Here is a 70,177-nt window from a genome sequence, read left to right on the forward strand (position 1 = left end):
CGTGAGTGCGGGGGGGGGGGGGCGGGCGGGCACTGGGGCGCAGGGGACGCTACGAGGAAGGCCGGGGGCGCCGGTGACCGTGTCCCCCCCGCCGCGCGGGCCGGGGGCACCGTCCAGGGGTGTCCCGCGGGGTCTCCCCCCCCCCCCGCGCGGCTGCTGGGGAGGCCGGGCCGTCTCCCCGCGTCGTCAGGGGGTGACCCCGGCAGGGCTGCGGTGACTGTGTCAAGTGACCAGGACGCGTTGAGCCGCTGTTGTCGTTTCTGCACCACCCGCCCGGAGAGCCAGCTGGGCCCCGGGCCTCTCGCCTCCCCTCGGGATCGATCCCGTGAGAATCAGGGGGCGCAGGTTCCCGCCGGCAGCCCGAGGCCCTGGATGTTCTCACGCGCCCTGGTGTGGCCGCCCGGCCGCCGCGCTGGAATCCGGAGAGAGAAACGACGGCGCTTGTCCCCTCCCGCAGGGTCCTTCTCTCTCCCCATCTAGTGCTCTTTGCGCGCGTCCCGGGCGCTGTCCCCGCTGCCGCTCGCTGACCGTGCTATGTCAGCGTCTTCCAAGACTCGGGACCCTGCCTCGCCGGGATCACACCAGCGCGCTGGGCAACGGGGCTCTAGATGCTTCTCTTGCCCTTGGTGCCTGCTGGCACCCCGGAGTCCTCCTCGGGCATTTATTGTTCCGTTTTTGTTCTTCCGGCAGACGCGGGCGAGCTGAGGGCGCTCCTGGAGGAGCTGCGGGGCCGGACGGGCCTTCTGTCGGCCAAGCTGCTGCGGCAGCTGAAGCAGAGGGACCGGCTGCTGCGCGAGGCCCAGAGGAGCTGCGACGTGCTGACCGCCTGCCTGCAGGCCGCCTCGCCCAAGAGGAGTGAGTGCAGCGCGGCCGGGCCGGACCCCAGGGGGCTGGCCTGGTGTTTCTGAGCACTGGAAGCCTTGTCCGCGCGCACCCCAGCCCCGAGGGTCACGGGCAGCTTAACGCTGTATTTTTAGTTAAACCCGTTATGACATGTCTGACCTTACAGATGTAGCTTTATTTTTTTAGGGTTTGGGGTTGTGTTCACTTTGACAGGGTTATTTTTACCAAATGCTGACTTGAATCCTTGTTTTCCCAACGGCGTCCAGCGCCTCCCCCTGCAAGGCGGCCTCCTCCTCTCACTCTCTGTTGGCCAGTGAGTCAGCCGGATGATTGGCGGCAGCAAGGAGTCTCGTGTGACAGGATCTTGACCTTGCTCTGAAATCCGAAAAGAACGAAATAGTTAAACCAATTAAACCTGTTCTGTGGTAATTGATCCATAACTAAGAGTTAAAAATTAATTGTTCAATTACTCATCTATCTTAAATACTAGATATAAAAGTTTATTAATTCACTTTATAATTTTCCATGCAATATTCTTATGTTTTATTCTGCTAATATTCGCCTATTTTTGTCTTGTATTCTTTATTCACATGCAGCCGGGCAGTGCGGTGAGCACAGGTATGGTAGCTAGACACGCCAGTCATGTGTGTATGAGACGCCTGTGGCAGCTGCCTCGGTCGGTGCATGTGGAAGTTGCGTTTCCTTGTGCCTCTGCCTTGTCACGTTCTAGATGTAAACTGACATCTCCTAGAGTTATTTTGTAAATTCCACATTAATACGTGTTTGTTTTCATCAGACAACTTTTAGGGCTTAGTTAGTATCAGATAATAAAATTAGACTTAATTCCCTTTCATCATTAAAAGAAAATACTGTGTTTCCTTTTCTTCTCATCACACTGTTATATTCAAATTACTCTTCTTGCTATTTGCTAAAGAAAGTTTTAACCTAATACTGGATTAACGAGGACACTGCTTGGTGATCACAGTGATAGAACAGCCATACAAGAAGCAGGCCTGTGAGGCGGGAACTGGCTTTTTATAGGGTTTTGTCCAGAGCCAGCCACTTGTCTGAACTAGCTAGAGGTGGCTCTGTATGTCTGTGTATCTGCACCTCTGGCTGTCCACACACGCACGAGTGTGGCTGTATGCAGTAGATACAGAGGCGACTGTACTGACATTTGTCTGTGTAATGTCTACAAAAGGCCAGCCTCTGAGTATTTGACATTTTCCCATGGATCTGACTCACAAGTATCCAGTACAAATGTTATTTTCCCCTTTTATTTTGAACTACCTTGATTTTGATTTTTCTCTTTCACCTCCACAACATTGTTGTTTGTACAGGAGTTAAAATCACCCAGTGGGAGACGCATGGAGTTTGGCTGCGTGGGAAAGTCTCTGGGGGTGGAGCCAGCACCAGGGGACAGGAATGCCAGGCTAGCACAGGGCCACGAGCTGGAAATTACTAGGGGCATATAGTCATTTAGAATTTGGATTTACTTGGCTGATGAAAGGATTGGCAAGTGTATTTTTTTGGAAAATGTGTCCACCGTCACCCAGTTTAATTTGTGCATTTGTGACTGCGTCCTTCATCTGTATTTTAGAGATGATCTCTTTGATCCTAATGAGGATTTTGCATTTCAGAGAATATGGGGTTCATGACCCCTTTTCTTGGGAATTAAATTCTCAACTTACTAATAAGACCCTAATAAATGGAACCGAGTGCTTTTTGTTGAGTTAAGAAATAACAGCGCTTGGGAGTTATTCTCATCACGTGCTACTGTATTATGATGTGGACAGTGTTAGGAATTCGACCGAATGGTCACTTGCTCATTTCAGAACTACAGAGGCTAGATGTTTTGTGGCCAAATGCCTGATCCCGGTAGTTGCACATTTTATCTATTTCCTCAAAGCCAACTAATAGTAAATACGTTTAATTAGAATTATAGAGAATTAAGAGTTCACCCTCACCTAAATAACCGAGCTTTCATTTCAGTAGTGATTGGTAGTGACGCAGTCACGTACCTCGTACATGTTGGCTTGTTTGTGTTTAACATGTAAAAGTGCAGGTGAACTCTGCTTTCCCTTCATGTGGACTCAGTGCTTGTGACTATTTCCACAAGTAACTTTTCTGCTCTGTAACATGCCATGTTTTAATCTTTTATTGAAATGGGTTATTTCCTGTTGATATCCTGGATATAGTAATTTTGAAATAGGAATCATAAGCAACAGTGTATTGTAAACTAAAATGACTAGGTGATTTTTTTTTCTTTCTTTTTAAAGATTTATTTTTATTTTTACAAGCACTGGGGTACATGCCAGAGGCGCGGGAGGGTGAGAGAATTCACCAGAGACAGAACAGGGAGCAGAATAGGCAGAAGGACCGAAATATACTGCTGAGGAGAGCAGCAGGAGAGGTCTGCCGTGCCGTGTGGGTATCTCCCTGGACGGCCGTGAATCAAACCAGCACTGCAGAGGCTGTGGGCAGCTTCACAGCGCTGTGTTCAACCTGCTGCACCACCAGGGAGGCCCTAGGTGATTTTTATTTCTAACATAGGTGATATACCCGCCTAGATGTTGTTGTTTCCTACACCAAACTTTATAGCAGAATCCTTCCATTTTAAAGTAAGCATGGGAATAAGGAGAGCAGGGTCAACATTTGCCTTATAAATGAACAGTTTTCCTTTCTATTTAACCTAAGGGTAACTGTGGTGTAAGCAATTCAATATCAATAATAAAATCATTCGTAAGAAGAGTAGCAGCTGGCACCACTCATCAAATGATGCTTTACACACACTGTTGGCTTTATCTCTCAGAGCAATTCAAAATAATACGCATATTTAGGTACATTTTATTAGGCATATAGTAATAGCTTTTGAACCTGCAACTTCTGAGAAATTCTGAAGGCTTAAAAAACAGCTTAAAAAACAACCTCCTTAGAAAGAGAACTGGTTGTTAATAAAAAATAAGTCTGAATTGCAAAGTCATAGTAATTCAAAGCTAGGAGAGAATTTGAATACAATTCTATTGACTTCCAACCTTATTCTGGGCAAAGTGAGTTGGGGAACAAAGTGAGTTGAAGAGCTTTGCTGAAATTCAGCCCTTGTTCCGATGCTGGGTGTTGTTAGGGTGCTGGGTGTTGTTCTGATGCTGGGTGTTAGGGTGCTGACGTTCCGGCGGGCCTCTGAGTAGCTGCGCGATGAGTGGCTTCTGGATGAGTGGAGGGGTTGGATCCGAGTTTGTGTGTGTGCTCGGGGGTGTACAGGTGCAGCAGGCAAACTGGTGATGAAAGGCGGAGAGACAGGCCAGAGGAGGCCGGAGCTTGTGATCAGCAGCACGGACACGTGGTCATCACTGACAAGAGGGAAGGGGGCTGATGGGGAAGGCGCTGCCTCAGGCACTGAGATGGGAGTGTTTTCCTTAGTAAGCATGTGGGGGTTTGCGAAGTTCCAGGTCACATCTTAGAATTCTGAGATTAGAGGGACTCTCAAAATTAATCTGTTGTGACTGCCTGTTAAATACAGGACACTAGTGTATGTGAACTGTGGCTTATTAGAAAGTGCTTAGATTCTGCGAGATTCCTAGATTCCAGAAGATTCTCAGATTCTTCTTAGATTAAAAGCTGTTTGAGACTATGGCTATTTGACAATAGTGTTTTACAAGGACTCATTTATTAATTGGTAATGTTAAATATAATCTCTACATGAGAATGGAGGGAGTGGAAAAATTAGGTTTCGTCTTTTTAGTTAGAAATAAAGTCTGAAAAATAGTTTGAAAATTTATGTTTCAAGCAGCAGGAGAATAGTGAAGGTCGATACTTCAGCTGTATATATGATAGAATAGCTCCTTAAAAGATTGTCACATTTCACCTACCCGATTCTAAATAGGCATCCAATCCTATCTCCCTCTACAAACAGCAGTTTTTTCCATTTCTTGGTGTTTTTGTCATGATTTTTACTTTTCTTTAAAGATTTATTTATTTATAAAAGAGCTGGGGTACAGGTCAGAGGCACGGGAGGGTGAGAGGATTCACCAGAGACAGAGTGGGGAGCAGAACAGGCAGAAGGACCGAAAGCACTGCTGAGGGAGCAGCAGGAGAGACAGGAGAGGTCTGCCGCGCCACGTGGGTATCTCCCTGGCCCCCCGGGAATCGAACCTGCCCTGCAGAGGCTGCGGACAGCTTCACAGCGCTGTGCTCAACCCACTGCGCCACCGGGGAGGCCCTGTCATGATTGTTACTTTAATGGCTGTATCCTACTGAATAAAAACGTATTACCTTTTCATCGTGAGGCATGAAGAAGTCGGCGCTTGCAGTCCCCCCTAGAGAAAGCTGCTGTCTCCCGCTGGTGAGGACTTGTTCTGATGAGTGCTCGTCCCAGCCCTTCTTTCCTGGCCTCTTCCAGTGTTGCCTCTGGGCAGCTACTGTGAAATGGGATGTTCTAGGACCTGGTCCCTAAGGCAACATCAGAGCTTCTGTTGATTTCCTCAGTAGGTTTCTGGCCTGTGTGCAGTGCTGCGCCTGGCCCCTGGGTGTGTTGTGATTGGAGGGGCCAGTTCCGGGAGAGAAGGGCCTCCTGGCCCCTGCGGTGGCCACCACCCACGCTGGCCAGGAGAGGGCAGTGGAGGGCTTCCCCGCCTGGCAGGACGCCCATGGAGCTGGGCCCCATCCCGAGGCCACCAGGGGGCCCAGCTGGCATGTTTTGTCCATTTGTTTATGTAACTGGTCTGTTTACTTTAAAGCCAACGTGAGTGGCATGATGCAGTCTTTGACTTACTAGGTCCCTAAGTTTTATTCCCTTCAGGGCCATCCGTGTTGTTGCAAATGGCAGAATATTCTCTTTCTCACAGCTGGATGGTATTACATGGGTCTGCAGACCACATTTTTTTTTTTACCCATTCATTAATGGATGGGCATGTGGGTTGTTTCCAGTTGCTAGCTATTGTGAACAGTGCTCCGGTGAACATGGAGATGCGTGTGTCTCTTTGAATTAGTGTTTTTGTATTTGCAGGGTAAATACCCGAAGGTGGGATAATTGGACACATGCAATTTCTAGTTTTAAATTTTTGAGCCATCTTCTTACTCCTTCCTGTAATGGCTGTACCAGGTTACGTCCCCAGCAAGAGTGCATAAATGTCCCCTTTTCTTTCTTTTTTTCAAAAGATTATTCATTTATACAAGCACTGGGTACAGTCAGAAGCGCAGGAGGGTGAGAGAATTCACCAGAGCCAGAGCGGGGAGCAGAGCAGGCAGAAGGACCGAAGTACACTGCCGAGGGGAGCAGAGGGCGAGACAGGAGAGGTCTGCGCGCCATGTGGGACCCTCACTGGTGGCCGAGAATCGAACCGGCGCTGCAGAGGCTGCGGGCAGCTTCACAGCCCAGCGCTCAATCACTGCACCACCAGGGAGGCCCTAAATGTTCCCTTTTCTCCACATCTTCTCCGGCACTTGTTATTTCTTGAATTTTTGATAACAGACATTCTGACACATTTGAGGTGCTCTCACATGGTGTTGATTTGCATTTTCCTGGTGACCAGTGAAGTTGACCATCTGTTCATGTACCTGCTGGCCATCTTTACGCCCTTTATGGAAAATGTCCATGCATATCCTCAGCTCATTTTTTAATTTTTTTCACTATTGATTTGTATGAGGTTTTAAATATATTTTGGATATTAACCGCTTATCAGACTTGGGATTTGGAAAGATTTTCTCATATTCAGTAGGTTGCTATTTTTATTTTTTATTTCGTGGATAATTTCCTTTGCTGTGCAAAAGCTTTATAGTGTGATATAGTCCCACTTGTTTGTTTTCACTTTTGTTGCTTTTACTTTTGGAGTCAGGTCCAAAATATCACCAAAACTGATGTCAAGAAACTACTTGCCTACATTTTGTTTTGGAAGTTTTCATGGTTTTTGGTCTTGCATGCAAGCTTTAATCCGTTTTGAATTAATTTTTGTGTATGGCATTAGAAAATGGCCCAGTTTTGGGCCTCCCCTGGTGGCGCAGTGGTTGAGCTCTGGGCTGCGAAGCTACCCGCAGCTTCTGCAGCACTGGTTCAATCCCCGGCCACCGCCAAGGGTCCCACATGGCACGACAGACCTCTCCTGCCATGCCCACTGCTCCCCTCAGCAGTGTATTTCTTCGTCAGTCTGCCCGTTCTGCTCTGCTCTGGCTCTGGTGGATTCTCTCACCCTCCTGCGCTTCTGACGGTACCCAGTGCTTGTATAAATAAATAAATAAATCTTTAAAAAAAAAAAAAAAGAAAATGGCCCAGTTTTATTCCTTTGCGTGGTAGATGTCCTGTTTTCCCAATACATTCAGTGAATATTCTTGACCTCTTTTTTATACATTAATGGGCCGTATATGCATGGATTAGTTTCTAGGCTCTCTATTCTTTTGCAATGATCTGTGTGTCTGTTTTTATGCCAAAACTATGTTGTTTTAATTACTACGGTTTTGTAATATAGTTGAATTCACGGAGTATGACACCTCCACCTCAGCTTTGTTCTTCCCCAGATTGCTTTGACGATTTAGCCTTTTGTGGCTTTGTAGAAATTTTAGTCTTGTGCAGCGCTCAACCCCCTGCACCACCAGGGAGGCCTAGATGATGAGTCTTCATAGGACACTTAAAAGACTCTTCATTTTGTCTCTCATGTCAAGGCCCACAGCGGTCCATCTCTCCTCCATGGAGACATAGGCTTTCATGGAGCTAACTGCTCTGTACAGATGGGTATTAATAGATTTTTGTTGTTGGTCTAAGAAAGATGTAATAATTATATTCTTCCCTTTCCGAGAAGGAGCTAAATTTTCAAACACTGTTGGGCTTTGAGTGCACGGGTACTGGCTTTGTTTTTGATGATGCTTTTTTTCCTGTAAAGCATCTGGCTTGCCTTTGTTTCCCTGTTTGTGAAAATATCTTCTTTCCATGGACTAAATAGTAGATCTTCTTCAAAGTGTGTCATCGAGAAAATACATTTCATTTTTCCAAGCTTTGGTTGCTGTATTTAAAAGTAGGGAGTATATTCACGCATCACAGAACATTAGCTTTCCTGGGAAATGACAATTTCCTCAGCCATCTCAGCCTGACCATTTTTTGCAAACAAATCAGTTGCAATTTTATCCCTTTATACCAGTGCGAGTTAAACAGTAAGTAAAAGGCATCTCTTTTTCTCGTTGCTAGCAGTCAGTCTGTGGGAAGACCAGTGACCTGTAAATCCACCCCACCCGTGAGGGCCACGTTGGCCTCTCGGGCGTGCACGCCCGCCATGGAGAGCTGGGGCCAGGCGCTCCGAGGCTTTCCCATTAAGTTCTTGCTCTTTGCACTTGAATTTCAGTCTGCGCTTGAAACTACACCCAGAGCATGTCAGTGGCATGACTATAATTAGGGAACGTGAGCCTCAGCGATTAAATGACCTGTGTGAGTTTTTCCAGTAAATAAGTCTAATTCTCCTCTCAATTCATAGAATGAAAGTTGAGATTCATCTCATCCAGGTCAACATGCTCATTTTGCAGATGAAGAAATTTAATGTGCAGAGAGTTTCGATAAGATGCTTTAAACCATCTGACACCCATTAGAAATGATGTCATAAAATAACCCAAACAGAAAATAACAAGCGCCGGCAAGAATGTGGAAAACTGGGCGCCCTGCGCACAGTTGCTGGGAAGGTGACGCGGGGCGGCCGCTGTGGCACACAGCCCGGCAGTTCCTCAGAAACCAGAATTATAATTACACAGGATCCAGCAGTTCCACTTCTGGACTATACCCACAGGGACTGAAGCGGGGCCCTGCGGCTGTGACCGTCTACCCAGGTCAGAAGCAACACTGCTCCTGACGGCCCGAAGGTGGGAGCAGCCCGTGTGTCCATCAGCCATGGACGGACAGACAGAACGAGAACCTCTCTAGGTCTTACGGCTGGAAGGCACCTAATGCCAGTGCTGATTCAACTCTGGCTTTTCCCCAAAGGGCCGCTCTTACTTTTTTAATAGGATAAAACACATGTAACGCAAGTATGGCCACTTTAATGGTTGTAAGTGTCTCCAGTGCGTTCAGTGTCATGTCACTGCTGCCACCCTCCCTCTCCAGGACGCTTTCCTCTGGCAAAACTGAAACTCTCTGCCCGGAGTGACACCCCCCCCACCCCCTGGCAGCAAAGGCTGATGGCGCCTGACTTTTTGTGAAGCTCATCAGCTGTGGCGTCTGCCATAATTTTCTTTCTTTCAAAGGCGGGTCCCGTCCCCCCAGGCTCTGCGCCCGTCATGTGAGGTGGCATCCCGGGCCTTCCAGCTCCCGCTGCTGGGAGTCCTGTGCCGTGCGCGGGAGTCAGGTCCCCCGCCTCAGAGGTGACCAGCCTGTCCCGGTGCCGGGTGCTCTCCGCCTGCCTTTGTCTTCCCGCCTCCTTAACGCTGCTCTTGGACTTGTTTTCCTCACTGGACCCCCTGCGGGGCCCCTGCCTCTTCCTCCGGTGAGCCCTGGTTCCGTCCAGTGGGCCCTGGTTCCGTCCAGCCAGGGGCGCCGTCCGAGCACTGCTGGCCCCGCGAGCTCGGCCTCGGGCCCCTCCCCTCCCTCGTCTCCGCTCCTGCCACCGAGTCTGTCCCGCGTCCACTTTCCCACCCGAGGAGGACGATTTGCTGACGGTAGCTCTGAAGACCTGGGCCGTCCCCCCCACCACCCCCCACCGCCCCCCACCGCCCCCCACCGCCCTGCCGGGAGCGGCCCAGCCCTCCTCCTCCTCCCCCCGCTGAGCCCGCCCGGCCGCCGGCGAGCCAGAGACCCTCTACCCCGACAGTCTATGTCCCCAGTCTCCTTTCACTCTCCTTTTCTCGGGACGTGACATTTACCTGTTGAGCTAAGACAAGAGAAGATCCTGGAAGCACAGAGCTTAGTCCCTGGTCCGAATCGGGCAGCTGGCACCTGCCGGCTGCCCTCCTCACCCCTGCTGCCTGCGCGTCTCCACTAGGAAAACAGTCCTGGTCCGTCGACAAACATAGTGACTCTTTTTGACAAAGGATTTCTCTTTCTAGGATGTATTTGCAACTCCCAGCTCAAGAAATTGGCATACAAGCTTGCAGGAGTGTAGACTGCATCATAAGACTTATTAAATTGCAAATAACAAAGATGTATTGAAAGACCAGAACTTTCTCATAAATGATGGACTACCTTTGGGGAAGTCTTTAAAGTGACATTTTAGAAAATTACCTGTGTTATTAAAAAAGCTATAACAGTGGAGGGAAAGAAAGGTTGAGAAGAAAATGGCTTACTTACCCTCTGCTGTGAAAGACTGATTTCCTGCTTCCTGGCAAGCGATCTCACAAAGCAGGTGGCAGTCGGGCAATAATTGCTGGGGCTTTATTAATTTATGAAGGCCAGGGACGGGTTGGCATGTGTGGAGGGAGTGGATTTGCCTCAAGTGATATGTTAAAAAAATTAAGATGATGGAAAATGTGAGCAGCCTGTCAGTTTAAATGAATGTTCCTTTTTTATGCCTAGACTTGTTTTGCACTAGACTCTATAAGGACTAGAATCTAATATAATTACGGAGCAAATGTGTGATCCTATACCTCCAAATCATATACAGCATTGTAAAGCAATGTTGCCTCTAAAATGAAAATAGATAGGAACTTAAAAAATGAATGAATACACATTAGGGAGAAGAAAACCTGAGAAAGAAGGAAAAGTATGGTACAAGGTGAAAAAGGTATGTGTGTGTGTGTGTGTGTGTATATATATATATATATATATATATATATATAGAGAGAGAGAGAGAGAGAGAAACACACAAAAACTAGAGCGACCTGGTGGCATCATTTGTAATCTACAACAATGTTGACATAAAAGTTTTACATGTATTTTCCTTAAAAAATAGTCTAAGTCCTTTAATACTGTGTGTTGGTGATGCAGTAGGTAACATTCATGCAGAGGCTATTATGGGCCGGACAACATGTTGCTTTACCTTAAATCCTTAGAACGAACCCTATGAAGTAGGTTCTTGCTTCGTCCCACTGCACGAGAGAGGAAACTGAGGCCATGAACATAACCAGGTTTGCATAGTTGCTGAGCGGCGAGGCCAGGTTTCAGATCCAGGCGGCTGGTTCTTGAGTTTGTGCTGCTTAGTTGTCTCCTGTGCTGCCTGCCATTGTATCTAGAATTTCAAGAGCTCTTTTCACCTAAGTGGAGCAAATGTGTGATATTCAAGCATCGCATATCTTGAAAACTTGCCAGTGAGACTAAAAATAGTGTTGGTGGATTTTTTTGTACATTCCAAAAATGTCAGTCATTTACTGCTCGTAAACACATCTGTCTATTTCTCTGTCGCTGCAGAAAAGCTTTTCTTCATGAGTGGGAAGGTCTGACTCTCTCTTGACATAGGAGTTGGTGGTGTTTATTGGTAACATCCATGCACTGGGCATCGGTGTGCAGAGCCCCTGTCGCTGCAGGCAGAGGGGAGAGAGCAAACAGTGAGTGAGACACGGTCTGTGCTCGGAGGGTGGTGATCTGGTGAGAGGAAAAGGCCTCCCTGCTAATAATGCCAGCGCATGGGGTCGGGGGCTGTGTGGCGCTGAAGAGCGGGTGTTCAGGCAGGTGCTGTCCTTAAATGCCCAGCCACCTGGCCCCCAGCTGGCGTGCTTCTGTGTCACACGTGCGATGATCAAAAAGCTTGCTGAGTGCCTACTGTGTATCAGGTGCTGTGTGATACTTAGCTTTTACGTATCAGGAAGGTTTAAAATGTAGAAACTGGAGATTTTTTTTAAGACACACTCTGTTCCCTTCCAAAGGCTCTGCCGTACCTGATGGGCTCTGGCACAGGGTCAGGCCGACGTGCAGCCGATAACACGCTGGGTGTGCAGGGACTGTACCCGGTGTCGTCAAAGGTGCATTAGGTGCCTGAGAGAATAACACGCCACGCTTCCGTGGCTTCGGGGAGAGAAGGAACACACAGACCGCGTATTTAGTACGAGCTGTCTGCGTCCTGAGCAGCGTTTCATCTATTCCCAAAGCACGGCAGGCCGCCTTTCATATCCCGGACGGTCACACGAGCGGTGGTGCGAGGAGAACCGGGTGGAGCCTGTATCTTTAGGAAGGAAAGGGCAAAAGTGCACGTCCCCACGACAGACGCTGCCCTGACCATGCTGAGGCGTGGGCTGACGAGCCTTCAGTCCCCTTATCCTCACGCGTCCGCCACCCATGTAGCTCAGGGTCTTGCATTTTCCTAGCATTGGTTGAGATTCTTTTCTAAGGACTGCTTTGCACTCTAACAAGATGAGAGTAATGATGTAAAGGTAATGCAGGATTCTTCGTGAATACATAAAAATCCAGTTGTTCAGAATAATCTTTTTAAGTCAAGGAAGTATAGTAATACACTGAAAATATCCTTAATGAGAGCTGAAGCCAACAAGAACTTTTTGGAGCGAACGCTAGTCTACTTGAAAACAAGACAACCCAAATTGTAGTCTCCAAGCATAATGGATGGTCAACAATTACGTTGGATTGAGGAATTCTTGTGGAGTCATAGGCACTGCTGTGTGTGTGTGTGTGTGTGTGTGTGTGTGTGTGTGTAGGAGAGCTGGGGTGCAGGCCAGAGGTGTAGGGCGTGCAAGAATTCACCAGAGACAGAGTGGGGAACAGATCAGGCGGGTCCACTGAAACCCACTGCTGAGGGGAGCAGAGGGAGACAGGAGGGGTCTGCTGCGCCCTGTGGGTAGCTCCCTGGCTGGGGATGGAACTCAGGCCGTAATGGTGACAGCGCTGAGACTGACCCCTGGGACACCAGGGAGGCCCCAGGTCATAGACTCTGAATTTCAGTTGACCTGAGCTCAGAGAACCACAGCGTTGGGTGCTATTTTACTGGTTTGGCAGTTGCACCTCACCTCCCCTTTCCTTTCCCAGCACCCCCACTGCTGGGCTGCAGCCTTTGCCTGAGGTGCCAAAGGTATCTCAGGACATTTAAGATTTCTTGAGACTTGATGTTTGACTGTCACAGCTAGACAGTTCTAAGCTTTGCTGCGGTCTGTCTCCCTCTGTCTCCTGGTGCGGTTCTGACTCAGCCCTCGGAGGGAATGTCCGAACAGTCTCCATGTTCCTGCCCCGTGAGCGAGCAGAGCAGCCTCTGGATGACATCACTGGGGTGTTCAAGCCAGACTTGCCCTATGGCCAGGGCCAGGGTCCATGCTGGGCACAGGGCCATGGGGAGGGGTCCTGTACTGTGAGGACAGACGCTGAGAAGGAGCCCGAAGCAGAGGCCCAGGGGGCCTGCCGGTGCCGCCCGCGCGGCTCTCCCGGCGCCATTTAACTCTTAACAGTACCTCAAGTAATGGTGTTCGCTCTCGGCCGAGGACGTGGAGGCCCAGGAGTTGCGTGTACATTAAGCACTTAAGAGTGAGTTGCTGCAAACACAGATGGCGCTGGCAGGGATCATACTCAGCGAAGTAAGCCAGAAAGAAAAAGAAAAATACCGGATGGTCTCACTCATAGCAGGAATCTAGAGAACTTAAATAAGGGACCAGGAAAAAGAATAACTATAAGAAAGTGAACATCAAAATCAACAAACAACTATGAACCAGAGACACTCTATGGGGGGTGGGGGGCGGGGAGGGGAAGGATTGGGGTCAAAATAAGGGGGTTGCAATTGTATGGGGAACATAAAAATAAAAGTTAAATAAAAAAAGAATTTTATATATATATATATATATATATATATATATATATATATATATATATATATAAAGAGTGAGTTGCTGCAAAAGGTTGGGAAATGGAAGCTAAGGGCTTCGTTGTGATAGGCTAAGCGGCGATTTCATCTCCTCAAGCGGTGGGTCATTCAGGTCCAGTCCCGACGAGGCCGTGAAGAGCTGATAGCACAAGCAGAGGAGGCGCATGGATGAGTTTTGTCCTTGGCCTGTTTACAAATGAAATTTAGTAGTTCAGTGAAATAAAGCCCCGGGGAAACCCTGGAAGCTACGACAGAGATACCGTGTCCCGGCAGGCCCTCGCGGAGTCTTCTGAACGAGCCCTGGACACTGTCCCTCCCTGCCCGCCTCGTCACTCCCTCGGTGACCTGTCGGTTCCGGGGGGGTCTGAATCCACACCCTTGTCCCCCCAACCACAGCGCAGTGCCTGCCCCCCCCCCCGCCCTTGGCGAGAAAATGTCTATTCCAGAGGGAACAAGTCAAAGAGAAGCTGTCCTCTGCGGACACCACAGACCTGTCTATTGAATCAATTTCAGTTGTTTTGAAGCAAGAAAATACTTCACACAAAACTGCCGGCCTCGAAGAACAGCGATTTCTGGAAGCGTGGGCGGCCTGTGTGTTTGAGAGCTCGCGAGCCTGGCTGCAGGGTCTTGTGTGTTTCTGGCCGGGCGCGCGGAGATGATTTCCTCTCGCTGTCGGTTCAATTATGATATTAGACATGTTTTTAATTAAAACATTCCTGGTCTGTAAGCAAAACTGGTTATTTTGAATATACTTCATCTGGAATATTTGAGTATGCATAGGGGACTGTCCGGAACGGGTTTTATTTTGGAAAATACCTGCGTAGCGGGGCTGCCGAAGAAAGCCCACACGGAGGCTCTAGGGCCGCAGGCCGGGTGTGGCTTGGAATTGGAATTTAAAGCTCCGCAGTTACACGCTGAACAGAACCTTCCTCGGAAGTAAGCAGAATGCACAAGCACACCGGTTGCTTTCAAGGGTGCCTGTATTTCAGTAGAGAATTGGGTTTCTACGACTAAGAGGAGAAAAGCCTCCAAAAGAAAAGAATTGTCCCTTGTGCATCATGTCGTGTGCCAGGTCATCGGCCGCCCCTTCTTCTTGCTGCCCCCCTCCTGTCCCTCTCACGAGGCGAACATCGTTGTGGTGGTCGTTGCCGGAGCGCGGAGGCGCGGGCTCTGCCGGGTGCTGGACGGTGAATCCAGGGGCTGCTTCTCAGGGCTTCCCCTTCAGGGGTCCGGGAGGGTTGGCTTCTGGTGCCGGCCCCGGGGACGCGGACAGTGTTGCCAGCTACTGTTCTTTGGGGGACATTACTGCCACCATTCAGGGTTGCTCGTGGACCTTCAAAAACTGTGGCAAGGACAGAGAGGAGCAGAGCGGCTTTACACCAGCAGACCCTCACCCTCTTACGAGCGTGTGTGAGGGACGTAGCCCTCGCCTGCGTGGAGGCAGCAGCAGCCCTGCCAGCTGGTGCTGGCGCCTCTGGCCCTCGGGACTTGATGGGACGGTTGCCAGGAAGCGCAGCGGCTGGAGGGATGGTGCCAGGCCCCTTCCCCAGAGCAGGCTGCTCCCTGGGACTGTTCTCTGTCCCCACGGCAGGCTCGGGGCCTCTGCGCCTGGTGGTTGGCACTGCTCGCGCCTGGAGATGAGCACGTAGACCCTTTTTATTTTAAGATTTTACTGTTAAAACAAAAATAGCAGCATTGGGAAATCACAAAAGTCCAGGACCTGATTCCCCTCTGGAAGCCCCTTGGGGCAGCTGTTATTCCTTTAGTTGAGATTTCTTTGCCTCCAGGCTTCCTGCTACTTCTTCCATCACGGGGCAGTTTGCTGTCCAGGACGCCCCCCGGCCAGCGCAGGGCTGAGGGGGAAGGGAGGGAGAGCTGAGTGGCGCCTCTCCGGGTGCATCCTGGGGGTCTGTGTTTCTGGGGTGCTCCCTGGGACTGGACTCGGAGACATTCAGAGCATTTCCTCAGAGCATTCTTGTTTTGGGGTGGTGGTGGGGAGCAATCCAGGAACAGACTCTCATGCAGTGTGAACTTAACTTTTCGCAAATGGAGCTTACACAGCTGCTCTGCCCCAGGCCAAGGTACGGTTTGCCCAGATGTGAGCTCACTGATGTCACTTGACCGGGACAAAGCACAGGCTCAGCACGAGTGACGGTGGCCTGGCCTGGCTGGAACCCGTACCAGCCGAGGCCCTCAAGCCAAGTCGCTGCCAGGATTGTTTTCGCTCCAAGCTGGCTGGAGATGACATATTTCACATTTGGAAAACAATATTCCAGACACGAAGAAGAAACTATGAGTCATACAATAAATGTAATACTAGGCTGTGCCCCGGCTGCCTTTAGAGCATTGTCTTTTAGTGCTCGTTTAATTATCTGTTTGCTATAAAAGTTGGCAGTCTTGGCTTTCCTCGCCAATGTAAACAAATAATATTATTTAATTCCCTCGCCACTTATTGCTATAATAGAAGAAACCATTTCTTTTTGGTAGTTTCAACTTCTCTGTAGTTTGAAATGGAAGTTTTTATTTTTTTATTTTTTTAAAGATTTTTTATTTATTTATACAAGCACTGGGTACAGTCAGAAGCGCGGGAGGGTGAGAGAACTCACCAGAGCCAGAGCGGGGAGCAGAGCAGGCAGAAGGACCGAAGGACACTGCTGAGGGGAGCAGCGGGCGGCAGGAGAGGTCTGCGCGCCATGTGGGACCCTCCTCCGGTGGCCGGGGAGCGGCCGGGATCGAACCGGTGCCGCAGAGGCCGCAGGCAGCTTCACAACCCAGTGCTCAACCGCTGCGCCACCGGGGAGGCCCTGAAATGGAAGTTTTTAAAGAAGCTTTCTCTTCTTTTTTAAACAGTTTTTCCTTCAAGTTAATCTAAGGGAGGCGAAATAAAATTCTCATTTTGAAAGTAAACAAGCCTCTGTCACCACAAGTAAAAAAAAAAGCCTTGTCACTGATGAAACATTCCAGAAAGAGGCCGTTTTGTCAGCCCTGACTCATCTGGGGGGTTGACAGCTCCGGGTCTGGATTCCGCTCTGGCAGCGGGGAACTTGATTTCTGAGCCGAGCGGTGCGCGCCCTCGGGCTATGGTTCGCCTCCTCCCTGCAGCGAGGATGGCCGGGAAGTCCAGGGACAAAGGTCTGCGCAGCGAGCCTGGAGTCCAAGCCCAGAACCGGGCTGGCCTGCGCCGAGTGGCTCCCGGCAGCCAGCGGGGCTGCACGCCGGCCCATGCCAGAGGCGGCCTTGAGTGGCCGTCCTCCTCCTGGCTGCCGAGGCCTGTCCTGCTGGCCCAGTGCTGGCGACAGCGACAGCCGCTCTCGGCAACAGAGAGCACAAACCCTGTGAGGTCCGGGCAGGTGAGGACTCAGGGAGACCGGCTGCTCTGGACTTCCTTGCAGGCCCCGCTTTGATGCTGGTGTTTGCCACCATCCAGACCCAGGCCCGCGGTGCCCTCTAGACGTCAGGCCTGTTTCCATTATTGTCCTGAGCTGAGCTGAGCGGCGCCACAGTTCGTGGAGCGCTGGTTACGGTGAAGAGACGCCAGCGGAAAACCAACAGGGACCGATACTATCAGCGCATCAGGCTGTGAAAGATGCTCTGAGCGCGGTGCAGAATGTCGGGCAAGCTCGCCCGTCAGTCATGCCCGGGGTAAACATGGCTTCATCTTCCCAGCCACCAGACAGAGTCCCGCTTTGCTCACGCAGGCCGCGGGCAGAGCGAAGCATCTCCAGAGCCCTTACCAACCTGGATTCCTCTTGTACATGACGAATTGTATCTAAATGCTTACGTCTGACGTGTGTCTGTGATGTTGCCCCATTTCTGGAATCATGTTCCAATCCTGGAGGCATTTTGCAAAGTCCAGAATGTATGATCACAAAGAAGAGTGTCAGCATCATGAGGAGCGCTGCTTTTTTTTTGCTCTTTCAGATGCCATTAAAAATGCATTTAAAGATAGTCAATACTTCTCAGTCAATAGGAGCCTTTTTTTTTTTTAAAGGTTTATTTATTTATGCACACAAGAGCTGGGGTGCAGGCCAGAGGAGTGGGGGGTGAGAGGATTCACCAGAGGCAGAGCGGGGAACAGAACAACAGGCAGATTGATTGAAATCCACTGCAGAGGGGAGCAGTGGGCGAGTCAGGAGGGGTCTGCTGCGCCATGTGGGTTGCGCCCTGGCCGGCCGGGGGATCGAACTCGTGCTGCAGAGGCTTCATAGGTTGTGTCTTACCCCCTTGCGCCACCAGGGAGCCCAGGAGCCATTGTTTTTGATCTTCAAGTTTTCTCTGTCCAGTGGCAGCCTGTCCGTGCGGTTCTCATGGCCTCCTGACATGTTTGGTCTCGGGCACTTCCTTCCTTTGTGAGCGCGTCGGACGTGCTCAGGCTCACCTGGTATGTTTCCTGGCCAGGCCGGGAGTCTGTCACTCCTCAAACATCCTGGTTTCTTGTAATGGCGAAATGGTTTTCTGAGACCACAAAGTGGGTGTTGGGGGTGTTCATCACTACGGACCTGCCACTGCTTCTACATATGTCTGTGTGCACACATGCACATTTTTGAGAAGGAAAAAAGGTGAATTGCTACTAGTTCTACTTTAAATATGCTAATAAGGATTAAAAAAGTGAAGTTCTTGGTTGTGTACTTGTGTTGTTGTTACAATGAAAGCATCTTGGTTCTTCTGGCTTTAACGTAGTTAGTTGCCTTATCATGTAGTCTATAGAGTTAAAAAATACCAATATTATTAGACAGTGTTGCTACTGAGGATTTTTTGACAGCTGTTTGCTGGCGCAGGATGCACCATGGACGGGTGGGACCCTGTGCCCTAGAGCAACTTCTCGTCTTTGCAAGGATGGGCTGGCCGTTTAGATTCATCTGTTTCCACTCACTTTTAGTTTTTAGGGTTTTCTTCTTATTTGTTAATATTAATAACACAAGAGATTCTTGTGTCAAAGCCGCGCGCGGCACATCCAGAGCAATCTGTTTTCCATTTTTGTGTCTTCCATGCTGTTCTCTCCCAGGTGCTTTGAAGCCGTGTTGGGTTTACGGGTCCAGGGCCTCCCCCGGGCCCGAGCCCGCGTGTCCCTGGCCTGGCCTGGCCTGGCCGCCGCTGCGGAAGGACTTTCTGAACCTGCTGTTCTGGGCTCCTGAAGTCTCTGGCCGGGCATGTGAGGAAACAGTTTAAAAATCGCTGTATTTCTTTTCAAATTTTTATTTATTTCTATATTTTTGCATCGTTGCTCATTTCTGTACAAGTTTGCTTTCTCCCCGGGGGTGCAGGCCCCTGAAATCCCCACCGCGAGACCCGAGACCCGGCGCCCCCACCCCTCGCTGGGTCCCCCCTATTCCTCCACTCGGTCAGGCCACCCGATATTTTTGTTTCCTCCTGAGGGTCCCCCAGCGTCTCCTTCCCGCGCGCCCCCGGCACCCCCGGGTCCCCCCGCGCGCCCCCGGACCCCCGGCTCCCCCCGCGCGCCACCCCCCAGGCCTCGGGGCTGCTCGGGTCCCCGCGCCCCTGCTCGCCCCGCCCCGCCCGCCCCGCCCCGCCCCGCCCCGCGCTCTGCGGACGCGCCGCCCGCGCCGCCTCCCGCCTCCCGCCCGGCCGCTGCTGCTGCTCGCGGCGGGGCGCCCGGCCCGCGCCCGGATGCGGCAGGACCGGCCCGGGGGCTCCCTGCGGCGCGGCGGGCGCGGCCCCCGGCGGGCGGGCGGGGTGGGCGCCCTGCTGAGCGCGGTGCTCCGGAGGCGCAGCTGCATCGCCCGCACCGCGCCGCGCCTGCTCTGCACGCTGGAGCCGGGTGAGCCGGGGCGCGGCGCGGGGGCGCGGGGGGCGCGGGGCGCGGCGCGGGGGCGCGGGGGGCGCGGGGCGCGGCGCGGGGGCGCGGGGGGCGCGGGGGCCGCGGGGCGCGGGGGATGCCTGGGGCGCAGGAGGCGGCCGAGCAGGAACGACCGGGCGGCTTTTCCCGGGGTCCCCGAGGCCCCGGCGCGCCTGGAGCCCCTTCTCGCGGGGCGCGGGGCGCGGGGCGCGGGGCGCGGGGCGCGGGGCGCGGGGCGCGGGGTCCCTCCCGGCCCGGTGTTCGCGCCCGGCCGGGCCCGCGGGCGCCGGGAGCCGCGGCGGGGGTGGCGGGGGGAGCCGCCGGGCCTGCGCGCTCCCGGCCTGCGGCGCCGCGGGGCCCCGGGCCCGCCCCCGCCCCGACGAGGGTGGACGTCGCGGGCCCTTTGTCTTCCCGCCGAGCCCGGGGCTGCGGGTCCCCCCGCCCCCCCGGCCCCCCGCCCCCCTGTCCAGGGCGCGGCCTTCGCGCCTGAGCCCGGGGCCGGGACCGCGCGGCCAGGACGCGGGTGGGTCGCGGGGGCCGGGCCGGGGCGCGGGGGCGCCGGGACTCCGGGCGCGTGACGTCAGGCGGTGCGGGCCGCGCTCCGGGTCTTTGTGCACGAGCGACGTCACGACTGCCCCCCCCCCGTCAGCACCGCGCGCCTGGACAGCGGCCGCTGCCCCCCGGGGCCCCGCGAGGGCGCGCTCGGCCGGTGCCGGTGCCGGTGCCGGTGCCGGGGGAGAACCGGCCGCAGCCCGGGGAGGCACCGCGGAGCGCTCCTGGGCGCGCCTGGGGCTCCCCCTGCCTGGGGCTCCCCCTGCCTGGGGCTCCCCCTGCCTGGTCGGGACCCCCGGCGCTCAGCGGTCGCGCGGGCAGCTCAGCCGCTGTCCAGCCCCGCCCGGGCGCTCGGAAGGGCGCGTCATCGCGGCTCTGCACCCCGAGGCGAGGCCGGCGCTGCCGCACAGCCCCTGCCCGGGAGGGGTGAGGGCTCCCCCGGCGCCCCTCGGTGATGCACCCGGCTCTGGCCGGCTGGGGCGGGGGCCGGCGCTTCCCAGGGACAGGTCCTCGGAGTGGGGGTGTCAGCGCCACTTCCCTGGAGTCGAGGTGGTGGGGAAAGACTGTAGCGTTCTCCGACTTGATTTTGTCATTTTATTTTTTTTTAAGATTTATTTATTTGTTTACACAAGCACAAGCACGGGGTACAGTCAGAAGCGCGGGAGGGTGAGAGAATTCGCCAGAGCCAGAGCGGGGAGCAGAGCAGGCAGAAGGACCGAAGGACACTGCTGAGGGGAGCAGCGGGCGGCAGGAGGGGGTCTGCGCGCCATGGGGGACCCTCGCCCGTGGCCGGGGATCGAACTGGCGCTGCAGAGGCTGCCGCTGGGCCACCAGGGAGGCCCCTTGATTTTGTCACTGTGAATGAGAATTCAAGAGGAAATAACAGTTGTCAGGTGTTTTCTGGTCAGTAACAACAGCACAAACCCCCACAACGGAATGAAACTAAAATGCGATGTGAACATCCAGCGCGTCGTCCTTATGGTGCTTTTTACTTCTGCCCCACACGTTCGAGGTTGGAGTGACAGGCGTTCCTCTCAGGTCTGCTGTTAGCTGGCGGCTGTCGCTGAACATACACGCGGCTTCATCCTCAATGAATAAGTAGAACAAGACGGAATTTTATTTTTTCCAAAACATGAACATCCCATGTGTAAAGCTTCCCTGTTGTGCGGCCGCGGAACGGCTGGCACAGCCCTGGTGTGACTGGCAGCCAGGGATGGTGGGTTCACCAGTCACAGCTACCCGCCTCTGCGAGACACCTAATGCCGGCAGCTGTGTCGGGGTGTGGTCCCCGAGTGTGCTGGTGGCTCCCCAAGAGGAGCTAAACAGGGGAAGGTGGAACGTCACAGTCACTATTTTTGTTGTTGTTCTTTGGGGCTGGGGGCACCTGAGGGTGATGTGGCTTCCTCTTTGGACCCTGCCTGCTTTCTTCCTCGTCCGTGATTTCACCATCTTCATCCTGTGCTAAGGCTGCCTCTCCACCGACACCGTCCCCGCGGCCACCGGGCTTCGCTCCTCACCGCGGTGCGCTGCTTCGGCTTCTCACCTTTCCTTCACCTCCCTCCTCTCCACCCAAACTCTCCGCCCGGGCGCCAGCGTCAGGGGCGTCTTACCCGCGTGGCTGTGGCGGCCTGGGTGCGTCGGCCGAGGCAGGCGCTTCCAGGCCACCTCTGAGGTCACTGAGGTTAGGAACCTTCCATCTGAGCAGACGGGGCCTTTGCAGACATTGCAGCTTTTTCAGGGATTCCAAGACGCTGCTGTCTTTCCGCTTGGCTTTCGGCATGATGCTGCTGTCTCTCCGTTTCGTTCCACTGAAGTTTGGACGTGTGAGATTTAAGAGGTTTTCTGCTGACACGTCCAGACCTTGAAGATTGTACTGTGAGAGCCCAGCTTTTCAAATGCAGGCGCTCAGGGAGATTCGAAACTAAAATCAAGTCTCCTTTGTTAAAGTGAGGCTCTCCGAGGTGCACAGATTCAGCCAGTCAGCCCAGCGTTCCCCTCCCTTGCTTCGCCCTCGGCCAGGGCCACCTGAGAGGCTGTGGGCTGCTTCCTCAGGGCCGGGGCCTTCCCCTTGAGTCCCTGGTTCCCTTTTATTCCCTCTTCACACCTAACTTTCTGTGTGGGGAGGGAGAGGGCCCCAAGCCCGTGCAGTGAGGGCTGTGGGGCAGGGCCTGCTGGCCGTGAAGGCGACGCCTGGCCCCCGGCGTCAGCCTGGGTGGGCACAGCAGAGGAGCCGCCACAAGCAAGTTACTCCTCAAGACAGTTTAACCATACGTGAAAGCTGGCACAGCGGCAGACCTCTGCTGCCTCCTGCAGCTGCCCTCAGCACTGTGCTTCAATGAATCTGCCTTTTCTGTTCTCCAAAAAAAGGAATGATATTATCTCTATAACTTGGGCTATGCCACGGACGTGTGCGCACTAGACTTAGTCTGCAGAAGTATCCTGGAAAACAAGTTCTTTGTAAGGAATTTTCTTCCCAGGTTTCGCAAGTACGAGTGACACCAGGCTAGCTGGAGATTGCTAGTCACCACAGCAGTTTACGGAGGCGGCTGTTATTATCCTCGTTTTGAAGATAATGAATTAAGATTAAGACAGATTAAATTAGTTGGGAAAAAACGGATTAGATCAATTGTTTTTTGAAGTCAGCAAGGTGGAGGTCTGTCTGACTTGCAGCCTGTGGTGTCACTGCTTTTTGTTGTCTCTGCATTACTCCCGAAATCGTGGGATCCGCCCTTTGTGATGTTTCATTCTGTTGCTGTGGGGGATTTTTCTATTTTAATAATCAATATTCTTACTTTTTCTTTCAATAAAATTGACTAACATTTAGTAAAAATAAATGCTTCAAGATATTTTGTGATGATTCAGTAGAACAAGGTAAGTTTTTTACCTTTATTTTTGATGTAGCTTAGATTTACCCCAAATAACAATTATTTATATATTTTTCTTTTAGGAGTTGACACAAAGTTGAAATTCACTCTTGAACCATCTCTAGGCCAAAATGGTTTTCAGCAGGTAACTTTATTTGTCATTTTAAAAATATTCTAATTTTGGAATGGCTACGGAAAACGTGGAGATGTATTCTCAAGTTGGAAAAATTGTATATGCTTTGAGATGTATAAGGACATGACCCAGCTCTTAAAATAACATACAAAGCTACAAGTGGCCTGGATTTTTACTGTCACTGAAAAGTTTCGTACTTCTTATTAATGACGCAAGTGTGAAAAAATTAAGATTGGGCCTCTCTGATGGCGCAGGCGGTTGAGCGCCGCACTGTGAAGCTGTCCGCAGCCTCTGCAGCGTGGGTTCGATCCCTGCCAACCGGCGAGGGTCCCACATGGTGCAGCAGACCTCTCCTGTCACGCCCGCCGCTCCCCTCAGCAGTGTATTTCGGTCAGTCTGCCTGTTCTGTTCCCCGCTCTGTCTCTGGTGAATCCTCTCACCCTCCCGCACCTCTGGCCTGTACCCCAGCTCTTGTATAAATAAATAAATCTGTAAAAAAAAATCAAGATGACCAAATATCTGTTATTCTAAATTCATAACACATATTTTAATTTGGGATCTAAGCCTTCCCAGCTGCTGTACGTGCTGCAGACGGCTCACCGCTGCGCTAGGGGCTCTTAAGGGGTGGGGGCTGGGGCAGTCATCTTCCTTAGACCAGTCACGTCTGACTGAGAGAAGATTTCATCAGGTTCTACAGGTGCAGGATGGGGGGGGGGGGAGATTGAAAAGTGCTTACCCAGGTCAATTTATCCCTCGGCATTTGTCTGTCTTTTTGTTCCTAGTGGTATGATGCTCTCAAGGCGGTTGCCAGACTTTCCACAGGAATACCAAAGGAGTGGAGGAGAAAGGTGAGGAGGGTTCGTAAGACTAAAATGCAAAAGGGCCGTCGCTTATCCACTCATCTCTTTTCAAGTGCCTGGAATGGCACAAAAGATATTCCCAGATTATGTTCTTTGAAACCTATCTTTCTTCAGTATTTATTCATTGGGTGAATATTTGTGGGTGATCTATTCTGTGCCAGATACTGTTCTAGGTTCTGGGGTACATCCGTGGGAAAAAAGGAAAAAGACCAAAGATTTTACTTTCTGAACCTTAAAATGCGTGCAGTATGAAATGGTAGGTGCCATGAATAAAAAGCAAAGTAGGGAAAGAAATAAGGAGAGTGGGAGAATGGAAGTAAGGAGGTGTCATTTTAAATAGCGAGGTGACCTCTGAGTACACCCCTGAGGTGAGGAACGCGGCAGACAGAGGGCCTGGCGTGCGTGACACAGTTACATTTCAGAGGGGCCATCTGGCTCCTCACTTGGGGATACGAGGTACAGGAGGCCAGTGGAGACACACAACAATTCAGCAAAGAGAGGCACCGGGTTTGGGTAGTGGACATGGAGAAAAGGATCCAATTCTTGACGTATTTTGAAGGCTGAGTCGACGCAAACTCCGCCTGGATTGAATGAAGGATGTGAGAGAGATCACAGTCATGTCGTCAAGATTTTGACCTGAGCTCATGGAGGGGTCGGGTTGATGTTTACCAGCTGGGAGGAACAGAGCTGTGTGTTGGTCTGTGTACGCAGCCTGGGCGGTGGAAGGGTAGGCGGTGAGTCTGTTAAGGTTGAGATGCATGTTAGATATATAAGGTGATGACGTCTAGTGAGCATTTGGACTTAAAATTATGATGCTGAGGCAAGAATCTGGTTGGTGTTACACCTCAGAGTTGTATTCAAATATCGAAACTTGAAATGCTCTCTTAATAATAAATTTAAAACCTAGTCTTAATTAATAGGCCCAGAATTTAAACATTGAGGTTCCTCAAAATATGCATTAAAATGGCATTGCAGAATATGTTTTTTATAAACAGCTTTTCAGAATAACCTAATAAAAGGAGTAAAAATATCCAGTGACTCTTAAAAAAGTTAGTCATTATGGGAGCCCATCTGTCAGCTGAGTGTGTGTGTGTGTGTGAGAGAGAGAGAGAGAGAGAGAGAGAGAGAGAGCGAGAGAGCGAGAGAGAGAAGAGGAGAAGAATGACTTGAAGGCAGATGTTACTCCATGGTGAAAAAAAAAAAAGCCCATTCTCTGGATCAAGAAGATGTGGGACATACACACAATGGAGCACTATTCAGCGATCAAAAAGATAAACTCATATCATTTGTGGCAACTTGGATGGAGCTGGAAGGCATTATGAGAAGTGAGATGATTCCCTTAGATAAATACCAGATGGTTTTGTTTATATGCGGAATATGGAGAAACCCAACAGAGGGTCAGGAAAAAGTCAGAACTTGCAAGCTGACTGTGGACTTGAGGCATCCACAGGGGAGGGGGAGAGAGAGGGGCCTTGGGGGGGCAGAACACAGGTTGGGGGCAGAGCACAGGGTGGTGGTGATGGCCCACGGGTGCTGTGGTTGGGGGGAGCGGACCACGGGGACTGCACCCCAGGGAGAACTCAAATACTGTCCAAAAATTAACAACCATGTAAGAAAATAAATAAATTCAGTAAATTTCAGAAAAAGGGCCCTTTCTCCATGAGTGAGCAAGTGTCTCTGCCCAGGCACAAGTAGCGATTCAGAGCCAGTGTTACAAGCTCACCGAGGATATAGCTAGTCCCATGAATAGATACAGAATTTGAGGCCTTTTTTGGGGGGTCTGTTTTCTTAACAGTATCCCTGTAATGGCGGGGTCCCTGCTTGGCCCATAGTAGAACTCGAGGAATATTAATGAAAGAATAGACGCAAGGCCCCGGCTGTGCTGTTCTGTGCAGCAGAGCTTTCCGTCAGGCTGGTAGATTCCCACCCGTGGGCTGCGTCTAGGCTGGAGTCAGTTCTCATTTTCTTATTGATGCAATACCAATTTTTTGATAAACGTTGGAATATGTCTCTGACTTCGGCCTTCTTTACCAACCTGTTCACCTGTAGGTCTGGCTGACCTTGGCAGACCAGTACTTGCACAGTATCGCCATCGACTGGGGCAAAACCATGCGCTTCACTTTCAACGAGCGGAGCAATCCTGACGACGACTCCATGGGAATTCAGATAGTCAAGGTAATGCCCGACCCGGCCTGCCGTCCGCCGCGGCGTGGAGACTCTGAGAGCTGGATGGCTCCTGGGCAAGGGTCAGGTCATCGCTTCGTTTAGGTCTGGGTCTGCTGTTTGCTGTTGTTTACTTTTCAGTGGTGAACTTTGACTGTGCTGTGTCTTCTTAACTTTGAATGTTGACAGTGAGAAGAGAATATTTCCATCCATACTCATATTTTTTACCTCGCTCATATGATAGCAGATTAAAAATTCTTTTATTCTGTTATCATGGGTAAGGGTAAGGGCTGCCAGCTGAATTTTTACCTAAGAGTCACTGATTGAGAAGTATAAGGTTAAGTATATTTCATATTAGAATAAATGAGCTGGGGACCTCCCTGGGGGCGCAGCGGTTAAAGACAAGGCACTATCAAGTTATCCCAGCCACTGCAACATGAGTTCAATCCCCAGCTAGGGAGCTGCCCACAGGGCACAGCAGACCTCTCCTGTCTCCCTGCTGCTCCCCTCAGCAGTGGATTTCAGTGGATCTGCCTGTTCTGCTCCCTACTCTGTCTCTGGGGAGTCTTCTCACCCCCCCACACTTCTGCCCTGTACCCCAGTTCCTGCATGCATAAATAAATAAATCTTTTTTTTAAGATTTATTTATTTATTTATACAAGAACTGGGGTACAGGCCAGATTTGCAGGAGGGTGAGAGGATTCACCAGAGACAGAGCGGGGAACAGAATAGGCAGACTGACGAAATACACTGCTGAGGGGAGCAGCAGGTGAGGCCGGAGAGGTCTGCTGCGCCTTGTGGGACCCTCACCGGCGGCTGATCTAATGTGTCTGTTTCAGCCAAATGCTAAAAATTTTTTGGCATTTTATGTGATATGCTTGAAAAGCCCCTGCACTATCCACACGTCAGTTATTTGGAATTTTAGAATGTGTTCCATAGAGATGGACTGTTCTTTATCTGAGATAATTTCTTTCTGTTTCAATTGTGAATTAAGGCAGTGCACATTTTATGACAATCATGTTACTGAGAGACGTCTTTATTTTGTCATGGAGGTGAATATTATGTCAGTAATATGGCTTCAGCTTCTGAAAACTGTTATCTCTGGAAATTAAATTATAGGTATTGCTCTCATTAAATACTAAAGTGCAGCAAATGTTTCTGTCCCTTTTGTGTAAGTTTGTAAAGCAATTTGGAGACAATGCTATTTCTGTCTCGGACAGAAAGAATTTTATGTTTCTGTTTAGTACAGATTACATTTTTTTGCTATTTTGATTTTGCTCCTTAATATTGCGTGGAGTTTTCATAGTTCAATATTGTATCCCCCCCTTTTTTGTAGAAGGGAACAATGTTAGCATATAAAATATGTGAGTTTTGATGGTTGTTTCATCTGCAGCATATTAATTATCGCTATTAAAATAAACTTAAATTATATGACATTATAATGTAATTTTTGTTAATTCTGAGCCACTTTTTGTATTAATTCTGAAAACATGTTAAGTATAAAATTTGCCTGAAATTTCCCTTTAAAATCTGTCTTAGTCAACTGTTTTTAATAATACTGGGGAAAAGTGTTTCTTAGTATACTGGAAAGCATTAGGAAAAGAAAACAAAGAAGTGTTTTGTTCCATGTGTATAAGGTACATGCACACTTTTAAAAACTAAAATCCACAGTGATAATCTGACTGAATTTTGTGCTGAGGCAAAGAGGTCCTCAGAGGCGCTTTCTCGGCAGAGATGCCAAGGAGCTGTTTAAAACACGCCGCTTCCTCCGTCTAGGATCTCCACCGCACGGGCTGCAGCTCCTACTGTGGCCAGGAGGCCGAGCAGGACAGGGTCGTGCTGAAGCGCGTCCTGCTGGCCTACGCCAGGTGGAACAAGAACGTTGGCTACTGCCAAGGCTTCAACATCCTGGCTGCGCTGATCCTGGAGGTCGTGGAAGGTGATGAAGGGGACGCCCTGAAAGTGAGTCCTGGGCTCTGGGGAAGGCGGGGGAGTTTCTTCTAGAGCAGAATGTGGGAATTCAGTTTCTCTACCCTGACGCCCCGTCCTTCCAGGGTATTTGCCACACCTTTGTCGTTACCCACGAAACTACTTCCCTAGGCTAAAGCCAGATCAAGTGACCAACTGATGTCGTTGCTAAATGTGAAGAGGTTGATTATATTTTTTAGTCACACTTGTAAGAAAGATGTTTTTTTAAAGCAAGTTAAATGCTGATTGGGGCCTCCCCGGTGGCGCAGCGGTTGAGCGCTGGGTTGCGAAGCTGCCTGCAGCCTCCGCAGCACTGGTTCGATTCCCAGCTGCTCCCCGACCACCAAGGGAGGGTCCCACATGGCGCGCAGACCTCTCCTGCCGCCCGCTGCTCCCCTCAGCAGTGTCCTTCGGTCCTTCTGCCTGCTCTGCTCCCCGCTCTGGCTCTGGTGGATCCTCTCACCCTCCTGCGCTTCTGACGGTACCCAGTGCTTGGATAAATAAATAAATAAATCTTTTTTTTTTTTAAAAAGTTAAATGCTGATTGGATTAATTGCCCATTGCTTTTTGGCCCACCAATCCTCGAAACAGCAAATATACATTAACGTACATTTTCTTGAGTTAGGAGTCTGGGTGTCCCTAGCAGACTTAAAAATCACATCAAACTGTTGACCGGGTTGTGGTCTCATCTGAAGGCTCAGCGTGGGAACACTCACTTCCAGATTTGCTCACTTGGTTGTTGGCAGGGTTTGATTCCTCACAGGTTGTGGGGCTGAGGAGCCCAGTTCCTTGCTGGCCACTGGCTGAAGGCCTGTTTTAGTTTTCTGCCATGTGTGGCTCTCCATTTCCCCAAACGGTCGCTGGCATCCCTTAGAGCGAGAAAAATAATAAAAGAGAGCAAGGCGGAAGAGGCTAGGTGCTGAGGGATAGCCTGGTCTCAGAGGTGACATACCATTATTTTTGCCCAATTTTATTCACTAGACCCCAGTTACTGTATCCAGCTCCTTCTCCAGGGAAGGGCTTATGCGAGGGCTTGACCAGCAGGAGGCGGGAATCACTGGCTCGACCATGTTAGCAACTGTGTACTCCACCCTTACGCTTAATTCTAGTCGGCCCTTGTTAGCTTGCTTTACTCTTCATTTTTGGGCCAAGGGGTGACGGAGGTAGGAGTGAATGTCCGTGATGGAAGGTGTTTGCATGGAAAATTTATGAAAGTGAATTATGTTTATTGTCTTTTAATCTTTGATGCCTTGAAACTTTATTAGTGAAAAAAACAAAAACAAAACAAAACCTGGGAACATTTGAGGTGGGGCCCTAGAAATTTAAGCTTATTGGCCTGCATGTGAGTCAGTGAGTGAGCAGAAATAGCGTCTTTATGAAAAATGAAGTATTTCAAGTGTGCAACGTGACTGTCACCGTGTTTTCTCCGGGCAATATGGAGTTGCTAATTCATGATTGAACCTGTCCACGGCAGTGCTTTGTGATGGATGGGATGGATACTTAGTCTTTTATTCAAGAGCCTCTCCCTACTCCCCAGCTCTGTGTTTGATTGTGGCAAATGCCCAGTGATAGGCTCTGTCACTGAATAATGTGATATGGAAAAACAACCACATATTCCCCCTGGTTTATACCCATCATGGTGGAATTAATTATAAATCCACGATCTAAATATGTATTCACCCTCTCACTTTTTCCATTCATTTATTTAAGGAAATAGCTTTGAACGCCTTGTTTCCCTAATAGGCAGAGGTGGCTGCAGAGGCAGTGATAAGTCAGATGCATGAGTTCAAAACATTTCTCATTAAGAAGCATTGCTGTTCACGCAGCCCGTCAGCCGGGGTCTGTTTCTTCCGGTGTAATTTGTGTGACTGTGAAACAAAAACTGTTCGTTGAAAAGTTGGAGCAAGCAGTTTGCTTGGGGGTGCGGTGGAGAGGTTGGGGGAGGGAATATACATGCAGTTATCATGAAGGCCTTGGTGATACTTGAGAAACTGAAAAGTCACATAAAGACGGATTAGATACAGTTGAGAATTGAGAAACGGAGTCTGTCTCTTCCTCTGAGGCACTCCACGGAAACAAATGGCACTGTCATCATTTGGGATCGTATGGCGAGGCATTTCGTATGCAGAGGAAGGTTGGGTTCATGAAGAAACAGTCCAGATAGAAAGGGAAACATTGGGTGTCGTCTTTTTCCAGCAGCTCTTTTGACCTCTGTGAGTTGTAATTATTAGGGAAATACATGGTTTAATTTTCCCTGATTTTTTAGCACTTACTGCTTCTCCTTAGTAACTTTTATTTTTCTATTTGTTGAAAATTAGAAACCCACCGTTATTTATTTCTGAGCACTTAATTTCTAAGAGTGTTTTGAGGATCACAGCAAAATTGGGAAATGAAGGTGCAGAACAGCACAGGAGCACGCATGTGGCAGGGCCCTCCGCCCCCCACACCCACACGCACACGCACAGCCCTGTGCCCGCGGCACCGCCCCAGCGGGACGTTTGCTGCATCGGCAGAGCCCGCGTCGGCATGTGGCCGTGTCAGCTGGATTTCCCAGTTCAGGGCTTCCCCTGGGCTGTGTGTTCCGTGGGTTCGGGCAGATACGCGAGGACGACGCGTGTTCAGCGAGGTCATGCAGAGCTTTCCCCGGCCTGCGAGTCCCCCGCGCTCCACCTCCTCTTCGCTGCTTCCCTGTCCCTGCAGCCACAGAGATTTCCTGTCTCCATAGTTTGTGTTCCCAGAATGTCCTGTAGTCGGCACCGCACGGATGCGGCTGTTCGGGGTCCCTTCCTCCACGTGGCGACGCGGGAGCCGAAGGTGCTCCGGGCCTCCTCAGGGCTTGCCGCCCAGACCAGGGCCCTGTTGTCTGGGGCCCCGGAGGGCGACTCGGTTGCTTCCTAGTTTTAGAAATTAAAAATAAAACGGTTATCAAAATCTACACATGGGGTGTGAGTGAGTGAGTGAGTGAGTGTGTGTGTGTGTGTGTGTGTCTAGTTTTATGCGAGGAAGTTTTCAGAGCCTTGGAGTAAATACCGAGGCGTGCAGTCGCGGGGCTGCGTGGTAAGATCAGGCTTAGTTTTTAAAGAAACGGCCAGGGGCCTCCCCGGTGGCGCAGCGGTTGAGCGCTGGGCTGTGAAGCTGCCCGCAGCCTCTGCAGTGCCAGTTCGATCCCCGGCTGCTCCCCGGCCACCGGAGGAGGGTCCCACACGGCGCGCAGACCTCTCCTGCCGCCCGCTGCTCCCCTCAGCAGTGTGCTTCGGTTCTTCTGCCTGTTCTGCTCCCCGCTCTGGCTCTGGTGAATTTTCTCTCACCCTCCTGCACTTCTGACTGTACCCAGTGCATGTATAAATAAATAAATAAATCTTAAAAAAATAAAAAATAAAGAAACGGCCAGGCTGTCTTCCGAGGTGACCCCACCGTGGCCGCACCCCTCCCGGCGGGCACCTCCCTGGCTCCGGGCCCCCGTCAGCATCGGTGCTGTCCGCGCCGAGACGGCGGTCGTGTGGCTGCATTTCGTTGTTGTCATTTGAATCCCTGGCGGCGGGTGTGAGCCTCTCTCCACACGCTCCTCTGCCGCCTGTTTATCTTCTGCGGCGAGGTGTTCGAGCCTTGGTTCATGATTTTAAAAAGGCCGTCTTCTTCGTGCGAGTTTTAAGAATTCTTTGTATGTTTTGGATAACAGTCCTTTATCAGATGCTGCTTTTGCAGTTATTTTATTCCAGCCTGTGTCTTGCCTTCTCATTTTCTTGACGTTGCTGTCAGAGCGCGGGCGAAGTCCAGCGTGTCAGTGCTGTCTCTCCTCTGATGGTGTGTTTGAAAAGCTGTTCCCCTGCCCAGAGTCACCGACGCTGTTTTTGTGTAGTTTTGCGATTGATGTTTACGGCTGTGATTTCTTTGGAGTCAGTTATTGTGAAGAATGTAAGATTTATGTTTAGATTATTTTCTCTTTTGCATTTGGATTCCAGTTGTTCCAGCTCTTGTTAAAGGGGCTGTCTTTGCTGAACTGCCATCGTTTATGCTAACCCCTAAAAAAGATCTAATATTTGGTCTTTGAAATCCAGCAGGGGTTGGAGGGACACAATCCCGTGAGCTACCCCTCGCTTTCTGTCTGTGTCAGCGTCTGGGACGCCTTAGGCAGAGCTTGTGTCGCAAGAATTGCAGCGATAATTGCACATGATTGGTTTGTTTTTCTTGCTTTCATGCAATTTTGAGGGAGTATAATTTTTCATAAAAATGTCTTTCTTGATATTATATCGTTTACTTTTGATGAAAATTGCAATAATAGGTAGACTTTGAATTTTGTCTTCACATCCCTGTAAAACCCTTTTTTCCTTCTTCCTGGAGTGCGAGGTCCCCGCCAGGGAACTTGGCCCTGGGGATCTGCTCTCCTCAAGGGTCCCCAACACCCCCAGGGCCTCCCCCTCGCATAATCACGTAAGCTCCTAACTCCAAGGTGATGATACATTCTGCCTCAAAACGAGGAGGTGAAGAGGGTCCGGGGGCCGGCCTGCTCCCGTGATAAAGGCCTCAGACGGGCCTTCTTAGGGGTGGTGTGCCTTGTCCTCACCGACCTCGCGGCACCCCGATCCCGTGAGCAGGAACTCCAGCGGGATGAGGGGACAATGGCACTCTGGCTTATCTTGGGAGATAATTTTTTTCTTTTGAAAGTAGGGTTTTGTGGGGCCTCCCCGGTGGCGCAGCGGTTGAGCGCTGGGTTGCGAAGCTGCCTGCGGCCTCTGCAGCACCAGTTCGATCCCCGGCTGCTCCTCGGCCACCGGAGGAGGGTCCCACATGGCGCGCAGACCTCTCCTGCCACCCGCTGCTCCCCTCAGCAGTGTCCTTCGGTCCTTCTGCCTGCTCTGCTCCCCGCTCTGGCTCTGGTGAATCCTCTCACCCTCCCGCACTTCTGACTGTACCCAGTGCTTGTACAAAACAAACAAACAAACAAACAAACAAATAAATAAAAAACATGCCTCTATTAAAAAAAAAAAAAAGAAAGTAGGGTTTTGTGATTTGCTGCAAGTCCAGATGGAGGTAGCACTTCTCCACCGGCGCGTGGAGGAAGTCAGCTGCGATGATGTCAGTTTGTCGTTTCCGCGCTCTGGGGACTGGCCGTTCAGGGCGGCCAAGGCCGGGTCGTCTTAGTGGTTCTTGGTATCTTAAAAAGGTAATAGCTTAGAAAGGATCCTGACCCACATCTTTAAATCTTTAAGAATATTGAAGATTTTGAGGACCTCGATGTCATTGAAGGATCACAGACTGAAATTAAAATATGCAATTAAATTACACTGGAAATTTCTGACAAATAGAAAGGTTAGAATGAAGTTAGTAATTTGAAGCATTTGTGAGATAATTTTACGAAAAATAATCAGATTTTAAAAGTATTATTTGTTCAAACAAACGCTGGCATCATGGTCCCTGGAGGGGAAGGAGAGGAAAAGCTGGCGTCCGCTGCGACAGCCCGGCTGGTGGTCAGCGACTCCCGAGATCTCCCCAGTGGAAGCCTCTTCACGGGCACCTCCTGGTTTCACATAAAGGCCGTGGGACTGTGCTGACGTCCAGGAGTCGTTGTTGCGATCCCCGCCGCAGCCCAGGAAGCCTGTGCTCTGCCTCGTCCCAGTGAGGCCGCGGGTTATGTGGTCACAGCTGCTCGGGAGGTGAACTCAGGCCTAGAGGCCCTTCTGGAAACTTCAGACAGCAGCAGACTTTGGGTCTGAGTTACTTAAATACTCATGCTGCCCGCTTTTTCCCAGCGGGGAGGGAGCCACGGGAAGCGAGGCCGTTGGGCAGTGCCACATTTAAAGGACGGTGGCTCTGGTGACCTCCATGCCACCCGTGTGAGTGTTCTTGAATGTGTTCTATTTAGTGTTTGTTGGGATCCCAGTTTTTATGAATGATCTTATTCTTGATCTTTTTCTTCAGATTATGATTTACCTTATTGATAAGGTGCTTCCTGAGAGCTATTTTGTAAATAATCTCCGGGCGTTGTCTGTGGATATGGCCGTCTTCAGAGACCTCTTGAGGCTGAAGCTCCCTGAATTATCTCAGCACCTGGATACTCTGCAGAGAACTGCAAACAAGGAAGGTGGAGGTAGTGCTGGTTCGCGGCTGTCAAGTACTCTGATTACGCTGTGTATGGGGGCCTAGGCCTGGAATGGAAATACGTGTTTTTAGGTATTTCTGTTGGTGAGGATTTGATGCACCGGGATAAATTTCTAGAGTACAAAGGCAAAACTGGACAAACCGGGGCCACATGTTGTACCTCTAACCGGTCACGACTAGGGAGTCAGCCAAGAACCTGTGCTTCGCGGTGCCAGGCCAACAACTGACACGGCCCCCCGCACTCCGGGTGGGGAGGGCACCTTCCCTGCTAGGCCACCTGCTCGAAGTTGACACCAAAACTCCAGGACCTCTTTCAAAGCAAGCAATAGTTATGGCTTAGCACAAACCGTGGTTTTTGCCTGAACCATGGAGATTACGGGAAAGAGGAATATGTATTTTCATCAAGTTGCAGGAGATCAAAGGAGTCAATTGGGTTGAAACATTTAATGCTCCTTTTATTCATCGTGCCAAGGATATTTAGAGTTCCCTGAGATGAATGGTCTTTCTGGACTCCGGGCAGAATCTGAACCCAGCAGGAAGGCACTCGGTTGGGGGATGGCCATGGGATGGCTCTGCAGGTGACTGAGTCTTGCTGCTGTCCAGTGGGCCCCGGCCAGCTCTCCGAGGGCCTGAGCCAGGGCTGTCATTGCACCCCCGGCTTGCACTTCCCTGGCTGCTGGGGACATTCGGAAGAACAGTCAGAGTGTGTTGTTTCCTGTCAACAGGTGTCAGGTCCTGACCCACATTTAAATGTGGGGAAATATTAAAGGATTTTAAGGGCCTAATCTGTGGTTAGAATACCCTAGGAAAGTTGGCAGCACCCAGGGGTCCCTTCGACAGTGCTGGAACGGCCCCTCAGCTGTGGCTGTGCAGTGTGGCTGTGTGGGCTTCATGGCACACGCAGGAGGACCAGCCTTACCTGGCTTGTGGTCAGACGCACTTTACCCGGCTCTGCCGGTTCCCCCAAATGCCTTGTACTTGTCTGCAAGGGGTGACCCAGAATGTGGTTTCTGGACAAGATACTCCTTTGTTTATGGAGAAGAAGGAAGAAAGATAAATGTACATGGCTGTGATTTGGGGGATCAGTCCAAATATTTAGGTTTTTCTATATCAGTAAAATATATACTTGTGCCATCATAGGCATAAGGAGGGAGGCATAATTAGGAGGGAGCTCTGTTTTTAGTGAACTAAGAAATTCAGAGTGAGCTGGTTCCAGATTTTTAAAACTATGTGTAGTTCGGTTCAAATATTTTAATTTCATCTTATTTAATCTCCAAATATTTTGGGATTTTCCAGCTATCTTTCTGTTACTAATTTCTAGTTTCACTCCATTCTTGTCTGAGAACTGTGTATAATTTAAGCAGCAGGAAAATAATTTGTAGTGAGCAATTTTTTCTTTATCATCAGCATCTGAGTAAAAGTGGACGCTGGAATTTTTTTTTTTTTAAAGATTTATTTATTTATTTATATAAGAACCAGGGTATATATAGTCCAGGTGTGTGGGAGGGTGAGAGGATTCTCCAGAGACAGAGTGGGGAGCAGAACAGGCAGACTGACGAAATCCACTGCTGAGGGGAGCAGCGGGGAGACAGGAGAGGTCTGCCTCTGCCGCGCCATGTGGGACCCTCACCTGCCAGCCGGGATTGAACCGGCGCTGCAGAGGCGGCGGACAGCTTCACAGCGCGACGCTCAACCGCCTGCGCCACCAGGGGAGGCCCCGGACGCTGGACTTGTAAAAGTCAGATTTTGCTTTTGAGAGGCTAAAAGCCTACCTTTTTTAAAATCCTGTTTTTAATGAGGAAAACATTTGTCTTAATTTTCAGCACTCTGCAGTAGGTAGAGCCAAGTTAACTCTTAGGTCAACATCTCTGAAGTACCACAAAGAATTTGTGAATTTAGTTTTAATTGGCTTTCATTAGTTTTTTAATCTTAAGATTAAAAAAAATACGTTTATGTTTTTCTAGAAAAAGGAAGGAAAGAAGGAAGAAAGAATCACAATTTAGAGCAACAAACAAGTCAGTCAGGAAATGTAACATCTGGGGAGACGAGGCTGAAGGGTACTTTGGTTTCTTGCACGTTTTAATTCTGAAACAAATACAGCTGCGGGTTTTATTTCAGGCGGCTACGAGCCCCCCCTCACCAACGTCTTCACCATGCAGTGGTTCCTCACCCTCTTCGCCACGTGCCTCCCCAACCACACCGTCCTGAAGATCTGGGACTCCGTCTTCTTCGAGGGCTCAGAAATCATCCTGCGGGTGGCGCTGGCCATCTGGGCGAAGCTGGGAGAGTAAGTGGTTCCGCTCTGCTCGGTCCCGGGGCGTTGGGGCTGTGAGCAGTTCCGCGTTCTCACAGGCACAGCACCCATGTTCAGGTGCGAGGAGCAGAGCACCCTGGGGACTTGGTTCAGTTGCTTAAACTCCCACGGTCTCAGCGGGCTCCCTGGGCCCCGGAGGTCAGCTGGGACGGCCTCCGAGCCGCAGGCTGCTTCTGGGCTGTGGCTTGCTCTGCGCTCCCTGTGCACGAGTCCGGCCCGGCCCACTCCTTGCTGGCGTCTCTCCGGGCGCTAACTGGGGCGAGAGGGAGGACCTTCGGTGGAAGACCAGCGAGGAGTAGGTGGCTGTTGGTTCCCTTTACAGTTCACCTTATTTAAAACCTTTTGTCGTTTATTTGTGTATTTTCGCCTCTCCCGACTGTGATGGACTCACTTGAGCAGCACAGCTGAGGTGTCTGGCGTGGCCAGTAGTGGACCACGTGGAGCTTTTTCCCTTTCATCACGGATGAATTCTGTGTGGGAATCTGTTACTGCTCAGCATTCTGCCGGAAGGATTTCACTCACGTGCTGGGCTAGAAGCAGGCCTGAAAAACTGAGGGTGTTTTCACCCATCTCCAGCGTATTACGACGGTTCCGTTGAAACCCTGTCTTCTGGGTAATGGCGAACATCAGGGTGGGATTGTTATGGTTACATTTAAGATGCAGAGACGTCTTTAACTTGTCTTTCCGAGAGCTGTAAATGACTTGAGTGGGCACCCATAGGCAACATGTCAGAAAACTAATAAATTGCTGCCAGTATTTTGTTTCAAAATCCTTTTAATGAGCTATTTTATTTATGACAAGTTGTTTCCTGAGAGGCTTACGCCATTTTTCACTTTCCCCAAGCTCTCCCAGCTCTCCCAGCTGTCAGTTGAGGGATTAGAAAAGTCCTTGTGTGTGTGTATTTTTAGACATCACATAGCTGCCCTTGCCTTTGTTTTATTGCACATTGTTTTTCGAGTAGGCACATGCGTTTGTGGAGGGTTTGGTGGCTCCGATCTGACCTGTTCCCCCTGTGCACGCCTCTGGCGAGTCTCCTTCCTCCAGCCTGCTCGCACCCTTAGACGCTCTTGGGCTTTGATGGTTGCTGAGGGTGTGTAGTCCGGTGACTAGGTTACTAGTTTCTAGCATTAGAATAGTAAAACCCTCTGTTGTGTGCTGATTCAGTTGCGGTTACTTTTGTGTTAATCCTTCCCTCTGGGGCAAGAGGAAAGGGGCCTCCCTTCACGCCCGTGCGTCCACTATCTGCAGGAGCAGCCTTGGCTGGCGCGGTCACCCTCGGGACGCACGCTGGTCAGTAGGCACCCTTAAAACGCAATGTTCATTGAGCGTCTGCAAAGGCCAGGCAGTGTGCTACGCATTCTAGATGTAAAACCCGCTCACTCGTTCCTTACCGTCGTCCTGTGAGGCAGGCATGGAAGGCACTTTGCTCTCTGTTTTGCCCATGTGGGAATTGAGGCACAGAAAAGGTGAATAAGTTGCCCAAAGTTACCTGATGAATAAAGGAACGGCCTGAGTTTTTATTGTATTATTTGTACTGAGATGACCGTGTTTACAGTGCTGCATGTAAGTGGGGCCTCGGCTCAGATGCATGTCACCCCCTCACCACCCGGTGCCCATGGTCCCCCAGAGCCAAGGAGCCGCTCCCTGCTGGGGGCTTCCGTCCTGCAGCCGGATTTCTAGGGTTTGTTTGGTTTAGTTTTTACGTTCCCTTGTTTTCTCTCTTTTTATTCCACAGATGCAGGAAATCATCTGGTGTTTTTCTTTCTCCTGACTTACTGCACTTAGCAGAGCCCCCTCCAGCTCCACTCATATTGTCATGAATGGGAAGAGTTTGTCTTTTTTAACAGCATTGTCGTATTCTGTTGCATATAAATACACCTTCTCAACCCACTCATCTGTCCCGGGCTCTGAGGTTGTTGTGCAGCTGGCTGATGTCATAGTGTTGCAGCAAACACGGAGGGGCATGTATCCCTTCGAATTACTGTGTTTTCCTCTTTCTGTTAGGCATCCGGGAGTGGGGCTGCTGGGACGCAAGGTAGATTTATATTTAATCTTTTTTTTTAAAGATTTATTTATTCATGCATACAAGAACTGGGGTACAGGCCAGAGGTGCAGGGGTGAGAGGACTCCCCAGAGACAGAGTGGGGAGCAGAACCGGCGGATCCACTGAAATCCACTGCTGAGGGGAGCAGCGGGGAGACAGGAGGGGTCTGCTGCGCCATGTGAGTAGCTCCCTGGCCAGGGATGGAACTTATACTGCAGTGACTGCGGACAGCTTCATAGATTGCGTCTTACTCCCTTGCGCCACCAGGGAAGCCCAGATTTATATTTAATCTTTTGAGAAACCTCCACGCTGGTTTCCACGGCGCTGGACCAGTGTGCATTCCCACCGACTGTGTACGGGCCTCGAAGGCCCTGATCAGAATGCAGGTGTCCAGGCTCGAATCTGCCTTTACAGATGTGAGTCCACTGATAATAAATTTATGAAATGTAGGGAGTGTGGGAATCAAGCGGACGGAACTTTACATGCTCCCGAGTCTTTGCTCAGTATCACTGCACAGCTTCTGAGCATGCGGCTTGTCAAGTGGAAACGAAGACGGGCAAGACACAGCTCGCCCGCGTGCGTCGTTACGTCGCGTGGCTGGTTCTCCGCGGAGCCGGGACCAGGCGGGAGTGTTCTCTCCGTCGTGTCGAGGGGGAACCCGCCCGGGACGGTGGAGGAACTAGTTTAAGGTCATGCAGCTAAGACGGAGCAGAGCTGGGGCTTCACCCTGGTTTTCTCCGTCATCTTCCCCTCACACTTGTCATTAGAAAAAATGCAAAGAGCCCGCGGGCCGCGCCAGTCTCAGTGGCTCTCGGGGCCTGGCAGGGACCGCTTCACCCGTCCACTCTCAGCACCGCTGTCCAGCCCCCGCTCCCGCTGCTCCCTCCGGCCGGTCCAGTCAGCACTGACCAGTCCGCGGGGCCCCTGGGAGGTCCTTGGTCTCCATGTCCCTGTCCCTGAAGTGCTGCTTCTTGTCCATCTGGAGAGTATTTTCACGCTGCATCCCAAGCATCGTCTCACCTCCTTACGGCCCCCCGGGGCGCCCAAGCACTTTCCCTCTGCGCCCACGGCTGCTCTGTGCCTTGTAGGAACATTCCCCCAAGTCCGCTCCCTGTTCATCACGTGACTGGTGGCGGGGCCTGGGCAGCTCTCGCCCCCGCGTGTCTCCTTTGTCACTGTGGGGTGGCGTCCCCAAGTGCCTCTGTCTGGCGCGGGGCTCCAGTGGGGGCCAACAGCGTGGTCCTGGAGAGCAGAGGCCGGGGTCCTAGACAGGACAGGCTACCCAGTGGCCGCTGCCTGCGCTGCTTCCCCAGGACCCCGAAGGGCCAGAGTCTCGCCTGTCCAGCAGGTCGCCAGGTGGTGTGTTGTGTGTGTGTGGACCAAAGGGAGAGACGGGGCATAGCGGCCATTCTAGGAGAAAAGCTGAAAAAATTCTGCCAGTGAGAACACCCTCTGGGCGGAGAAAACATGCAGACATGTTTCTCCTCTGCCCGCCTTTCCTTTCCTGTTGTGGCGCTGGTCTGCCAGCGAAGTGGGTCTGCAGACTGAGAGCAGCAGCTCCCGGGAGGGATAATTGTCCTTCAGTCCCCAGCCTCGGGCTTGGGGCTTCTGACCACAGGCAGGGGCTCCTGGCGCGTCAGATATGTCGCGTGGGCACAGCAGAGATGCCACAGGTGTGGATTTGGGGAGCCAGTGGGGAACACAGGACTCAGCCTGTCATGAGAGCCTCTGACTTGCCTTTGTTTTGTTTTTTCCTTTTACCTTTTCTCCACGTACAGCGGGCTGTGCTGTGAGGCTGTCCAGGCGTTTGGTTTCTGTCCATTGCTAACTTAGTTGATTTGGTGGTGAGAGTCACAACATCTGCCTGTGCCGTGGCACACACCTGAGGCCCGGCCGAGTGCCCAAGCCAACCTTCTCTGCCCTTTCTCCTAGGCAGATAGAGTGCTGCGAGACAGCAGACGAGTTCTACGGCACCATGGGGCGCCTCACGCAGGAGATGCTGGAGAACGACCTTCTGGAAAGCCAGGAGCTCATGCAGGTGAGTGGGCGACAGCCCCGCCTCGCTCGGGGCCCCAGGTAGTGTTTCTGGAGAAAGCTTGCATCACTCACAGATCATCTATGGCTCAGTTTCATGCAGAATAATATCCTGGCATTCAATGGCTCTAAAAATTGTCCAAAAAGTCTTTGAAAAACAAGCGCCACGTGTGAGTAGCACCGATGAGGTCTTTGTTCCAGGAGTAACGGAGCTCTGCAAAAGTCCGAGTTAGCCCGTCCCTCCTGTGGGCAGCTGCCCCATGTGCCCCCTGCGTGCTCACTGGCTGGGGTAACCAGCCGCAGTTGCATTGGTTTGAGGACTCAGTTTTTGTCATCCATATTTTGTTTTCCTCGAAGCAGATACTGGAGGGTTCTCTCTACAGCCGCGCATGGGCAATGCCGGCTTCTTCACGCAAACTGATAAAACTTTCACGTCTTTCCAGGAGCATAAAAGCTGTTTAAGGCCACGTTTCAGACTCGGCATTTTGCTTTGCTTTTCAGACGGTGTATTCTATGGCTCCATTCCCTTTCCCACAGTTGGCGGAGTTGAGGGAAAAATACACCTACAACATTACACCGTTCCCGGCCGCGGTTAGACCCGCCTCGGGTTCTGGGTAAGGTCTTTCATTCCTCGTCGTTGTCTCCGTGGAAGGTTTAATACCTTCATTTGCTATTGGAACTTGCTACGTATTTAGTCCCAGAAATATATTCAGAATTCAGTTGCCCCGTGAACAACATGGGTTTGAATTGTGCTGCTCCACTTACACACGGGCTTCCTCTCCCCGTGGGTTCCTCATCCACAAATCCAGCCGCCTGCCGTGTTGGCTGGTTGACTCCGTGGAGGGCAGCTCGTGTATACAGAGGGCTGACTCTAAGTTACTTGCAGACTTTTGACTGCGAAAGAGGGTTATGCCCCCAACCCCTACATTGTTCAAGGGTCACTGTAGTTTGGTACTTAAAATCTGAATGTCTCTTTATCAAGAATTTTGATTTACATTCAAGAGAGTGTTCAAAAGGCTTATTTTACCAATAAATTTGGCACAAAACTGAAGGGTATTTAGCAATCCCACAACTCATGTAAAAAATAATAAAGTAACAGGGCCTCTCTGGTGGCGCAGCGGTTGAGCGCTAGGTTGCGAAGCTGCCCACAGCCTCTGCAGCGCCAGTTCGATCCCCGGCTGCTCCCCGGCCGCCAGGCGAGGGTCCCACATGGCGCGCAGACCTCTCCTGCCGCCCGCTGCTCCCCTCAGCAGTGTCCTTCGGTCCTTCTGCCTGCTCTGCTCCCCGCTCTGGCTCTGGTGAATTCTCTCACCCTCCCGCACTTCTGACTGTGCCCAGTGCTTGTATAAATAAATAAATGAATCTAAAAAAAAAAAAAAGTTAAATGAGATAATGAAACTTAGCCAAAGAAAGCATGGAAGAATGCCTCAGTTCTTTGGAATTGGGAAGCACTTAATAACTGATTTAAAGTTACAAAATAACAAAGGCAAAAAAGTTAAATTTAAGTACTTTGGAAGCAATTTTCTGGGTGACTAAAAACAAAACAGAATCAAACAAACTCAGTAAGCAGACACAAAATTATTTATGGAAAATATTTGTAACTGATAGCTATCATATATAAAGTGCTAGAAATCAATAAGGAAATGACCATTCAAATGAAATTTTCACCAGCATGAAAATGCTGAAAGGCTAGGAACAGGCCGTTTCCTTGGACGATAACGTCACTGATGCCGAGAAAAATTCATCTTAAAACTAGATTGAGGGCCTCCCTGGTGGCGCAGCGGTTGAGCGCTGGGTTGCGAAGCTGCCCGCGGCCTCTGCGGCGCCGGTTCGATCCCCGGCTGCTCCCCGGCCACCGGAGGAGGGTCCCGCAGGGCGCGCAGACCTCTCCTGCCGCCCGCTGCTCCCCTCAGCAGTGTCCTTCGGTCCTTCTGCCTGCTCTGCTCCCCGCTCTGGCTCTGGTGAATTCTCTCACCCTCCCGCGCTTCTGACGGTACCCAGTGCTTGTATAAACAAGAAAACAAACAAACAAACAAATAAATAAATAAAACATGCCTCTATTAAAAAAAAAACTAGATTGAGATTGTGTTTGTTCCTTTATTTATTTAGTTATTTTGCCAGTCAGATTGACAGATTCAAAAGTTTGCTGCACCTTCTGTTGATCAGGCGATGGGAAAACATACTACTGCGTGGCTTGTGCGAGCCTGGTGACGGCAGGTTTAGTGACCGGCCGCGTGGTAGTATTTGCCGAAGTTATAACGCCTGTGTCCTCGGCCTGGGAGTTCTCGCTGACAGATGCATTTGTACACTTACAAAACACAGTGTGTCTAGGTTACTGCGTCGTCGTTTACGATAGTGTGACACTGGAGACCACTGAGCGTGTGCCAGCCATGACCTCCCTGCTCAGCCTGGACTTCCCACGTCCACGGCAGCGCGGCTGTGAGGAAAGGGTGCGGAAGCTCTGTGTATGAGCGTGGAAAGATTTCTTAGGTGAATAAAAGCAAGGCCGGAAGTACACTGAAATATAAAGTACGCTGAAATTTGTGCAGCAAGAGAAAAGTAAGACTGTAGTCATGTCTGCTTAGACATCTATTAAGTTGTTGCAGAATACAGAAGAAATTAGTAACGGTGGCCCCTTGCGGGAGTTAAGGGGGGACAGAAGTGGGCAAAAGTTGGACAGGGACAGAATGGAGGCTTTAAAATGTATGCTAAGAATTACAGGTGTGTGTAATTACACACCCACACACGCTTCTCATCGGTGTCCGTAGCCGCGGGACGTATTCTGTGGTAAAACGCCACTGTGTTCTGTGACTATTTCCTTTTCTTCCCGTCTGCCCCCAGGCGGCAGGGCAGGGGCAGAGACAGCGATGAAGACAATGACGCGGATGACGAGGACGCCGTTGCCGATGCAGTGGGGTGTCTTGGGCCCCTCAGTGGCCTCCTGGCCCCCGAGCTGCAGAAGGCCCAAAAGCAAATGAAAGGTAAAGAGGAGGCTGCCATTCGGGTCACCGCACCTTGCTCCCCGTGCCAGTGACGCCGCTGCGCCCGCGGGTGTCTGTGGTTTCCTGGCCTGGTCACTGCACCTCGAGGTCCTTGTGGGCAGCATCGCCTGGGCACTGTCCTCTTTGCAGGCGCTCTCTGTCCGCTGTCGTGCGCGTAACAGATCCCCGTTGCTTTCTGGTGACTTGCTGCCCCCTCGTCTGGGTCACCTGGGGGTGCCCGTTTGCTTAGCGCGGAGCCTGGCGTGTAGTAGATGCCGTTGCAGCCTGTTTGATTTTAATTAGATTTATTCTCAATTGGCTTCTCTTCCATGGAAATACCCTCTAAATCTAAGCTATGACGGTGGCCTCTACTTGAGGTTGAGTGACAAGGAGCTCATTCTCTCGTAGGCGTTCTCTGGATTCCTCTGTTCAGCCTGTGGTTCTAGTTACTAGAGATGAGAACCTCCACGAGCCAGCGTGACTTACAGGCTTCTCTTTGGGACGAGTCACAGTGCATGTCCTCTGCTCTGTGCTTCTCCAGGGCCCAAGTTCAGACCGTCTTTAAGCCTTTAAGACCTGACTTCTAGAAATTTCAGTATTCTTGAAATTCACCTCTGAATGCCCAGCACTTTGCTGTTTCCCCCTTAAACTGTGCTGCTCTGAGTTGAGCGCCCTGCTGTGTTCTTCTTGCTGCGGGTAGACTCCCCTGGCCTGGACGCCATGACGTCATGGTGCTGTGAAGCAGTTCGTGCTCTTCATGTCATGGGTGGCAGCTCTTTCTTTAGGGTGTTTATCCCACACCCGCTAGTCCAGAGAGCATTTTCCTCAGCGAAAGAACATAGAACAGCCGGAAGAAACGCAATCGAGGTCAGGCACCTTTGCGCTCCCCAGGTCCTCTGGGCCTCTGCACCTCTGTGCCAGATGGCAGTCAAGGGCTGGTCCTCATTTGTGTTCTTCTTGCTTAAAAGTCTTCCTTTAAAAAAAAAAAAAAAGTAGTTTTGAGTATTTTCCCTAAGTCTTGGCTTGTTTTGAGTTTTAACCTGCTGAACGGTTGACTTCGCATTGCATCGTGTTTGTCCTTCATACAGACTTTCTCCTCACAGCTCTTTACATAGCTTTTAGATTTGAATCTTACCAGAGTCCTGTAGATTTCCCAGTGCCCCCCCCCCACTTTAGTGCCTGAATTCTAGCTTTGAAGTCCAGGTCTATGTCCTGTTTTGTTTGTTTTTTTAACCTGGAAATTGGTACGATGACTGTAGACTTTCTGGATTTATGTTTTCTAGGGAATTTTAGAAAACAGCAGTAATTTTCCTCTGGAAACAGTCTTAGGTTTACACAGTGCACAAAGGGGTGATGCAACCAAATAATGCACCCACACAGCCCATTAAAGAACACAGTTAGACTATGAGAAAATGCAGAAATATTTTCAGGACAAACTCTCATGTGTGTTTTTTGTGGCTTAACATCTCCTGGGGGCTCAGCTGCTCTGCCAGCCTATTGTGTGGTCAGTTCCGGGGTCCCGCTCCCCTCCAGTGTCTCCCTGTCTCCCCCTGAGCACAGAGCCCCAGGAAGAGCAGACCTTGCGGGCTGGCAACATCGGGGAGCTGAGCCCGGGGGCCATCACCTCCTGCCGCAGCGAGCACCACGCGGCCCTCAGCAGCATGATGCTGGAGCGCATGACCACCGACATCGGCGCGCTGCAGCGGCAGTACTCGCGGATTAAGAAGAAGCAGCAGCAGCAAGTTCACCAGGTGTACATCCGGGCAGGTAGGCGGCTCGGCTGGAGTCGGTGTCGGCTCCATCAGCCTTGAAAGGGAGAACAGATGTTCCTGGGACAGCCCTGGAATCTCTGCTGGCTGCAGCTCCGCATTCACCAGCACACTGGCGTGAGAGAGCGGCGTTCTTAGCTATTCATTTTTAATTTTATTTTATCAGGCTTTAAGGAAGAAAATGACCAGAGATTCCTTCTAGGCCCCAAGGACGCCAGACTGGACGGTACTAAATGAGTCCTCACTGTGTGCCCTCTAGGGAGGCTTCTAAGTGATCCAAATACTGCCATGCTGAGCAATCCTTGGACTCGAGAAATCTGTAGTGTTGCCTCCTAAATTTTAAGCATTTGAACATAGAATTCAGCCATCTGGGCACTAGTGAATCAAGCTGTGCACTGGTAATTTAATAAAACAGGTGGTGTGGTCAGACAAAAAGGAAGAAGCCCCTGCTGTGCCTCCCTGATGCCAGGGCGTCCTGGGGGCTGCTGACCCACGCAAGTGTAATGCAGCTGGGTGCTCCTTTCCAAGGATTGTCAAGCTCACTTCTTTATAAATTCCCCAAATCAGCAAACAGTCTGCTTTACTGTTTAATTTATGGTGATCTGGAAATTGGTTTGTCTTGTTCTAAGTGAAATCCAATGAAAATGATGCCTGTCCAGAATTAAGCAACTTTGACGTGTTCCCAAAAGAGGTTTGTGGGATGTGACGGGCCTGACACAGGAACTGAATTTGCCCTCCACTTGCCACGGAGGAGCAGGCAGTTCTTGGGGTTCCTGTTTTATCCTGAGTCGCTTAGAAAACAGCACACAGAGACTAGCGCGGAGAGCACTTTCATGTTCAGTGTGGGCTCACGCACCGCGGGCTCTGTCCTTAAAACGAGTTGGGAGGAAGGCGCGGGGAGACACTCAGGCCCTCCTGGAGGGCGAGCGGTCGGCGGCTCGGGAGGGCTGCGCGGCCCTCGGGTCCCGCGGCGGCCGCGGCGTCAGGCCCCGCGAGGTCCCCGCTCCGCTGCCGGCCCCGCTGCCGCGCGCACCTTCGGCGGCGCTGAGTGTCCCCTGGCCTGGGCCCGCCCGAGGGTCACGGCTGTGGTCCGCAGCGAGGCCCTGCCTGGTCTGTGCGCTCCCCGGGAACTGGGCGGGGCCGCGTGGAGACGCCGTGACCGCTGCCCCCGCCGGCCAGCGGGCCCCGCTGGGTCTTCGCGGGGAGGCGGCCGCCCGGCGCTGGCCGGGCCCGGGGTGGGGGGCGGCGGGGCGGGATGGGGGCTCCGCGGCGCGCGCGTAACCCTCCCCCCCCACCCCGTCCTTGCAGACCAGGGCCCGGCGACCAGCCTGCTGCCGTCGCAGGTGAACAGCGCTCCGGTCGTCAACCACCTGCTCCTGGGCAAGAGGACCAAGGCGCCCGGCAGGGCCAGGGCGGCCCTCGCGCCCCCCGCGCCCCCCGCGCCCGGCGAGGACCTGCGCACGAGGCTCAACTCGCCGTGGCGCGCGCACCTGCGCGTGCACAGGAGGGCGGCGGCGCGCGCGCGGGGCCCGGGCTGCGGGGACACCGAGGGGCTCATCGCCGAGCCGGGCGGGCCGGGCGGACCGGGCGGGCCGGGCGGGCCGGGGCCGGGGCCGGGCCCGGGCCCGGGGCGCGCGGACGGCGGCGCCGACGTGTCCGCGGCGCGGGCGCGGCTGGAGCGCCTGGACCTGAGCCCGGGGGACGCCCCGGGGGACGCGGGGCCCGGCCCGCGCCCGCCCCCCGAGCCCCCCGGCGAGAGCTTGGCCGGCGGCGCCCCGCGGACGCCCGCGTTCAGCCCGTTCCCCAGCGTGAAGCCGCTGCGCAAGTCGGCGGCCGCGCGGAGCCTCGGGCTGTACGGGCCCAGCGAGCGGACGCCCAGCGTGCGCTTCCCGCGCCTGAGCCGCGGCCTCGGCCAGCCCGGCGGGGCCGGCAAGAAGCGGTGACCGCCCTGCCCGGGGGCGCCCTGCCCGGGGGTGCCCTGCCCGGGGACACCCTGCCCGGGGACACCCCTGCCCGGGGGCGCCCTGCCCGGGGGACACCCTGCCCTGGGGACGCCCCTGCCCGGGGGACACCCTGCCCGGGGGCGCCCTGCACGGGGGCGCCCTGCCGGGGGACACCCTGCCCGGGGACACCCTGCCCGGGGGACACCCTGCCCTGGGGACGCCCCTGCCCGGGGGACACCCTGCCCGGGGGCGCCCTGCCCGGGGGGACACCCCTGCCCGGGGGACACCCTGCCCTGGGGACACCCTGCCCGGGGGACACCCTGCCCGGGGGCGCCCTGCCCGGGGGACACCCTGCCCGGGGACACCCCTGCCCGGGGGACACCCTGCCCGGGGACACCCCTGCCCGGGGGACACCCTGCCCGGGGACACCCCTGCCCGGGGGACACCCTGCCCGGGGGACACCCTGCCCGGGGACACCCCTGCCTGGGGGCGCCCTGCCCGGGGGACACCCTGCCCGGGGACACCCTGCCCGGGGGCGCCCTGCCCGGGGGCGCCCTGCCCGGGGGACACCCCTGCCCGGGGACACCCCAGCCCTGGGGACGCCCTGCCCGGGGGACGCCCTGCCCCGGGGACCCACCTGCCGGGTGAACTTGGACGGATCCAGACGCGCCTCAGTCCTGAAACCGGGGCGGGACGTTGCGCGGGGAGCGGAGCGGCCCCGCCGGCCCTCGGAGCTGGGGTTCGCGGGCAATAAACGTGGCTTTTCAATGTGCGGGTTTCCAGATTCCCACCCGGCCCCTTCAGAGACGCCCCGGTCGCCTCGCCCTGCCTCGGCCCGCCCCGGCCGCGGGCTTCCCTCTCGCGCGGGGGCGGCAGGGTCTTTCGGGGTTCCCTCGGCCGGTCTGAGTCGTCTGTCCCGCGGGCGGCGCGGCGGGGCGCCTGGGGTCTCTGCTCCCCGCGCCGTGAAGGAAACTTCCATCTGCGGAGTCTGGGCGTCCGACCGCAGCCCTGGCGGGGCGCAGCGGACGCGGCCAGTGCGTGGCCAGCAGCCCCTGCGGGGCGCCTGCCTCGAGCGCTCCGGCCCCTCCTCCGGCGGGCGCTGCCCCCGCGGCGGGGAGACCCGGCGCCCCCCCCAGCTCCCCGCGCCCTGCCCGCGGGGGGTGCCCCCCCCAGACACAGCCGGGCTCCGCGGGCAGCTCCGCCACTGGGATTCCAGCGTCCCCCGACCAGAGCGGCTCCCCCGAGCCCCGCCTTGCTGGGACTCCACCGGCCTGCAGCGGCCCGCTCCCCGCTCCCCGCTCCCCGCTCCCCGCTCCCCGCTCCCCCGCGGCCAGGGCGGCCGTCTGTCCACGGTGCGGACCGGACTCCGGCCCGCAGAGGTGAGCGCGAGGCAGAGGCCCCGGAGCGATGACCCGGCCGGCCCTGGAGCTTAGCGCTGCCCGCGCGCCCCACGCCCCCAGGCCGGGCTGGAAAGCCGCTGCTGCTGCTGCTGCGCGCTCCTTTCCCAGGGGCAGCGGGTCCTGGGACGGGCACTTCACAAAACCGGCGCTGACCTCCTTCCCCGCGAAGGCCGCTCATTTTAAAAATGCTTCCTCAGCTGCCCCTCGGTGGACGCGGGCTGCGGCCTCCCGCCTTCCCCCGCCGTCGCGCGGAAGACGCGGCCCCTGTCTTTCTGGGGAGGCCGTGGCCACCCTCCCGGCCGGCTGACCCCCGGCCACTGACCCTCCCGGCCGGCTGTCCCTCCCGCTGCTGTTGATTAGCGCCAAGCGGCTGCTCGCCCCGGCGCCCAAGCCGCCGTCCAGGGAAGGCTTTCCCCGCGAGAGGCCCTGGTTTTCGCGGCGGGATGGTGGCCCGAGATTTTTTGAACAGAAAACACGAGACTGGCAGATAAAGCAAGAAAAGCCATTTTATCCCTTTGTGGTGCTTTTACCCCCGAGGAACCGAAGCTGGAAACTGAGCCGGGCTTTGGTCTTGAACTCTGAGCCGCCCGGAGTCAGCAGGTGGCGTCGTGCCCAGCAGCCGCGCCCGCAGCCGGTGCTGCGAGGGGGTGTGGGGGTCAGGCTGGCTTTGCCGTCCACCCCAGGACAAGACCAGGCTCTCCCCGCAGGTGCGCAAACGACACGATTTCTTCCAGCTGTTGAGCTTGACAGGTGAGGATGACTCCGCCTCGTCTTCTCCCCAGCCACGCGGGTCAGGATGGCCGTGTCCTCCCCCGGGGCTGATCTGCCCCTTGGCAGCCCAGGCCCAGGCTGTGGGGGGAGGCGCTGCTGCCCTTTGGGGCTGCCCACCGCCTGCCTTCCTCCTGCCGCTGGTTTTCCTGAGACGGGTGGACGAGGTGGCCCAGGGGTGGGCTGAGTATTTATTGAATGAGGAACTGAGCGGTTGATGGTCATTTCAGGTGACCACGACCACGGGAGATTTAAAGCCGACAGATTCCCATTAAAACTGCTGGTGACGCAGGCGCTGCCCCGGGCAACCTCAGCGTGAGCCGGGCCTGTGCGGCCTCATCTGCTGTAGAAAGTCGAGGAATTGGCACCGCCGCCGCCACGCAGCAGGCAGAGGCCGCTGTGGCCTTCCCGCTGCCCCCAGACCCTGCCCGGCCCAGAAGTCCTGGGAGGGGGGACCCTTCAGTCCTCCATGTGCGGCTCCCACCCGCCCTTAGGCTGCGGTCGGCTCTGCCCGAGACCTGTGCCCCTCCGTCTGCTGAGAAGAGGGGGTAACCGTGGCGAGTCCGCCCTGGTGGGACCGTGAGGGGTGCTCTGTCCCTCCCCTCATCCCTTGTTATCCCCGGAAGCTGCGCTGATGTCCGAGATGTGCATAAAGGTCCCGCTGCGGCTGTGCCGTGTCTCTCTGGGCTCTGTCCCCACAGCCTCTCCCTTGTCCTTTCTCCAACCAGGGGGCGCCCCCCCCTCAGTCTAATTACTGGGTCACTGGATAGCCTGTGCCCTGCTGAGAACCTGGCGGACTAGCCTGTCCTCAGTGACTAAGCAGAAAGCTGTGCGTGGCCGTGTGTGCACGTGTGTGTGCACGTGTGTGTGTGCGCGCATGAAGTTAACCTGTGGTCCTGCCATTTTCCTTTTTTTAATAAGACAGGACTATCGGGAATGCAACTGAGTCCCCTGGTCTATGGATTCTAAACGCTAGAGAGCGGGGGTCAGCGCTCAGCTGCCCCCCCCCCCACAACCTCCATCACTCTCCAGCCACCTTCTCTGCTGCCCCAGCATCACCTGAGACAGCAATTAAAATGTAGTGTTTTTCTTTTTTTTTTTTTTAAAGATTTATTTATGCTACAAGAGCTGGGGTGCAGGCCAGAGGTGTGGGGTGAGAAGATTCCCCAGAGACAGAGTGGGGAGCAGAACAGGGAGATCCACTGAAGTCCACTGCTGAGGGGAGCAGCGGGGAGACAGGAGGGGTCTGCTGCGCCCTGTGGGTAGCTCCCTGGCCGGGATGGAACTCGCGCTGCAGAGGCTGCGGGCAGCTTCACAGTGCTGCATCTTAACTTCTTGCGCCACCAGGGAGGCCCCAGTCTAAAATGTAGTATTTTTCTAATGAGAAAAGTGACTCCTTTTAAGGATCAGGAAACTGGACACAGGGAGCCATCAGTACTCCGATGGGGCTTTTCCAGCATTTTCTCGTGTGGGTCTGTGCACACGGCACCATCCGGGGCCGGCCGTCTCCCGGGCAGCCCCCCAGTCTGCATCACTTGGGCTTGTGGCCATGGTCAGCCTGGAGCGAGCGGCCGGCACCGCAGCACCTTGTGTCTGTCTGCGGCAGCGGCGAGAGCCGGAGGCGGTGCCGCAGGGCTGGAAGCCCGAGCGTTTTTAAGGCGAACCGCCGAGCCGCTGGCCTGAGGGGCTGAGCTCACCCACGCGGTGAGTGTGCAAAGTTGTTCTTCCCCATCCCCCGGGAGTCGCAGTTTCTCGTCGCCCCCCAGGGCCCAGTGACAGCAGCGCAGAGAGGTGCGCCCAGACCTGGCGCCTGCCGCTGCAGGGAGCAGCAGCAGGTGTTTGTTCGGCACCTGGCAGGTTGCTCTTGTCAGGTCAACGCAAGAGCTTTCCTTTGTGCTTGCGAAGAGCTTGAAGTCAACAAGTGGGAGTTTTATGGAATGACCCTCCTTGCACCCCTTGATAAGGGAGCAGTGCTTTAGACCGGGCATCTTGAGCTTGAGAAAATAACCAAGTTCCATCAGAGAATATTAGCCATTTTACCGTTGAACGTGGCCACGTAAACGTTCTACGTGCAGGTGTTCTCGGAGGCGGGGATTGGGACTTACCTGGCTTGACTGGGGAGGCCGCTCTGAGCCCACCACCTGTCCAGATGGGTTTCACGCCACAGCCACCTGGGTGAGCTGCTGGTCAGCCGCCGTGTTCAAATCCATCTGCGTTAAACTTGGAAAAGCCCCACTTCCTGGAGACGTGGCTCGGGAACTGGAACGTGGCCCCGCTCAGGTCACACGTCCTCTGCAGCGGAGCGGCCGGCATGGTGACTTGGCCAGCGTGGGCCCTGGCCACTGTGGCCTGGGCCTTTCCAAAGGCAGCTGGCCCCTGTGTCTGGAGCGCGAGATTGGGACAGCATGAGGCCAGGCCTGGACTCCCTGGGGGAGGTCCCCTGGGGCAGCCCATACAAGCAGCAGACTGCGACGGAGGAGGCTGCTGCACACGGAGCCCGGTGGGGCGTGCAGGGGCTCACGGCTGTACCAGATCTACTGCCAGAGTTTCGGAAAGTGAGCTTCTGAGAGTAGGGAAGACGTCTGGGGGAGGCACGGCGCGTCCACCGTTGGCAGAGCAACGGCGCGGGAGTGCTGAGCCTGAGATGGTCACCTGGCAGCCACGGGCAGCGGGGGCCAGTCTCCAGGGTACAGCCCAGGGCGGGAGGCCGGGACGGGAGGGGGGCTCTTTCGAAAAGGGGGGGTCTGTGCTTGGTCACCTGTGCCGGGCCGCCTGTGCGTCGTCAGGGGGCCTGAAGAAGCGGATGGCCAGGGCTGGGCCAGTCCCCACTGTCCCCTGCAGAGGCTGAGTCCACTTGTCTCCTGGAGCCCCGGTCCGGGAAGAGACACCTCCTGCAAAGCCAGCTGCCCCCCACCCCCCGCGCCCTCCTGACTGCACCCCAGAGGCCCCGATGGCCATTTTGGTCACGTTTTCCTTGGGAGAACAGGTTGGAACGAGGACTCTGAGCCGCGGAGGGTGGCGGGGAGGTCCAGGGAGGAAGCGCGGGTCCCGCCGTGGGGCTGGGCAGGGGGCACTGCGGGGAGGGGCGGAGAGAGAAGGTGCCCAGGGGGGTGAGGTGTGACTTAAACAGGAGCTCGGAAGGGGAAGGAGTCAGCGCGGGAGAAACACCAGCAAAGGAAGGCGCCGCGTCTCCATGAAACCCGAGATGAAGGCGTGTGCTGGGGAGGTCCAGCCACTGAAAGGCAAACAGGAAGCCACTGGGTAAGAGATGAGAAGCAACTAAGGGGAAAACCCACAAAAAGCAGCCAGGGGCCGGTCCCCCGGGTCTCAGGGCAGGTGGAGACCGTCCCCGCCCCACTGCAGCCCTGCGGAGCCGTGTTGGGAGCTGGACGCCCCCTCGGGAGGGCCCGTGCACCGAGCGCCTCTGGGTCTGGGGTGGGGCAGGCCTGGTGCGGGTCCTGCTGACGTGGGGCTCCGGCGGGGGGGGGGGGGTAGGGGGAGGGTCTTGCTGTTGCCACCCCATTGGCCCCCGCGTACATTTTTTGGGGGTGAGAGAACTCACCAGAGACAGTGGGGAGCAGAACAGGCAGACTGACTGAAACCCACTGCTGAGGGGAGCAGCGGGGAGACAGGAGAGGCCTGCTGCGCCCTGTGGGTAGCTCCCTGGCCGGGGACCGCACTCGCGCTGCAGAGTCCCTGGACAGCTCAGCAGCGCTGGGACTAACCCGAGTCCCCAGGGAGGCCCAGGGCATTATTTCTTGAAGTGATTTAAAAAAGAATCCAGTTTCCTTGAGCTGGGGTCCCTCTCCGGCCCCGCCATCCTGCACTGGGGCGAGGGGCACAGAGCCCCTGGACGGGCAGACCAACAGGTGAGGGCGCCTCGCACGCCCCTTCCCTGACACCCCTGGCCCTTCCCAGGATGCGCAGCATCTCCCGCGGCTGAGGTGAGGCCGGGAGAAGGTGGGGGCCGCGTGGCCTGCAGGCCCAGGGGCTGGTGAGGACCAGGCTCAGGGGGGCAAAGGCGCCGGGAAGGAGAAGCCGGGTCCCTGCGGCTCTTAGGACGGCCCTAGCCGGTCAGGCGACGCGGGACAAGCCCCAAGAGGCCAGGAGGGTGCGTCGCTGGGGGACGGCCGCTGGGGCTGTTGCCCTTGGGCACGTCTCTGGCCTTCACCCGTGCAAACCCCCCTCCGTCCCCGTTTCCAGGCCACAAGGCCCCCAGCCTGGCCCCAGCGCAATGACCCACCCGTGTTCTGGTGCTGGGCTGCGTGTGCTGGCGTGGGCACCTGCGTCCGTCCCCTGCCCCTCCACGCCCTCAGGACACCCCCGACTTTCCAAGGACTCTTGAGAGTGCGTTTATTCATCAGAACCCCCCAAAGTCTCGGTGACCTTCATGGGATGACTGCCCGGAAGCCGCGCAGCTCAGATCAGGGTCAGGGCCGCGACGGTGCCCAGAACTGTTTGGCTCTCGCACAAGAGGGGGGTGACGGCAGCCACGACGTTCGGGAAGAAGCGCCGGGACCGCAGGCGGCGCCGTCCCCGCAGCCACCGTCCAGCGCGGAGACGCCGCCCCCCGGGGGCTGTCTGCGCGGTCGGCCTGGACAGCCGGGAGCGCGTTAACAGCCAAAACATGTTTACGCGGATCCTGGCGTGTGCGCTCGGCGTGGCGGCGCGGGGCTGGGGTGGGGGCCGTGGGGCCGGAGCCCACTCGCGGGCCAGCGTCGGGGCAACGGGGCCCACGCGCCCAAGCTCTGCGGGGAAAGCGCGTTGCGGTCACCACGCCCTCGGCATCCGGGACAGAGCCCCGGCGGCCCCGCGGGACGGTCTCTGCGCGCACAGCGGGCGGCCGCCTCGGAGAAAGCTCTCCGCAGCCTTGTGTCCGCGGCCCCCGGCGAGCTCCTGCTGTCCAGCGCCTACATCCTCTGCACACACGGGGTCTCCTTGCCGTGCAGCCTGCGGTGCTTGGTGAGGGCCGACTTGCAGGAGAAACGCTTCCCGCACTGCGCGCACGCGTAGGGCCTCTCCCCGGTGTGCGTCCTCCGGTGGACGACGAGCGACGTCTTCCAGTGGAACGCCCTGCTGCACTCCAGGCACGCGTAGGGCCTCTCCCCGGTGTGCGTCCTCTGGTGCTGAGCCAGCGCCGATTTCTGGTAGAAAATCTTCCTGCACTGCAGACACTCGTAGGGGTTCTCCCCCGTGTGAGTCCGCTGGTGCTTCCTGAAGGTTGACTTCCAGGAGAAGGTTTTCCCGCACTCTTGACACGCGTACGGCTTCTCTCCGCGGTGCTTTCTCTGGTGTGCGGCGAAGGCCGACTTGCAGTAGAAGGTCTTCCTGCACTCCTGACACGCGTAGAGGCTCTCCCCGGTGTGAGTTCTCTGGTGCACGGTGAGGGAAGACTTCCAGTAGAAGGTTTTCCTGCACTCTTGACACGCATAGGGCTTCTCTCCGGTGTGAGTGCGCCGGTGTTTAGCGAGGGCTGCTTTCCACAAGAATCCCTTCCCACACTCTTGACACTCGTAAGGTTTCTCTTCCGTGTGGATCCTCTGATGTTTCGTGAGGTCTGACTTGCAGGAGAAAGTCTTCCTGCACACCTCACATTCATAGGGTTTCTCACCTGTGTGTGTCCTCTGATGGATGATGAGGGACGCCTTCCGCAGGAAAGCTCTCCCGCACTCTCGGCATTCGTAAGGCTTCTCTCCTGTGTGTGTTCCCTGATGTTTCGTGAGGGCCGAGTTGCAGGAGAAGTATTTCCTGCAGAGTTTGCACACATAGGGCGTCTCTCCGCTATGCGTCCTCTGATGTGTGATGAGGGATGTCTTCCACAAGAAAGCCTTCCTGCACTCCTGACACTCGTAGGGTTTCTCTCCGGTGTGAGTGCGCTGGTGTTTGGTGAGGGATGACTTCCAGTAGAAAGCCTTCCTACACTCCTGACACGCATAGGGTTTCTCCGCTGCGCGAGACTGCGGGTGTGCAGTGAGGGCCGCGGTCCAGGAGAAAATTCTCACGCATTCTTTATTCTCAAAGGGTTTCTCCGAAGTGACGGTTTCCTGGTATCTTCTGAGTGTTGATTTCTCAGGCGTTTTCCCATAATCAGAGGGTTTACCACCTGTTTGTGTTTCCTGACGGTCACTAAGAACAGAGACTTCATAGACAGGATTAGTACGTGTATTAGATTCAAAACTTTTTTCTTCTAAAGGAATTCTCTGGAGCTGAGTGAAGTGGAGTTCCTCGCTGAAATAATCCTCACTTTGATTACATTTCTGGTGTTCATCTTCAAAATCTTTATGAAGATTCAAAGATTTCTGATTCCCCAAAGCAGGACTCCCCCGCCCCTGACACGCACAGTGAATCTGCCCCATCCGAGTTCCATCCTGGACAGCGAGAGCTGCCTCACGGCAACCTTCCCGACACGCGCCTGTACAGGCGGCCTCCCCGCGAAGGGCCGTCCTGCGGGGAACGGAGGCGGCCTCTATGCTGACGGTGTCCCCTCGTGCGCTGAATCCTAAAGGCCACCGGTGAGCCTGGCCCTGACGTAGCCCGGGATACTCCGCAGCCCTGACAGCTACCCGGGTCGGATCAGGGCCCCCGGCTTCCTCCCCGGCGCCTGCCGCGCCAGGATCCCCGGGGGGACACGCGTCCTCACACGCACGCACACCCGCAGGCCTCCCTGAGCAGCCGCCCTTCGTCACAGTCGGGGTGCACTGATCAGCGGAGCTCAAGGGCACACGTTCTCCTGAGGCGGCGGCCTCCCCCGCTGGGGTTCTGCTCTTGGAGACGCGCCACGGCCGCTGGCGCTCTTCCCGGGGGGTCTCCACCAGGCCGCCCACGGCGGGGACATCTGCAGGGGGGAAAAGACAGCCGTGTCCGTGGGCGACACCTGAGCCACGCCCGTGCGGGCCACGGCACAGGGGAGGGTCCGCCGCACAAGGACGATTTTGAAAAACCAGGTATTGAGTGGATGCTGCGTCTCCCTCCCGCACCACTCAGGGTAACCAACTTCAGGAGCAGGTTTCCTCGCGTCAGACACGCCGACAGCCAAAGGCAAAAAACTCTCTTCGCCGTCGTCTCGCCGCTGAACGCGGGCGGGAGGCCCGGCCGGGCGGTCACTGGGCTCCAGACGCAGAGTCCAGCTCAGGGCTCGGCCACGGCCGGGGCCAGGGGTGGCGACCCCTCGGGGCCGAGGGCACGAGGGCTCCCCCGACCGGCGTTCCCGTTTCTTGAGGGAACTGCGGGGCCGCGGCCTCCACCCCGGGCTCCGGCCGTGCGTGTCCACCGCACGCGGCACAGACGCGTCCACGCTGCGCAGCCCGCCCCGCACCCGGCTCCCACCCGGCGCCGCCCGGGGACGCGTGTTCTCTCGGGCGCCCTCGCTCTCCGGGCGGGCTCCGCGCCGCAGCCCGTGTCTCTCCGGCGTGTCCGCCTCAGCAGAACGCGGGCTCCGCGAGGGGCAGGGCGCCCAGCTGAGAGCAACGCTGTCTACACCCGCCGCGAGCCCGCCGCGCGGGGGAAGTGGAGGCGCCAGAGGACGCCCCGGCAGCGGCGCGGGCCTGGATCTGCCGCGTCCAGAACGGACGGCCCCGGGAAGGGGAGACGGGCCGCGAGGCCGGTTCGGGGCCGGAGCCTGACCGAGCCTGACCGAGCCTGACCGAGCCTGACGCTCGCGGCCCGGGGGGTGGCTGGTCTGGCCAGCGAGCGCCGCTCTCCCCCCAGGCCCCGCCCGCGCCCCCGACTGACCCGAGAGGCTCCGGCCCGGGGGTTCCGCCGCGGCCCAAGGCTCCGCCGCCTGCTCCAGCCTGACGATCACCTCCGGCTTGTTCCCGCAGCGCCCTGCGGACGAGAGCAGCGGCCCGTCCCCAACCCGCCCTCCTCCGGGCCGGGAGAGGGACGGCGCCCGGGGCCCGGCAGGGAGGGGCGCGTGGCCGCGGGTGGGACGTGCGGACTCCCCGGCGCCCCAGCCCACGGCGCGGCCCGCAGAGGCGCGTCTCCCCGCGAGGCCAGGAGCCGCGGGCTGGGCGGGCCGGCCGCTCACCCAGGGACGCCAGGCTGCCGTAGGTCTCCAGCATCACGTCGCGGTACAGGGTCCTCTGCGCCGCGTCCAGGGCCCGCCACTCCTCCCCCGTGAAGGTCACGGCCACGTCCTCGAACGACACCATCCCCTGCAACGACACGTCCCACCCGGTTCGGGGACTCGGACCGGCGCCTCCGGCTCCTCCGGGCCACTGCCCTCGGCGGGGCGCGCCGACCCTCCCCGAGCGGGGGACAGGCTCCGCGGCGGCCGTGCGGGCGCGTCCGTGCCGAGCAGCAGCCTCGCGGGCCCTGGCGCTGCCGTCCCGGGGTGCGCGCGGAGTGAGGCTCCGCTCCCGGGGGCGGACACTCGGCTTCCGGACTTGGGCTGGCCACGGCCGGGGCGTCGGGACATGTCCCGTGGGCTGCGGAGAGGAGAGAGAGCGCCGCTCTCTGCGCTGCGGGAGGGGTGGGGGGCTTCACTGGAGACCCAGACGCTCCGCGTCCACGCAGACGCCGCCTTCCCAGGCCGGGCCACAGCAGCAGGAGGCGAGGTGTGAGGACGCCAGAGGCCTGCGGGAGCACCCTGCCCGGGGCGCCCGGGGGACGGAGCCCAGCCCCACGGGCCTGGGCATGACGCTCTTCTGTCCTGAGGAGGACGGGGCCAGCGGGCAGAGCTGACCGCCGCGGGCTGGCGGGCGTCGCTGGCGGCCAGGGGTGTGGGTAAGACAGCAGCGGCGGTCGCCTCACACCGAGGGTGACAAAGGGGGGCGGTGAGGCAAAGCGGGGCCGTGGGAAAGCACCCCAGAGCAGAAAAGGGCCCGGGGGGCGCTTAGGAAGAGGGGCGAGTCCCCACACCCCACAGAACGGGAGCCTCCCCTCGGTGCCGGCCCCGGCCCGCTGTCGGCGTCTCCAGGAACCTGGCTCGGGCCTGCCGTGTGCCTCTGTCCTTGCGCCACCACAGCAAAAGCCTGAGACCACGTGCACCCCCTGGACAACCTGCATGTCAGCTTGGTGATGCCGTCCTTGAGCAAAACTATCCTGATTCTACTTTTCCATGTAACCTTATCGATGCTTTCAAGCCTCGTAAGGTACAATGCAAAACAAGCTACAGAAAAATTACTAAAAGACTCACTAGAGATTTACTCAGTGTTGATCTTAGAGGTGCAGAAAGGACTCTGGGAGCAGAGCTGGCACAGAAGGAGATGGGGAGACATGAAAAGCCCTGGAGGGGCTGGCCCCAGATCGTGGATCTTCTGTCTCCAGCACACGACACCAGCCTGGAGAAGACAGAGAGACGGAATTCTACACCTTACACTGTGAGGAGGGCAGGGAAGAACCCACGAGTCCATTCAATTTAGACTTACAATTTTTTTAATTAAAGATTTATTTATTTATGCACACAAGAGCTGGCGTACAGGCCAGAGGTGTGAGGAGTGAGAGGATTCCCCGGAGACAGAGCAGGGAGCAGAACAGGCAGACGGACTGAAATCCACTGCTGAGGGGAGCAGCGGGGAGACAGGAGGGGTCTGCTGCGCCCTGTGGGTCTCTCCCTGGCCGGCAGGGAATCAAACCCGCGCAGCCGAGGCTGTGGACAGCTTCACAGCGCTGCGCTCAACCGCCTGCACCACCCGGGAGGCCCTGGACTTATCTTTAAGTTCACGAAAACACCTATTTCCTCATCAACTGTTAATGCCAGGAATTATTAAATTATCAAAGATGCTAATTCAACACAACCTACTGGAGCTCAGTTGATAGGAAATGAGTCCCATATTTGGTGGCTCACTGTCCTGGGGAGGGGCCCCCGGCACACCTCTCCGGTGAACCCCCTTCGGCAACAGCCCGGGTTTTGCTCTGGACGGGGCTGGGACTGCGGGGCGGCAGGAGGACGCTGCTCGGGATGGCGCGCACACCCCCGGCGGGCCCGCTCCTGGTCAGCCGTCCTGTGGGGACACCGGCCGGGGAACAGTCGCCGACACGCAGCGAAAAGCAGGGGAAGTTCCCAAGCCACCGGCCTCGCCTACGCCCCAGAGGCCCGGCCTCGCGTCGCGGGCCGGCAGGGCCTAGAACCCGGGCCGTTGCTTTTTCACAAACCAGGGCGGCCGGAGGACCCGCGCGCGAAGGTGCCCCGGGGCCTCCGCGCCCCCACTCCGCGCCGGGGACCAGCTGGCGGCCACCCGCCCGGCCTCCGCGGCCACCCGCCGCCGCGCCGCGAGGGCAGGGCGCGCCCCGAGTGCAGAGACCCCACGGGCCCGCCGCCGCCCAGGGAGCCCCCCCCCCCCGCCTCCCCGGGTCTCCCGGGCCCGCCGCGCCCCTCGGCCCGTCCCCGGCGCTCGCCCGCCTCACCCCACCCGGCGCTCCGCCTCCCGCCGCCGCCCTCGCCGTCCCCCGCGGGGCTCGCGGCCCGCCCCGCCGCCCCCCGCCGCCCCCCGCCGCCCCCCGCCGCCCCGACCGCTCCGGCTCTCACCCGCACCCGCCCGCCGGGCGCCGTCCACGTGGAGCGCGGCCTGCCCCAAACTTCCGGGACGGCGGGGGCGGGGCCGCGCCTGCGCAGAGGGACCCGGAAGCCCCTTCCCATTGTCCCTTGCGGAGCCTTGAGTGTCCATTTCCCACAGGCCTGGGCGCCCGGCCACGGGGCGGGCCGAGGGGCGGGGCGGGCCGAGGGGGGCCGAGGGGGACCGAGGGGGACCGAGGGGGGCCGAGGGGCGGGGCGGGCGGGGCGGGCCGAGGGGCGGGGCGGGCCGAGGGGGGTCGGGGACGGCCGAGGGGGGCTGAGGGGCGGGGCGGGCCGAGGGGAGCCGAGGGGGGCCGAGGGGCGGGGCGGGCCGAGGGGGGTCGGGGGCGGCCGAGGGGGGCCGAGGGGCGGGGCGGGCCGAGGGGGGCCGAGGGGGGCCGAGGGGCGGGGCCCGGGCGCGCGTCGCCGTCCCCTGCCTGAGGCGCCGCCGCGGCGGGCGGGTGAGTCCTCGGGGGCGCGGGGCGCGGCCGTGGGGGCGGCGCGGGCGGGCGCGCGGGGAGCTCGGGGGACGCGGCCCTGCGGCCGGCGCGGCGGCCGCGGTGTGGGGGGCCTGCGCCTCGCGGCCGCCGGGCACCCCCGCTGCGCCCCCCCCCCCCCGCCCTGCGGGAGTCGGGGCTGCGGCGGGTCCCCGGCTCGGGGCTCCTGGGCCCGCGCCCCCGCCGCCTGCCCGCCGCGGGGCGGCCTCGCGGGCGGGAGCGGACGCGCTGCGGTCCCGGCCCCTGGGGCGAGGGGTGCGGGGCGCTCAGCTGCGGGCCCGCGCGCCTGGGGGGGGTGCCGGGAAGCCGGGGTGCGCCCCGCGCGCCCCAACACCCAGACGAAGCCCGCGGAGCCGGCGTGCGAGTCTACCCCGGGCCCAGTCGGGGGCGCGCCTGCTCCCGGCCCTGCGGGACCCTCCCCGCCCCCCAACCCCCCCAGCCCCCCACCCCCCCACGTTGCCCTGTCCCCCTGTTCCCCCCTCCCGCCCCCCCATCAGTCCTGCCCTAAACCCGGCGTTTGCGATCGGTCTGGTGGGAGGGCACCCCCTTCCCGCACCCCCTTCCCGCACCCCCTTCCCGCACCCCCTTCCCGCACCCGCTCCCTGCACGCCCTCCTGACGCGCCTGGTCGTCCTGTCCCCGACACCGCGAGCCGGAGCCCCAACTCCCGGGCCCCCTGCCCGAGGCTCTGGCCGCTCTGGCCGCGCCTGGCCTCGGCCTCTCCCTGGGCATCCTCGCTCCGCCCCGCCCCGTCCTGCCGCCCCGTCCCTCCGTCCGCCTGACTCCCGGCGCTCCGGGGGCGGGACCCGCCGGGCTCAGGACTGGGCAGCCGCTGCCCCGCTCACCCGCGCGGGGTCTCCGCGGCCTGCCGTGGGCGGTGGCCTGGCCACTCCTTCCTCTCTGAAGGGGCCCCTCGCGGAGTCTCCCTAGAACTGGCCGCTCCCAGATCCTGGAAACCCTGCTGGGGAGCCAGCTCCCTGGAGGGGGACCCGGCCAGGGCCCAGCACCCGCGAGGGGGACCCGGCCAGGGCCCAGCACCCGCGAGGGGGACCCGGCTGCCTGTGCAGCTGCATGTGCGCGCGAGGGGGCTGCCGGCCGCCTTCCTTGCTGGGGCTCCGCTTACACACTGAGGACGGGCCTGCGTGACCAGCAGGTAGTGGCGGAAGTGATGGGACCACAGACGCCTGGGAGGCCGGCAGCCCGCAGACGCTGCGGAGGCAGGAAGGCCTTCTCCCCTGCAGCCCCAGGGGAGCCGTGACCCCAGCCACACTGCGCTTGGACTCTGTCCCCCGGCATCAGAGGTTTCAGGCCTCGGTGTTGGGTCAGGGTGTCTAGTACTTTTTTTTTTTTAGGATTTATTTTATTTATGCACACAAGAGCTGGGGTGCAGGCCAGAGAGGCAGGGGTGAGGGGAGTCACCAGAGACAGAGCGGGGAGCAGAACAGGCAGACTGACTAAAAGACTCTGCTGAGGGGGGCAGCGGGGAGTCAGGTCTGCTGCTCCATGCGGGCTGCTCCCTGGATGCTGGGAATCAAACTCCCACTGCAGAGGCTGCGGACGCCTTCACAGTGCTGCGCTCAACCGCCTGCGCCACTGGGGAGGCCCAGTCCTGATTTTTAAAGACCGAACAGCCAAAGGTTTTATTCCCCGCAAGTTCCGTTCCTGCATCGGCCTGCACTCGTCCCTGGCTTCCTGCGCTGCTGGTGCCCGGATGACATGAGGCTGCGTCCTCCAGGGCTAACGCTGAGGCCGGTTGGCTTGAGAACTTCCCCTGCTTTTCGCTGCTTGTCAGCGACTGTTCCCCGGCCGGTGTCCCCACAGGACGACTGACCAGGAGCAGGCCCGCCGGGGGTGTGCGCTCCATCCCGAGCAGCGTCCTCCTGCCATCCCTCAGTCCCAGCCCCGTCCAGAGCAAAACCCGGCTTGTTGCCAAAGGGGGTTCACCAGGGAAGGAGCCCAGGGAGGCAGGTCTGGGAGCCATCTGGATGGCGATGTCCCGAGGGACAGGGACGTTGTCTGGGTGTTTTTCTACAAAATTGATACAAAGGATTTCATTGTGTGAACTGGCATGTTTGATAATTTGTTTTTAAAAGGTGTATTTTTTTATGCATGCAAGAACTGCAGTATAGTCCAGATGTCCAAGGGGTTTAGAGGATTCACCAGAGACAAGTGGGGAGCAGAATAGGCAATTCTGTGGAGGGGACCAGCAGGAGGGGTCTGCTGTGCCATGTGGGTCAGGTCACTGGCGGGGGTCCAGCTCAGGCCTCAGTGGCTGCCCTTGGCTTGATAGCTCTGAGACTAACCCCTGCACCACCAGGGAGGGCAATCTTTGATAACTTTAATAACCATCAGCATTTATTTTTATGGCTAAGTAGGAAAAACCTTCGTGAACGTGAAGGTCAGTTATAACCATTCCATTCCGCGGATGGACTTGCGGGTCCTTTCCTGCCCTGCGCAGGGCTGATGAAGAAAGAATTCTTTCTCTGTGTTCTGTGTTCCCCAGGTGACATGAGGGGAGCTCCACGTAGGAGCATCTGGGTCTAGCCGCAGCCCCCCCCCGGGCTTTCCCAGTCCCTGCCGCATCCCCAGCTCTGCTCTCAGGCTCCGCATCCCTCTGTGGTGGCAGCAGGCGATGGCCAAGTCTCTCGTGAGTCACTTTTTTTCTGGAGCTTGTCTTGCGTTGTGCCTTACAAGGGTTATGGGCTTCGAGGCGGTTACCTGGGAAGGCAGAGCAAGGGGCAGTTCAAGGAACGATGACAAGGTGAAGCTGTCCTGCGGATGGCCCGGGCGGGGCTCGTGGCCTTGGGCTTTTGCTGCGGTGGCGCCAGGACAGGGATGCGCGGCCTGATCGCCGGGCCCTCCAGCCAGGGGTGCCTCCCCCGGCTCAGAGCACGGCCGACGGCCCCAGACAGGGTCTCTGCTGGTCACCTGAGGGTGACGGGGACAGAGAGTCCCCGTTCATTTCAATCTGGAAATGAACACCGCCTGCCCGGGGAGGTGGTGATGGTTCCCTTGTGCTAAGGGTTGATAAGGGTTCTCTGGAGTTGGAAAACAGTGTGGTTCCAGACACTGGAATACCCTTGTAGATGTGGGATCAGTCTGGAGCGTCTGAGGACCGAGTCAACCGTGGGTCCTTCGGTAACTGCCCGCGCGTCCCCTCAGCTGGTCTGTAGCAGGTTACACAGCAGCCTAGTCAGTGTTTCTTTTTTATTTTTAAGGTGTATTTATTTATGCATACAAGAGCTGGGGTGCAGGCCAGAGGTGTGGGGGTGAGAAGATTCCCCAGAGACAGAGTGGGGAGCAGAACAGGCAGATCCACTGAAATACACTGCTGAGGGGAGCAGCGGGAGATGGGAGAGGTCTGCCGCGCCGTGTGGGTCACTCACTGGCCGGGGATCACACTCAGGCTCTAGCGGTGACAGCACGGAGACTTAATCCCTAAGCCATCAGTGAGGCCAGGAATTACTCTTTGTGATGCAGAATCTTGTTCCCCACAGACATCATATATCTTTCCTTTCGTTTCGTTCTTTTTTATTTCCAGGCTTTTCATTCCTGCTCAGACAGTTTTGCATTCTTTTAAAAATTGCACTGCAAGGTGTTTTGTGTCTGCACGTTGTGTGAGTCTCTCGGCCTGCAGTCCAGCAGCTCTCACCTGGAGCGCGTGCCCGCTGCAGCCTGGTCAGCATGGCAGGGGCCTGGAGTGCCTCCGACCTGGCTTTGCTACTACATCGTGTTCCTGAGCACACACGGCTCCTGTGGAATTGCCAAACACCTCTAGTTCCTCCATGATCACTGAGGAGCTAGCCTCCAGGGTTGTTTTTCTCTCACGTCTACACTGAACAAACTCTTGCATAGTCCGTTCGCACGTTCTGGGCATATGCATGTGTTTATGGCCGTGAATCCCGTTGTAAAGTCCTTCGAGGAGAATAATTTCATTCATACTTGTGTTCTTAGCATCAAGGACAACGCCATATGTATATAAAGGTAGTTCTTAGTTCTTTTAACACTAATGAGCTGATGCAGTAGAATAGAGTAATTCCACTGTGAAGTCTCTCGAATTGCAGCGAAGGCACAAGTAACGGTTGCGTCGTGTACAAGATGGAAATCACAGAGGAACAAGCTCCTGGCCTCCCCGTTGCTCTGGCCAGGGCTGGTCCTTGACTGAGGCGACGTGTGCCATTACAGGGGCCAGTGTCATTTGAGGACGTGGCCGTGAGCTTCACCTGGGAGGAGTGGCAGGCCCTGGACGAGGCCCAGAGGACCCTCTACAGGGACGTGATGCTGGAGACCTACAGTCACCTTGTGTCTTTGGGTGAGTGGGACTCCCTGTGGCAGCCGAGGGCCGGCACTGGCTTCTGTATTGGTAAGTATGTGAGTGTCTCTGAAATCAGGGCTATCTAGGGTTAAGTTTCCAAGCAAAGAAGAAAGTGGGTTGTCAGCCCTCCAGTCAGAGGCTCATGTTGGCTCTCATCGCACACCCCTTAGAGGTGGCCTGCTGGCGTTCTTCAGAGCCTGAAACCTGAACAGTTTGGCTAACGGCAGTTTCCTCTCTCACCAGCAGGGCATCGCGTTAGCAAAGCTGAGGTGACCATCAGGCTGGAACAGCCAGCAGAGCCCTGGACCGTAGATGCACCCCCAGGCAAGAGCCTCCCGGGTGAGTTGGTGCTCACTCGGCAGAGGCCAGAGAACCCCGGGAGCGTGTTGGCCACACTGTTCTATGTCCCATGTCCAGACCTTAGGACGCTTAGTCTGCATTTGTCAGACTCATTCGATGTTTGTTCTCCAAATGTGAACCTCACTTGTAAATCCCCTCTGGCTTTTTTTTTCTCTTTAAAGATTTATTTTTACTTATTTATGCATACCAGAGCTGGGGTGCAGGCCAGACATCCGGTGGGTGAGAGGATTCACCAGAGACAGAGCAGGGGGATATAATGAAATCCACTGCTGGGGGGAGCAGCAGGGAGACAGGCGAGGTCTGCTGTGCCCTGTGGGTCAGCTCCCTGGCCGGGGATCAAACCCGTACTGCAGTGCCTGGCAATAGCTCAACAGTGCCAAGACTTACCCCCTTGTGCCGCCAGGGAGGCCCCATCTCTTCTGACTTTTTAATGGCTGTAAATTTTCTTAGATTGAATCAACATCTAATCCCTAACTGCTTGCTCATATAACTGTTTCTTGATTAGTTGCTTTCTCCATTTTACTGCATCCTCATGGGCTATTTTCCTCTGGGCATTTATTCATGCACTTGCTCGTGCTTTCAACATATTACTGGAACTTTTGGGCACTGGTAAATTTTGTAGTTGTGGGTTAAGAGCAATAATCAAAGAAATACCCTTTGTTTTATGGAGCTTATATTCTGTGAGAAAGGAAAGTGAAGCAATCAGACATGTTAAATAGTGAGAAGAGCCACAAAGAATGTCTAACCAGATGAGAGAGAAGGAACCAGGGGTCTGTGTTAGAGCATGTGCCCCGAGGGCACTCTTAGGGGATTGTTTGCGTTGTTGAGCTGTGTTGGCGGAGGCTCTCGTATATGGGTGTGTGCAGTCTGGATTAGAGGTTGGATAACACTTGCAGATGCAGATTATTATGTTGTTATCCCAAAGCTCGTGGGATGGAGGTTACTTAGGGAGTTACTGCGACCGTGAGTGATGACGTCTGGGGTGAAGCCTTCTGCCCACAGTGACAGAAGCTGGGAGATGGAGGAGACCCAGCAAATGTTCAGCGTAGATGGGAATGCTCTGAGACATTGGAGTGGTTACTATGGATTGTGGGTCCAGACCCATGGAACCAAAAATTTCGGGTCGGGGACCCAAGCCATACGACTGGAGGTTGAACTTTGTAATTTCACCTTCTCTCGTGGAAGTCACTGCAAAGGGAAAACAAAAGGCTAAGAAACCTACATGGGGTTCCCGTTTCATTTTGTCTTGGAGACAGTGAAACTCAAACATGAGATAATGATCTTTCAGATGCAGTGAGTTATCAAGTAGGAACGCCTGTTCCATGAAATGCAGTGAGAATACCAGGGGTCTTGGCACTAGAGGAATGTGGGAAAATGCTTTTTAAAGATGGTGAGTACGATCTGGGTTGCAGCATCCGAATCCTTTAGCTCAGCGGGCAGCAGATGCACAGAGTGATGAGCCAGAGTTTGCTGTTCCTGCTCAGGTCCCGGGACGGAAACGACGGTGTATTTAATTAGGGATTTACTGAAAGCTGATTTGTCTTTTGTACAGAAAAGCGATTTTTCTTTGAAAAACACAGGTGCCTGTAGTCTTTCTCCTCAGAGAAGTAAACACTAAACAAATGCAGATGCAAAATCCTTGCCTCTAAGTAATACTCCTGTTTAAGTGACAGAGAAGTGGCCCAGGCCTTCCACCAGTAACTACGCCAGGAAAGTCATGCATCGACTAAACATGGCTGTTCAGAAAAGGGCCCCATACAATTTCAACAAAAAGCCAAGAAAGAATCAGGGTGAAAATGCAGCCGGTAAGAAGCGCCCAGCTAAAATTTACAACTAGAGTGTAAATGAATATATCAACAAGTTTACTTTATTATGAATTTAAAAGTAAAACAATATTAAAGAAGTAATTCTACTTTTTTGTCAACATGGCTTGACGTTAGAAAAATATTGATGTAAAGTTTGTTAATTTATTAGAGAGCAAAATCATGCATCAGAAAATCAACATCCCTTTTTAGATTTTTTTTTTAAAAAGATTTATTTATTTATTTATACAAGCACTGGGTACAGTCAGAAGTGCAGGAGGGTGGGAGAATTCACCAGAGCCAGAGCGGGGAGCAGAGCAGGCAGAAGGACCGAAGTACACTGCTGAGGAGAGCAGCGGGTGGCAGGAGAGGTCTGAGCGCCATGTGGGACCCTCCTCTGGTGGCTGGGGAGCAGCCGGGGATTGAACTGGCGCTGCAGAGGCTGCAGGCAGCTTCGCAACCCAGCGCTCAACCACTGCGCCACCGGGGAGGCCCCCTTTTTAGATTTTGTTTTAAACTGTTGTTCTACTAGTGTAAAAGGAACTTCTTTACTTTTATAACAGTTCTTTATGAAATGCTTAAATGATGTTCATACAGATGGTTGTTTTGTCTCATTTAAAGATGTGCATACTGTGGATGCCCTTACAAAGATACTCCAAGAAAACCAGGGCAGACATTTGTGGCAAATTCTACTCAACAGGAAAACATCAGTTAAGGAGAGAACTGACCTTGGAAGAACATTTAATAGTGTGACCCTGACTATAAATAATGGAAGCTATTCTGGAATAACGTCTGATGATTTACGTAAGAACACAGATTACTCTGGTGAGCCTGTTAAAATCCATGCTCTAGAGAAAAGTAAGGGCCTAAATATAACCAGAAAATCTCTCCACTATATGGAACATCCTTTTCTTCATCAGATGATTCAAACTTTGCAGCTGCCTTTTGATCTCAGTGGACTAGGGAAAGCTTTTAGCAAAGAAACAATATTCTTTACACATCCAATGCCCCTTACGGAAGAGTCTGCTTGTAGATACAGTCAGTGTGAGGAAGCCTACGATGCAGCCGCTTTCATTGTTGAAGCTAGAACCCAAATAGGGCGGGCTCGCTATACATGGGATGAAAGGGGAAAACCTCTTTTTGATAGGCACATGCATTCGAATTTTCATAGAGATTTTCAAGTTAGGCATCACGAATGCTGTCAACATGGGGATTATTTTAGCAGGAAATTAGATGTCACTCAGCCCCAGAGAGCTCCATCAGGAGTGAAAACCTTTGATAATACATGTGATAAAACTTTACATAAAAAATCTGTTCTTACTAAGCATCAAAAAAAAGAAATAACGAAGCCTTATGGATGTTGCAAAACCACTGAGAATTCAAATATCAAACGATATAGGAGAACGATCACTGCAGAGAAAATTGTTGAGTATAAAAAAGATGGGACTCTCTACCAGAAGTCAGCCCACCATGTACACCAGAGAACTCACACAGGTGAGAAACCTCATGAGTGTCAAGAGTGTGGGAAGACTTTCCAAAAGAGGTCAAACCTTACCGAACATCAAAGAATTCACACAGGAGAGAAACCCTATGAGTGTCAAGAATGTAGGAAAACGTTTCCCCAGATGTCAACCCTCACTAAACATCGGAGAATTCACACAGGAGAGAAACCCTTTGAATGTCTGCAGTGTAGAAAAATGTTCTCCCGGAAGTCAGACCTCACTGTGCATCAGAGAACGCACACAGGAATGAAACCCCATGAATGTCAAGAGTGTGGGAAGACTTTCTGCCAGAAATCATACCTTGTTAAACATCAAAGAACTCATAAAGGAGAGAAACCCTATGAATGCCGAGAGTGTGGAAAAGCTTTCTCCTGGAGGTCAGCTCTCACTACACATCAGAGGACTCACACAGGAGAGAAACCTTATGAATGTCAAGACTGCAGGAAAGCTTTCCCCTGGAAGTCAAACCTCACTGAACACCAGAGAATACACACAGGAGAGAAACCCTATGAATGTCAAGAGTGTAGAAAAACTTTCTCCTGGAAATCCGCCCTCAGTATACATCAGAGAATGCACACAGGAATGAAACCCTATGAGTGTCAAGAGTGTGGGAAGACTTTCCGCCAGAAGTCACACCTTACCGAACATCAAAGAACTCACACAGGAGAGAAACCCTATGAATGTCAAGAGTGTAAGAAAACGTTTCCCCAGATGTCAACCCTCACTAAACACCAGAAAATTCACACAGGAGAGAAACCCTATGAATGTCTGCAGTGTAGAAAAATGTTCTCCCGGAAGTCAGACCTCACTGTGCATCAGAGAACGCACACAGGAACGAAACCCTATGAGTGTCAAGAGTGTGGGAAGACTTTCTGCAGAAAGTCATACCTTACTGAACATCAGAGAACTCACAAAGGAGAGAAACCCTATGAATGTCAAGAGTGTGGGAAAGCTTTCTCCTGGAAGTCAGCCCTCACTACACATCAGAGGACTCACACAGGGGAAAAACCCTATGAATGTCAGGAGTGTAGGAAAACATTTTCCTCAAAATGTAGCCTCACTGCACATCAGAGAACTCACACAGGAGAAAAGCCCTATGAATGTCAAGACTGTAGGAAAGCTTTCCCCTCAAAATCATGGCTCACTGTACATCAAAGAATTCACACAGGAGAGAAACCCTACGAATGTCAAGAGTGTGGGAAAAGTTTCCCCTCAAAATCCAGGCTCACTGCACACCAGGGAACTCACACAGGACAGAGACCCTATGAATGTCAAGAGTGTAGGAAGACTTTCTGCAGAAAGTCACACCTTAATGAACATCAAAGAACTCACAAAGGAGAGAAACCCTATGAATGTCAAGAGTGTAGGAAAATGTTCCCCCACATGTCAACCCTCACTAAACATCAGAGAATTCACACAGGAGAAAAACCATATGAATGTCAAGAGTGTAGAAAGACTTTCTCCTGGAAGTCATCCCTCACTAAACACCAGAGAATCCACACAGGCGTGAAGCTGTATGAATGTCAAGAGTGTCAGAAAGCATTCTCCTGGAAGTCAGCCCTCACTACACATCAGAGAACTCACACCAGAGAGAAGCTCTTTCAGTGTCACGAATGTAGGAAAACGTTCCTCTGGAAGTCGCATCTCACTATACATGAGAGAACTCACACAGAAGTCCCACGAATGTCAAGGCTGTAGGGAAAGTTTCTCCCAGAATCCAGCCTTCTCTAGTTCAGAGAACACATACAGGATAGAAATATTATGAATGTAAAGAGTGTAAACTGTCACAAAAGCTGTTTTTGAAAACAACATAATCAAAACATCAAACAGGAAAGTAATAACGTTTGGAAGAGACTGAAGCATGTTTACCAGAACACATTTTCATTCTGTTGGGGAAATCCCCTGCATCCTGGCCTCCTCTTACTCTTGAGCTTTGAACAGGCGCTCGTGAACACAAGCAGTGAACATTGTTTC

General features: G+C 54.8%; 1 protein-coding gene across 1 annotated transcript; it reads left to right on the plus strand.

Moving 5' to 3' along the window:
- Nucleotides 1–19,172: 19,172 nt before the first annotated feature.
- On the plus strand, nt 19,173–47,200 carry TBC1D30 (TBC1 domain family member 30; the record flags this gene model as incomplete). Its single annotated transcript, XM_084255757.1, has 12 exons — nt 19,173–19,323; nt 22,841–22,902; nt 23,673–23,738; nt 25,800–25,925; nt 27,690–27,875; nt 33,801–33,969; nt 36,099–36,267; nt 40,271–40,376; nt 40,874–40,986; nt 43,214–43,353; nt 44,914–45,120; nt 46,431–47,200. The coding sequence occupies 12 exons, from the start codon at nt 19,173–19,175 to the stop codon at nt 47,063–47,065; spliced, it is 2,130 nt and encodes a 709-aa protein (XP_084111883.1). The 3' UTR covers nt 47,066–47,200.
- Nucleotides 47,201–70,177: the final 22,977 nt, after the last annotated feature.

The sequence above is a fragment of the Talpa europaea genome, assembly GCF_964194135.1.
Source record: "Talpa europaea genome assembly, chromosome: 15".
NCBI lineage: Eukaryota > Metazoa > Chordata > Mammalia > Eulipotyphla > Talpidae > Talpa > Talpa europaea.